Genomic DNA, 72,089 nt, shown 5'->3' with positions numbered 1-72,089 from the left:
TAGTACCAACTAAGTGTTGGATATAATTGTAAGGCCCAATATTTGCCCTGCCAGTAATAAAATAAACCAATCCAAATTTAAAAGTCCTCAGTCCAAACACATGGGCCCAGCATGGCTCAAATCGTTTTTAACCCAATACCCATACAATTGAAACCCTAAACCCAAATTTAACCTAGACCTAATTCCTAAAATAGTGGCCCAATTACTATGAGGCCCAACACCCGAAACAATTCCAAAAACCCTAAGGTAGCAGGCAAACCCGAGCACCGCAACAGCTCCACTCGTCTGCGCGTGTCAACCCTCTACCCTCACGTGCGCCTCCGTACCCTCCGCATCTGCCACGCACACTGCTACATCAGCACCGTACCTGCACACGAGCAAACAGGCAGAAACGAATAGAAAATAGCACAACAAATGGAGCGAAAATTGTAATAGCAGAGAGAAAAAAGGAAAAACAGAAAAAAGAGGGATTTTTGTATTTTCTTTTTTTGGCTATATAAAGCCATTACAAAATCTGTAAAAAAAAAGAAAGAAAAAAAGAAATGAGGAGATCAATACAAAAAATTTTGAAAAGAAGGTTTTCTTCTTTCCCTTTACTGCTCTGTTTTTTTCGGCTGCTTTTCTTTCCTTCTCTGTTTGCTATTGATTATATGTAATAGAATATATATATATAAAATAAATGAGAAAAAGGGAAGAGGAATCTCACCTTTGCATGCCATTGGAGCCATCCTCTACTCTGTCCGAATCGGAATGAGAGAGAGGAGAGTTCTGGCTTTCAAGGCGGCGGAGAAGAAAGGGGCTTACCTGTGTATCAGAACCGTCGAGTCATCGAATCCTAGGCCGCTTCGCAGTGGTCGAAGATCGAAAGGGACGGAGGTTGATTGCGGCGCGATTCTGATTGAAAGGGGGCTAGGGTTTTAGTTTGTTTCTGTTTTTAGGTTTTGTTTATTTATTCATTTAGATCTAAAGCATAAAACGGCGTCGTCTGATAGCCCTCGACCCGCGCGGTGACCGGCCCAGGGGAAGGATCCGCGCGTTTTGGGTCTGACGGGATTATTGCGTAACTGGCCCGTCTGCGTTCGTTTTCATTTCAATTCGATTTTTTTTTTTTAATTGTTGCCTCATATTTAGTTCCAATTTCAATTTGATCCATGATATAACGGCATCGTTTTCGATGATTGGGTTTGAGTGCCTGGATTTATGCGTTTAATTGCTGCTTTAGTCCATTGAATTTGAATCGGTTGCAACTTTAAACCTTCAAATATCTACATTTTAATTTAAATCCTTTTTTGCTATGTTTACTATTATTTTTAGTATTCTGTTTAATTTTATAAAAAAAATTTTAGTATTTACTAGTATTCTTATGTTTTTATATTAGTTATATCTTTTATTTATCTCTCTTCATATTTATTATTATATTACATGATTTCAAAACTTTTGTAGATGATAATACTCAATTTTGTTTATGTATTTCTATTTGTATATTAAATTCATTGCTTTAGTATTTTAAATTTATTATCATACATTTGTTTTTTAATTTGTTATATATTATTGCTAAAATGTTGTTTTATTACAATACATTAATATTTTTTATGTATTTGTATTGTATAATCTATCAATGATTTTAAATTATATTCTTTTGTACCAATTTCTATATATTCTACTTATTCAAAATATTCCAATGTATATTATTGCATATTATTATTTATGATATGTTTATGAAATATTTATTCTAGATCCATGCTTATACATCTTTTAATCTTCATTTCAAATTTCATTCAAATAAATTTATTTTATTTAACATTATTCTTAATTTTATTTTAAATCCATTTCCAAGCGCATATATACATTGCTATTTCTTTTTAAAACAAAATAAACCATTGTAGAGATAATATTTTTAGGTTATTATTTTTTTACCTTAATGTGTCTTTTGAAATTGATTACTAATTCTTTTAACTTACAATTATTTATATTGGTATTTGTATAATGTGAGTAAAATTATTGTTGCTATTTATCTTTTATATTATGTATTGCTATTCAATCATGTTCCATCTGTAAGATTGCATTTTAAAGCACAACAATCATTCTATTTCATAATCTTCAAAAAGACCTGGTGTTCATAGCTCTCGAGAGAATTGTGCCCTAACTTACTGGGCCTCAATTCTTTTCGACGAATTTAGATAGCCAAGTGTTTATTTTATTAATACCATACAATTTTAAAATAAAGCTTTTGAGACTTCAAAATGTTGGATCCTAACTTACTGGATATGACATTTTGTTATCTCGATTTTGAAATAAAGGCAATATTTGGTGTTTAGAAATTCCAAGAAATTGAACTCTAACTTACTGGATTCTGATTTCTTGCTTGACCTAAATGACCAAATAACCTTCTCAAAATACATGAATTTTAAAATAAAAAAATAAAAGCATATTTAATTTTGACGATTGAATTGTTGCACCCTAACTCACTGAGTGTGGCAATTTATTTCTTCAAAATAAGTGCGTCTTATTGTTCAATTTGGTTTATTCAAATTTAAACTTCGAAGGATCGTATTTTAAAATCTTTTCAAAATTTCGACATTAAGACATTAAACAATCAATTCGGTACCAATTTTGGGCGTCACGAGGGTGCTAACCCTTCCTCGTGCGTAACCGACTCCCGAACCTGTTTTCTCAAAATTCGCAGACCTAAAATTATTTTCAAGGTGATACGATCACACCTCAATAAAAGATCGGTGGCGACTCTAATTTTCATTTTCAAGTCGACAAACTAAACTAATTTTTGTTTTTTTCAAAAAATGGTTTCGACAATAATAGTTTGACATATTGTACTCTTTAGGGAAGAATGAATGTTTGAACCTTTACACGACATTGTTGAGAAGATTAGATCATAAAACCTATAATATTTATAAAAAAAAACTGTTTTATTTTAATATTTAAAAACAATATTAATAATAAAAATAATGATTGTAGTTAGTGTGCAATGTGGGAACAAGTCATGGAATTCCTCCAGCAGCCAGATCTTCTCTTGTTTCTGATGCAGTCAACAACAAAATGCATGGTGATGGCTGCGATAAAGCTTTTCTGCGTCTGGTTTTGCAGCCATTTTGGTGCAAAAAACCCAGCTTGAATATAATAATAAAATCAAAGGGGATTGAGGAATGTTTGAATACTGCTTGTCCCTGGTTTTTCTGAGATTTGGATTAGGAGAATATTGGCATTCATGAAACTTTTTACCTTTGGAAACTTCGCTTGTCGAAGCATGAATCGTTTCAAAAGCATTTACATTTTCTTTTTCGTCTTTATAATTTCTATTAACTTATAACATATGATGTATATTTTTTTGAGCAAATACCTGCTTCATATGAATTGATGTTCTAAAAGTGATAACTAGAAGAAAACCAATGGTCGGCCAAGTGGGCGTAAAAGCAGTCCATAATATTTGTACCTTTTCTACTACATCACAAAATATGTCATTGCCAATTGCCACCTCATTGCTTTCTTAATATCTACCTTTCCAAAATATTTTGGTTGCTATTTAAAATTTTTTTTTATGTTTAGTTGACACCTTAATTTATATGTTGGTACTTCTAAATTAACACAGTCAATTTTTGTTGATGTGGCACTGATAGTCAATCTAGTGGTGACATATGAAAACTTTTCATTATACCATATAATGAACATAAATTAATAAAATTTAAAAAATCTTTAAAATTAAATAAATAAAGAGTTAAATTTTTGTCTAGGTTCATTTTTAATGTGTACAAAATATATACTTTTTTATTAATTTATATATTTTTAAGTTTTTATTAATTTTAAAATTTATATTTATCACATGGCATATTGAAAGGCTATCACGTGTCACCAACAAATTAGTCATCAGTGTCACATTAACATAAACTAACGATGTTAGTGTGGAGGTAATAACTTAGGTGACGAAATATAAGTTCAAGTACCAATTAAATACTTTTGGACAAGTTCAGAAAACGAACTATATATCAACCATTTTATTTTTTAAAGTAGACAACATAAAACTCTTATGATTTATTTTGAGCAAATGCTTTTACTTATTTTTATAAGAATTTTTACTCATTTTTAATTTCAAATTTAAAATTATATTAATTATTTTTCATTTTATATCTAAGATGGTACTATACTAATAACCAAACTAACACTGAAATGATATAGTATAGCTTGTTATACCTTTTCCTAGAAATGATTAAAGCATCGAAAAACAAATGAAGTAGTACGTGCATGAACAAAAGCAGGAGAAGATGGTCAAAACAAAAATCATTAACAAATGCTTGACCTTTACATGTCATGTTTCCACTAACATTTCTTCCCATATAACTCATCGCCTTCTTTTTATTTTACGCCTATTCAGGCCTCTGCTTTCTTTCCCCCAACTCAAATTTTCACTAAAATTATTTATAGTCCAATGATATTATACTTCAACGCACTCGAATTCATATTTTTTTACATTGACAATAATACTCATATCAACCGAACTAAGACTAAATTAACATGATTAGTATAAATTTAAACAAAGTAAAAGAAAGTTTGTTATTATAATGTTTACGGATAAAAATGATACTCATTTAATGACTATATAATAAAAAAATAATAATATAATAAACTAAAATTTAATAAAAATATTTTAAATATTAATAATTGAATTTATATAGTTAAATCTAAAATATAAATAAATTAAAATTTTAAAAAATTACGTTCTAAGCCACCAAACAGCCCACATTCTTAGTGGGGAAACCACATAAATTATGAGAATATAAAGATTTTAAAAATTCATGAATGGTGGGCGCCAACCAGCAAATCCAATGCGTTCTTCTCCTAACACACACCAAACTGATATCAAAGTGTACGAATTTGACATTTGACCCAATTACCTCCAGCTTTTTCTAATTCCCAATACGATTTGGGAGAAATGTTTAAATAATTCGTACACCGAAATAGATTTACTCATGAGTAGGCTATTTGTCCAAAAAATGAGAGAATTTAAATAAAAATATCAGGTCTAAAAAATAGGTTTAGATAAAATTTAAGATTCATTCTTTACATGTGTCTAGTCTTGGGTAAAATTCTTTGACTCGAGCTCGTCCAAACATATTATATTATAAAATTAATTATATTAATTATATTTGTTAAATGATAATTATATATTTATATTAAATCACTAGCCCAACAACAATTAAATATATTACCCTAAATCTAAAAAAACTTACCCAACTAAATAATCCAACCCAAAATATAAAATTTTAAAATTATATTTAATATAATAAAACATTCATCATACTTATTTGTGTGCTTTAATATAATAAAACATTTATTATATTCATGGTAGTGTTTTTAATGTAAATATTTTTTAATGTGTTAGAAAACTTTTATATTAATGTTTTTTAGTGCATTAAGTGTATTATAATTTTTAAAAAGTTTATTTTTTAAATAAAAAACTAATCTAAAAAAAGTCAAATATGGGCAAGTTGGGCTGAGACCGGATTTACCTTCTTTAAATTGGGTTAGACTTGGTCAAAAAAGTAAGCCCATTTTTTGGGCCTACCCGAGCTTGAAAATTTGATTTAGGTTGTGCTTAGTGGTGCTTTTTAGAAGCACTTTCAAAGCAAAAAGTATGCTAAACAAACAACTTTTGAAGGAAATTTTTAACTTCTCAAAAGTACGTTTGACAGTTTAACTACATTTTCACCCCTCTAAAACATAGTACTTTCTCTTCTCTAGTTAATTGCTTAAAATATTTAAAATTTATTTTTATATATTAAAATATTAACAACAAATTATAATAAATCGTTTTCTATATTCTTATTAAAATATCACAATATTAACTAATTTGAATATTATTTAAATGCTTATTTGTTACTTTATAACACTAAGTCTAAAATGAACATTTTATTTCTCAAAAGCATTTTTGACAAAGAATACTAAACACTTAAATTTTAAAATAAACTTTTCAAAAGTACTTCTCAAAAGCAATGCTAAACTAGCCCTTAAATAACTTGCATGAAACTTCTATGAATTGTCTATCAAAAATTTTTGTTCTTTGTGGTCAGAATTTGGGAATTATTGAGGCAAATATGTCAACGGTTTATACCTTAAGTGGATATATTTAGGATTAGGGTAAACTTCTAAAACTCATATAATTATTAGTGTATTTATGTTTTAATTATGAATGTTCATTTTTCAATAAAAGGCATAAACAATTATAAATAAATGAATATCTATTTTTTTCTCACATGAATTTTATTTATTAAAATAATATTTTTATAAATAAAACATTTCTTTTAAAAATCCATAAACAATACTTAAATCAGTCAAAATTTTTCATTTTTTTAGTTTTATTTATAAATAATAATTTATTTCTAGCATTGTTCTGTGGTCCTCACCAAATTTGTCGAGCGTTGCGCACCATCTTTGCCTTCAACCACTGGCACCAATAACTCTTACTCTAAATTCCTTGATTTTCACGTCCTCGGCCGTCTTGCCATCAAGCTAGGAATCGATTATGAAGTTGTTGACATAGCTTTCCACCTACTAGATCTTCAAGACCTTATCCTCACTTATATACCCTCAATCATTTCCACCATTAAACAGAACCTCAAACACAACAAAATCAATTTGAACAACGTAAATACATCAAATCTTACCCTTTTCAACCTTAGGCTATATTTTTTTACCCAACCCAAATATGGTGGTAATTAATGTTGGAAAAAAAGGGAAAAGCTAAATCTACTCAAGTCTTCTTCATTGTACTTTTCCCTTAAATTGTTTTATTTATAAAAATATTATTTTAATAAATAAATATCATGTTAGAAAATGAGAAAATAGATATTCATTTATTTATGAATACTTTTATAACATTGTATGTATTTTGTAAAATCTTAAGTATATTTTATCAAAAATGAACTTTTAATTACATTATATTTTTAAAGTTTTTTTAATTTTAAGAATTAAGACTAAATTGATATAGTGTATAAAATTGAAGGTTAAATTTGTTGAACTTTTTAGAATTAGAACCAATTTGATAAAATCTGTAAATAGTGGAGGGTTAAAATTGTTATTATGCTAATAAAAAAAGTCACACCAATATCCCAAGGGCAAAGCCAGGGGGCTGGCCCCTAAAATAGAAAATTTTCCATTTAAGCTCCTTTATAATTTATAAAATATTAAATTAGTAATGGTAAAATCATACTTTGGCCCCCCAAAAATGATAAAAATTTAATTTAATATTTTAAAAATTATAAATATATAAGCTATTAAAATAGTGAAATTATATTTTTACTATCATAAAAAAATATAATTTAATTTCGGCCCCTCTAAAAAAAATTTCTGCCTTTGCCCCTGCAACATCCCGTTAGTGATTTAATGAAAGAGCGACCAAAATATTAGATTTTGATACTATTAATAACTAAAACAAAAAATTTTAAATTTGGATGATCAAAATAAAAACTCAAGAGATTACAATTCCAGTTGCATCATAATCAATGTTGGCAAGTTGTTGTTTTGATGATAATCAATTCTAAAGCTTTAGGGTTGGGGGACCATCCATACATGCATTATTATTTATTAAGGCTAACAGTGACATACATTTAAGGATGTTGTTGTTCTAGTTGTAATGATTGCGACCAAAGAATCCAAGTTTTGATCCAATCATAGATGGAATTTGGAAATGGCATCGCCATTGTTTACGTTGATGTTTGTTAGAATATGAAAAACTGGGAAACTATACTATTCCTTTATTGGATAAATTAACTCAAAACTTTCTTCAATAAAGGTTAGGACCCCAAAATATGTAGTACTTAAGAAATCTATTTTAGTTATTAATGGATCTAGGATTTATAATTAAGATGATCATCAAAGTATATATACCTAAGTTGATACATTGCTTACAAGAGTTTTCACTTATCTTTCTAACTACAAATTTTTTTTTGAGAAAAACCTGGCTTGCATTAAAAGAAGATAGAGGAAAAGACAACACAAAAGGAACTTAGTCGTTCCATCAAGTCTCAACAAAACAAAATAAACAAAACACAAAATGCAAACAACAAATCACAAACCACATAAAGCAAATAAAGAAACCCTAAACTAGAAACTTTTTCCCTAATTGTGAGCAGCAAATGAAGCTAGAATAAACGAAATTCCCTACAACCACGACTTAACAAAGAGTTGCATAGAAATCACAGGAAACTTCTGCTTTGGAAGATATTTGGATTGGAAGATATTGAAAGCTCCATGGTCCAAAGTCAGTAGCAGTTTGTGTAACAGCCCAATTTTGACCCTAATCGGAATAGTGATTTTGGGACCACAAATCCGAGTCTGAAAAATATTTTAATATTATTTTGTGTGTTTATGATGTGTGAATTTAAATGTGTGAAAGTTTCGTAAATTAATTTTGTTGTTTGGGTGTCGATTTAATAAAAAGGGGCTTAATCGAGTAAAATGAAAATTTGATGGTTAAATAAGAAAGTGCCTAATTATTTTTGTCTTTATAATTTGGAGGCCTTATGTTGAAATTTAGCCACTACTATAAATAGTGGACGGCATATTGTTTTAATATATGCTTTTTATACATTAAAAATAAAAAAATGATAATATTATAATATATGTTATAATAATAATAGTGATAATAACAAGGCCATTATCATATCATCTTTCTTCACTTTCGAAACTAGAGAAAGAATAAAAGATAAAAGCTTGGCTAGGGTTCGGCCATTGTTGAACTAGATTGAGGTTAGTCTTTTGTTCGGTTTTTGATAATTTTTACGTTTTTGATATCGTTGCTTTGTGTTCTTTAAAACCCATGTTTAAATTTTGTGAATTGATGATAATTTTGAAATGTACCATTGATGAATGTTTGATTTTTATGATATTAGTTGAGGAAATATGAAATATATGTGTTAGATTAGCATGTTTTGTCTTTGAATTGTTGATGAATTTGAGTAATTAGGGTTAAGTTGTAAAAATAATTTTTTTAGGGGCTAAAATGTGAAATAAATGAAATGTGTGGGTTTTTATGGATACTAGGAATATTCTGCCCTTAAGGAGTGTTGTCAAATTTTGTGTATTTTGTGTTTTGAGCAAAAAGGACTAAATTGTGAAAATGTGAAATATTAGGGGTAAAAATGTAATTTGCCCATTTATGTGTTCTTAGACTAAATTGGATGAAAATATGTTTAAATGAGATTTATTTGAATATGTTTAGATCAAGAAACCAAGAAATTGGATTTAGATCGGGGGAAATCAAAGGTAGTTGAGTAGCCGATCTATTTGTCGACGACATCCGAGGTAAGTTATTAAGCATACATATTTGTGTCATTTTAAATTATCTTAACATCTACGTAATTATGCTGAATTGAATTGATATATATGTAGTGATACGATTTTTGAATTATGACGTATTGTGTTGTTGACCCCCAACACTAAGTGTGCGAGTATAAAAATAAACAATAATGAGATTAGCACTAAGTGTGCGAGTTTAATTGAAATGCACTAAGTGTGCGAGTATAATGGTAAAGCACTAAGTGTGCGAGTGTGATTATTAAGCACTAAGTGTGCGTACTTATTAAATATTTTCGAAAGATTATTAATATCGATTATTTGACTTATCGAGAAATCATGAGTAACAAAGTGAGTAATAATTATTTTGATGGTATTCAAGATTAATTTATGTATGTATCAAACCTAGGTGGTGATTATAATTAGAGTTATATTTATTTAAGATGATTCATTATATTTTATGATAATAAAATGTATAAAGTACTTGGCCTTGTACTTAAATTTGAAGAAATGCTTATAGTTGAGTATTTATATTGATTTTTGTTAAATCATAGTATGAAGTGAATAATTATATTATGCTATGGGAAGTTAAAGGTAAGATGATTTAGAAGTATGAATTGGTTAAATATTATTCTAGATATCAACTTAAATTGTAGAGTTATTTGCTTGTAACTTACTAAGCTAAATTAGCTTACAATGTGTTGGATTATTGTTTCGATGTGTAGATTTTGGAGATCCCTACATGTTCGGGTATCGTCAGCTAAGCTCATCACACTATCGGTGTCTCCTTTTGGTATTTTGGTAAATTGTTTTCAAATATATGGCATGTATAGCTTAGTTAAAAATGGTGATTTTGAAATCAATGTGTATGTGTAATTAAAAGCCGTGCGAAAATGGCTTATCTCTTTTTGTTTTGAATTTGGTATTAACGAATATGCTTTAATGGTCTAATTCCCATGCTTAAATTCGGTTTAATTAAAAATGGCTTGATCATTATGTTTAAACTTAGTTTTATATATTCTAGGTTGAATGTTCAATGTGTTTGGTTTCAATGATTCAACCATGGTATAAGTCTATTTGTATAAATGATAATTAGTATGATTGGTAATTTGATTTTATGTCTTGATTGGTTACATCATGAATAATTCATGAATTAGTTTGTATTAGTAAGTTTAAAACATAGTAAAAATGCTTGTAAGTTTTTACTAAACAATTCGGCTAAAGAGTATGAAAGAACATAATGTATATTTGATCATGATCTAACCTTAATTTGAAGTGGTGTTTATGCTGTAAATTGGGTAAGGGATGAGTTTCGGCTGTGCTATGATATTGAATTGATGGATATGTATGTTTTGTATTAGGAATTGGTGTGGAAAGAATAGATGATATACATAAATGTTGGTCATGATAGATTAATTGAAATTATATGTGTATTTTCTTATACGCATATGTCATAATGTTAATTGTAATGAGTTGGTCGAATAAATACATGTTGGCATGATAATTAGATTTACTTATATGTTAATAAATTTAGGTGAAATGTTAATTATACTATAGATGGAATGATAGTTTGTTTTAATTATTCGTTACTGAAATAAAATATGTTTATTAGGTTTTATGAGTTGCACCAAAGTTGCTTATATACTTGATTAATGAATGGTAAACAATGAGTTTATGATGTATTAGATTGTGTGATGACTATATAGGTTCGGCTATGATGAAATATTACTATGCTTGAATTTATATTGAATTATTTAATGGTATAAGATGGTTCGGTTGGTTAATAATCGATATTCAATTTATGATATATATGTATATATGTTTTGATTTATGTTATATATATATATACTATACAATGTTATATGCTGGGATGCGTTTTAAGTATATAGATGCCATTAATGTTAAATCATATGGTTCAAACATCTTTATGCCTTAAGCACTTGTAATATGTTTCATTGCACATCGTTAAATTGATTATGTGATCCATATATATATACGAGTTTGCTTAGTGCTTGAATTTAAATAAATGTCTGTTTTGATCTGTGCTATGTTTGATAATGCCTCATAACCCTAATTCGGCAACGGATACGGGTTAGGGGTGTTACATTTTATTGGTATCAGAGCTACGATTTAGTCGATTCTAGGACTAACGTAGCGCGTATGAGTCTAGCTATACATGCCATATTTTATATTGAGATAGTGTGATGACTTCTGACATCTACAAATATGTTTTCGTATAGTAATGGACCCCGATCGAACTGTAGCGGATGATGTCGAGAGTGTAGCCCCTGCTTCCGTGCAAGGGATGGATCCGGTTGATTCTTGACCGAATACAAGTAACCATGGTGATGGGACTAAATAAGCCTTTTATACTATGATGAATGAATGGTTTACTCAATATATCTGGACAAATCCAGCTGTTCAACAACCTCTGACCCCGATTAACCCATTTCCAATGCCTGTGGTACCTCCGACTATCGATCTTATGAGATTGAATAAACCCCCAGTTGATAAACTAAGAAAATATGGACCTGAAGAATTTAGGGCCACTGCTAGTGATGATGCGGAATGGACTGAATTTTGGCTCGATAATACCATTTGTGTCTTCGATGAATTATCCTGTACGCCTGATGAGTGCCTGAAATGTGCTATATCTTTGTTACGAGATTCAGCTTACTATTGGTGGAACACTCTAGTTTCGGTTGTTCCGAAAGAACGTGTCATTTGGGATTTCTTTCAAACAGAATTTTATAAAAAGTATATCAGTCAGCGATTCATTGATCAGAAATGCAAAGAATTTTTCGAGCTAAAACAGGGTCGTATGACCATATCTGATTATGAGCGCGAGTTTGTGAGACTCAGCCGATATGCCCGAGAGTGTGTTGCGACCGAGACTGCTATGTGTAAAAGATTCGAGAAAGGGCTGAACGAAGACATAAAATTGCTTGTCGGCATACTCGAAATAAAAGAGTTCGTTGTTATTGTCGAGCGAGCTTGCAAGGCTGAAGAACTCAGTAAAGAGAAAAGAAAAGCTGGGTTTGAAGCTAGTGACTTCCGCAAGAGATCAGCTAGTAAAACTTTTCAGACGGCAACGAAGAAGTTCAAAGATGTTAGTAGCCGATCTAAGGCTACTGCCGGGCTTTCTATACAAGAACGACCACCAATGAGTTCAAGAGCCACCTCAGTTGCTAGTGTTGGTAAGACCCGACCGAATAAACCTGAGTGCCAACAGTGTGGGAGGAAACATGTTGGTGAGTGCTGGGGCAAGTACAACAATCGAGTTTGCTATAAATGTGGCTCGAAAGATCATTTTATTCGGGAGTGCCCAGAGTTTGTAGATCGAAATTTGGCTCAGAATACGAAATCTGGAAACACAGCCACTCGAGGTAGACCACCTAGGAATACGGGTAATATGAGTGGAAGTCAGAGAGGTATTAAAGATGCATCTGTTAGATCTGAGGCTTACGCACCTGCCAGAGCTTATGCCATTCGAGCACGTGAGGAGACGTCATCCCCAGACGTCATTACTGGTATTTTTACTCTTTATGATACTAGTGTTATTGCATTGATTGATCCTGGTTTGACTCATTCTTATGTGTGTGAGACTTTAGTATCCAGTAAAACATTTCCTGTTGAGTCTACTAAGCTTGTAATTAAAGTATCGAACCCCCTGGGTCGGTGTGTTTTAGTTGACAAAGTGTGTAAGAATTGTCCGTTGATGATTCGAGATTTATGTTTTCCGGCTGATTTGATGTTATTGCCATTCGATGAGTTTGATATAATTCTGGGTATGGATTGGTTAACCCTACATGATGCTATTGTAAACTGCAAACGGAAAACTATTGATCTACGGTGTTAGAACGATGAGATTGTTCGAATTTAATCAAATGATCTAAATGGTTTACCAGCAGTAATATCCTCAATGTTGGCTCAGAAGTATGTGAGAAAAGGTTGTGAAGCTTACCTTGCATTTGTTCTTGATAGTAAAGTCACCGAAAAGAAGATTGAATCCGTGCCAGTTGTGTATGAGTATTCAGATATGTTTCCCGAAGAATTGTCGGGTTTGCCACCTATTCGAAAGGTAGAGTTTGGTATTGAGTTAGACCAGGGACAACTCCGATTTCGATAGCTCCGTATGATATGGCACCGACCGAATTAAAAGAATTGAAAGCACAGTTGCAAGAGTTAACTGATAAGGGTTTCGCACGACCGAGTTTCTCTCCTGAGGGTGCACCAGTTCTATTTGTGAGAAAGAAAGACAGAACGATGAGAATGTGCATTGATTACCGGCAGCTTAATAAGGTGACAATAAAGAATAAGTATCCGTTACCACAGATTGATGATTTGTTCGATCAGTTAAAAGGAGCTACTGTGTTTTCGAAGATAGATCTGAGATCAGGTTACTATCAGTTGCGAGTTAAAGACTCTGATGTGTCAAAAACTGCTTTCCGAATGAGGTACGGACATTATGAGTTTCTTGTTATGCCTTTTGGACTTACAAATGCACCTGCTGTTTTCATGGACTTGATGAATCGAATTTTTAGACAGTATTTGGATCGGTTTGTGGTGGTGTTCATAGATGACATTCTGATCTACTCCCGTGGTGAGACAGAGTATGCCGAGCATTTGAGACTTGTGTTACAGACTCTACGAGATAAACAGTTTATGCAAAATTTAGTAAATGTGAGTTTTGGTTACGCGAAGTTAGTTTCTTGGGTCATGTTATATCAGCATCAGGTATTCGGGTTGATCCGAGTAAGATTTCGGCTATACTTGATTGGAAACCTCCGAGAAATATTTCGGAAGTTCGAAGTTTTCAGGGACTTGCTGTTATTATAGACGGTTCGTGAAAGGGTTCTCTATGATTGCGACCCCGATGACCAAGCTACTACAGAAAGACGTCAAGTTTGAGTGGTCAGAAAAGTGCCAGAAAAGTTTCGATCAGTTGAAAGTTCTTTTGACCGAAGCTCCAGTATTAGTTCAGCTAGAATCGGGTAAAGAGTTTGTTATCTATAGTGATGCGTCTTTAAATGGTTTGGGCTGTGTTTTGATGCAGGAAGGTAAAGTTGAAGCTTATGCTTCGAGACAGTTAAAGCCGCACGAAAAGAACTATCCGACGCACGATCTAGAATTGGCCGCTATTGTGTTTGCGTTAAAAATATGGCGTCACTATCTGTTTGACGAAAAATGTCATGTTTATTCCGATCACAAAAGCCTGAAGTATTTGATGACTCAGAAAGATCTGAATTTGAGACAGCGTCGATGGTTAGAATTGTTAAAAGATTACGAGCTTGCGATTAATTATCATCCGGGAAAGGCTAATGTTGTCAAAAATCACTGTTTTCTTTGCGTGCAATGAAAGCGCATATAGCTATATCTGATGATGGTGCGATAATAGCTGAGTTAAAAGCAAAACCGTTATTCGTCCCACAGATTTGTGAAGCTCAAAAATCTGATGGTGATTTAAATGAAAAACGAGCTCAGTGTGACTCAAATGTTGATTCAGAGTTTCAAGTTGATGCTGAGGATTGTTTGAGATTTAGAAACCGAGTATGTGTTCCGAGAAATTCAAAGTTAATTTCGATGATTTTTAATGAAGCTCATAATAATCGATTTTCTATTCATCCGGGTAGCACGAAGATGTATAACGATCTTAAACAATACTATTGGTGGCATGGTATGAAACGAGACATTTCTGACTTTGTTACGAGATGTTTAATTTGTTAGCAAGTTAAAGCCGAGCATCAAGTACCGTCTGGGTTACTTCAGCCGATTATGATTCCCGAGTGGAAATGGGACCGAGTCACGATGGATTTTGTATCTGGTTTACAGTTAACACCGAGTAAGAAAGATGCAATCTGGGTTATTGTTGATAGGTTGACAAAATCGGCACACTTTATTCCGATCCGCACAGATTTCCCGCTCGATAAACTTGCCGAACTATATGTTGCTCAAATTGTGAAGTTGCATGGTGTGCCTATTTCTATTGTTTCGGACAGAGACCCGAGGTTCACATCGCGATTTTGGAGGAAACTACAAGATGCTTTAGGTACGAAATTACATTTTAGCACAGCTTTTCATCCGCAAACAGACGGTCAATCCGAACGAATCATTCAGATACTTGAGGATATGCTGAGATGTTGCATTCTCGAGTTTGAAGGTACGTGGGAACGATACTTACCTTTGATTGAATTTGCATATAATAATAGCTTTCAATCTAGTATCAAAATGTCACCTTACGAGGCTTTGTACGGTCGTAAATGTCGTACACCATTGTATTGGACCGAGCTCAGTGAGAATAAGATACACGGGGTCGATTTGATTAAAGAGATTGAACAGAAAGTGAAAGTGATATGGGATAATCTGAAATTAGCATCGGATCGTCAGAAATCTTATGCAGACTTGAAAAGAAAGGATATAGAATTTCAGACCGGGGACAAAGTGTTTTTAAAAGTCTCACCGTGGAAGAAAATACTTAGATTTGGTCGCAAAGGTAAATTAAGTCCGAGATTCATTGGACCGTATGAGATTATAGAGCGTATTGGGCCGGTTGCTTATAAACTGTTGTTGCCATCTGAGTTAGAAAAGATTCACAATGTATTCCATGTTTCGATGCTTCGTAGATACAGATCCGACCCTTCACATCTGATTAGTCCAATCGAGATTGAAATTAACTCTGATATGTCATATGAGGAAGAACCGATTAGCATTATGGCTCGTGAGGTTAAAGAATTACGAAATAAGAAAATTCCATTAGTCAAAGTACTTTGGCATAAACACGGAGTTGAAGAAGCAGCTTGGGAGTCAGAAGATACAATGAAAGAACGTTATCTAAACCTATTCACTGGTAAGATTTTCGGGGACGAAAATCCCTAAGGGGGGAGAGTTGTAACAACCCAATTTTGACCCTAATCGGAATAGTAGTTTCGGGACCACAAATCCGAGTCTGAAAAATATTTTAATATTATTTGTGTGTTTATGATGTGTGAATTTAAATGTGTGAAAGTTTCGTAAATTAATTTTGTTGTTTGGGTGTCGATTTAATAAAAAGAGGCTTAATCGCGTAAAATGAAAATTTGATGGTTAAATAAGAAAGTGCCTAATTATTTTTGTCTTTATAATTTGGAGGCCTTATGTTGAAATTTAGCCAATACTATAAATAGTGGACGGCATATTGTTTTAATATATGCTTTTTATACATTAAAAATAAAAAAATGATAATATTATAATATATGTTATAATAATAATAGTGATAATAACAAGGCCATTATCATATCATCTTTCTTCACTTTCGAAACTAGAGAAAGAATAAAAGATAAAAGCTTGGCTAGGGTTCGGCCATTGTTGAACTAGATTGAGGTTAGTCTTTTGTTCGATTTTTGATAATTTTTACGTTTTTGATATCGTTGCTTTGTGTTCTTTAAAACCCATGTTTAAATTTTGTGAATTGATGATAATTTTGAAATGTGCCATTGATGAATGTTTGATTTTTATGATATTAGTTGAGGAAATATGAAATATATGTGTTAGATTAGCATGTTTTGTCTTTGAATTGTTGATGAATTTGAGTAATTAGGGTTAAGTTGTAAAAATAACTTTTTTTAGGGGCTAAAATGTGAAATAAATGAAATGTGTGGGTTTGTATGGATACTAGGAATATTGAATTATTTAATGGTATAAGATGGTTCGGTTGGTTAATATGCGCAAGTATTGAAGTAAAATAATCGATATTCAGTTTATGATAAATATGTATATATGTTTTGATTTATGTTATATATATATATACACTATATAATGTTATATGCTGGGATGCGTTTTAAGTATATAGATGCCATTAATGTTAAATCATGTGGTTCGAACATCTTTATGCCTTAAGCACTTGTAATATGTTTCATTGCACATCGTTAAATTGATTATGTGATCCATATATATATACGAGTTTGCTTAGTGCTTGAATTTAAATAAATGTCTGTTTTGATCTGTGCTATGTTTGATAATGCCTCATAACCCTAATTCGGTAACGGATACGGGTTAAGGGTGTTACAGCTTGTATTACTTGAATAGCCCTATGAAATCTATTTCATCCAATCCATCGTTTTGGCGCACTCTACCTCCTACGGAGCTTCCTCTATCCAAAATTGTGGTGCTTGTAAATGACGTCCAGTGCCTGCAAGAATATGAGCTGCGGAGTTCACCGATCCACCAACAAAGCCAAAGGTAAAGTTCTCAAAATTTCCTATCATTTTCTGAACAACTTGCACGATCGGACCCAATATTAATTTATCAAAACTTGTAGAATTAATCGCCTTCACAACTGTAAGTGAATCACTTTCCACCTGTATCGATCGGAACCTGAGCTCCTAGGCAAAGATAATTTCCTGTTCACATGCATTTAGTTCTTGTAAACACATTTACAACACCAAAATGTAGGTAAATACATACGACCATGATTTCCCCTAAATCATTTCTAGCTAAAACACCTGAGATAGACGTATTAGCATTAGCGATAAATGAAGCGTCATAGTGAAATTTTATGTTGTTATGATCTGGAGGCACCAAGATCTCTTGTTTAGGAACAATAGTGCAAGGTTTCAATTCCTCAAATGCCTCAAGTTCTAGAATGTAACCCTTAATGAACACCACCAATTCTTGGATATACAGTTTGATACCATCATGCACCAGTCGATTCTGAGCATGCCAAACAGCCAAGTATGTAATCAAAAGTGCCCCCATTTTCTTTAACAAATAACTGATTGAAACCCATCGTTAACCACTACTTGTAATCTTGACATTGTGACTCGAGTGGTATCTGTATTTGTAAAACAGCTAGAGTTTGTTTATAGATAATACAAAATCTCATCAAATGATCGACTGATTCCTCTGCTACTTGACATAGAGGTCATAGAGTGTCAATAGGCAACCTACGCCCCGCCAAATTAGCATATGTGGGTAGGAAATTATGTATAAGTCTCCAAAAAGTAATTTTTGTTTTCCCTGGTAATTGTAGATACCATAATTTTGTAAAAAGTATTGTAAGCATATCAGAAGTAGGCATAGGTTGGGTAATCCCAGAATGTAAGTCTTGATCAATCAATACCTTGTACCCATGATTTGGCGAGTACTCACTCGAACCATTATAGCGCCAGATCAATGTGTCTGCCCTTTCCGTTCGAGCTAGAGGGATTGCAAGGACCCTCTCAGCTTGACTATCATTCAAAATGGCCCTAACGCATTCCTTAATCTAGGTACATGTCTTAGAGTTGATCAATTGAAAGACAGATGTAAAACGAGCGTTTATATTTTAACACTGAATCATCCAATCCCTTGGTCCAGGTATCCATGAGTCATTCCAAATGTTAACACTATTCCCAATGCCAATCCTCTAACCTACTCCTATCTCAATCAAGCGTCGAGCAGTTAAGATGCTTCTCCAGGTAAAAGAAGCTTAAGTTCCTTGCCTTGCAGACATAAAATTTGAATGAGGGAAATATCTAGCTTTTAGAACTTTGGCTAATAAACATTCAGGATGGGTAATAATGTGCTAACATTACTTGGCCAGTAATGCTATATTAACTTTGGACAAGTCACGAAACCCCAACCCCCCTTACGCTTTAGGTAAGCAAAGAGATTGCCATGTAGACCAATGTATGCCACGATGCGACTTGTTCTTTCACAGCAAAACTTATTCAATATACTTTCTAGCTAATTACACAACATCTTATGGAATATAAAACATTGCATGGCATAGACGGGCAATGCCTGCAGAACTACCTTAATGATGATCTCCTTTCCACCCATTGACAAAAACCGCATACTCCATCTATAGACTTTTTTATTAAATCAGTCTAAATAGTGATCAAACGCTTGCTTCTTACTCCTGCCAACCATCATGGGCAAACCCAAGTACTTTTCAAGTCTTGTCGAAACCCGAACTCCCAATAGTCTACCCACATTGTCTTGGTCAAGCAGACTAACATTAGTTCCAAAAAAGATAAGAGACTTATCAGAGTTAACCTTTTGGCCCGAATCCTTTTCATATTTGAAGATTACAATTTGGACATTTTAAGTATCTTCTGTAGAAGCTTCCCCAAAACGGATGCAATCATCCGCAAAGAAGAGGTAATTTAAAGCTAATCGCTCCCTTCCAATTCAAGCACATTTTATTCGCACCATAATTTTTACCTCATTAAGAATAGTCGAGAACCCTTCAACACATAGCAAAAACAAGTAAGGGCTAAGGGGACCACATTGTCACAAACCCAGTGAAGGGAGAGATGAGTCTTCGATCCTATCATTAACCTTTACAGTATAGGAAACATAAGATACACATATCATGATCAATGTCACCTATTTTTCATGAAACCCCATTTGAAGCATCATCCCTACTAAAAAGTCCCACTCAACTAGATCATAACTTTGCTCATATCAAGCTTAAGTGCAAGATTTCCTTATTTGCTCGATCTTCTCGCCTTAAGTGAGTGCAGAATTTTGTAAGCCACAAGTACGTTATCTCAAATCTGTATACCAAGAATAAAAGCTCCTTAGCCTCATCAACGTAGTCATCCAACATACTACTCATTCTATTAACAATTACTTTAGCAACAATTTTGTATAAAACATTGCATAAACTAATAGGTCGAAAATGTGTCATATTACAGGGATTATTAACCTTCGAAATCAACACAATGCAAGTCTTATTGATTTTCTCAACTGTAGCCTCTCCACTAAGAATCACAAGACAATAATTTGTAACCTCATATCCAATGACATGCCAATATTTTTTATAAAATAAAGCAGGGAACCCGTCAATACCTAATGCCGTTAAATGTGTCAATGATTTAACTGTAGTCCACACTTCTTCATGTTGAAAAGGACATAATAGGTCATCATTCATTTCTAACGTTACCTCATTTGAACATTTGTAAAAATCCTAGATGCATCACCTTCATCCGAAGCCGTGAAAAGGTTAAGGAAATATTTGGAGCCAATATCCAAGACTACTTTCACATTAGTTACCCAACTTGTCCTTTCCCCTTCAATACCAACAATTCGGTTCTGTTTCTGACAACCACTAGCTATCTTGTAGAAAAAAGTTATATTTTTATCTCCATATGAAAGCTAGTTAACACGAGCTCTCTACTCCCAGAACAACTCCTCTTTATCAACCTCCAAATTCAAGCTAAGTTGAATCTTCATTAATTTTGTGAGTGTATCATCATCAGGTTCTTTATTGTAAAGTTCCTTCATTCTGGACTCAAGTTTTTTTTTTTAAGTAGCCACTCTATTTCTCTTAACCCAACGACTCCAATCATGTAGTGTCCTCCCCGATGCATTCAACTTAGTCGATAAGGCATTCATAGATGAGGACCAAAATCTAAAAATTTCATCCACGTAAGAGGGCTCCAGACACCAATTAGCATCAAACCGAAAATTATCAAAACCCCTTCTTTGTCTACTTTGACAAACTATCGTATCAATTACAACCATACAGTGGTAAGAGAAAGAATGAGTCCAGTGCCTTACAGAAAATTTAGAGAAATAACTCCACTAATCTGAATTTGCTATACCCCTATCAGCCTTTCACTGATATTACTTGCCGCGAATCTACCCTTCTCCCATGTAAACTATCAACCAATGAACCCCAAATCACTCAAGTCACAATCTTGCAACAAAACTCTAAAAGCTTCCATGATCCTCTCTAATCTCAACCTACCGCATTTCTTTTGAAAGGAGTAGGTTATCTCGTTGAAATCCCCTACAACCAACCACATATATTAAATAAGTTTTTTCCTCATATTATTACACTAGTAACCAAACTATACGAGATAGTATATAAAATTATAAATCGTGGATGTATTAAACATAAGTTCTAATTATATATGGACAATACTTAAAATTATACATGAATTTTGATACAATGTAGAATTTGATACATCGACTTTGATTTAGGTAGAAATGTTTACATGAAAATTTGATTTTGATTTAATTATACACATTTAAAGAAAAATATATCATTTTATTTTTACGTTGAATAATATAATTATTTGTGTATGCAACATACAAACATAAAATGGTATTACATCGACAATGGTATTAATAATTTACAAGAATTAAATCAAATAAAGATTTCATATATAAAATTACATAAAATCTAACATTTATTAATAACATTATATATTATACCAAAATTCATGTTTACTTTGAAATAAATTCCATTTATATTTTGCTATAAATGATATATCAAATAATATTAAATAATACTATTAAATCACTAGTTAATTGCACTCTAATGATAACCAAAAAAATTGTAAATATTTATTTATATTTATTTATTATGATGTGGAATTCTTTGACTAAATCAACTCATATTAATTGTCGTATTGACTATTTAATTATGAGCATGCTTTTCCAGCTGTAATAATAATAATAATAATAATAATAATAATAATAATAATAATAATAATAATAATAATAATCGAGCCTCTAATTATCATTAATTAATATGGTAAATTATACAGATAATCACTTAATTATAAAAAAATTATTTTCGCATTGAAAATAAAAAAAGTTTATAATTTAAGCACCTACGTTACATAATTCGATCATTTTGATCACTCCTATTAAAATCAAATACAACAAGATGACGAGGCAGTTAAAAAATTGGTATAATAAAAATCCATCCATCAACTTTTACATATTATTTCAATTTTGTCATAATTTAAAAATTAAATCTCAAAATTTACAAATGATCTCAATTTGATCCTAATTCGAAAAATTCAAAGAAATGTATAAAAATACATAAATATTTTCAATAATAATAATTTTAATAAATATAAAAATATTGTTGACAAGAAATAATAATATATAAATTTTAAAAATTATAAAAATATTTTCAAAAAAATATAATAATAAATTTAAATTTAAATTTTATAGTAATATTAAAAAATATAATTGCAAGTCTTACATAATTAGCCACACCGAACTTCTGAAAATAAAAATGAAACACTGTATACTTCTAACATCAATTCACTGTATATCCCCAAAACTATAAAATTTACAATGATTATCATTCAATTTTAGTATTGAATCCAATGACAGAACAATGGATGCCTTTTTTCCTTTTCAACTTATACTTGAATCAACACCAGGCTATTTTAGAAGAAAAAAATAATCCACTATATTTCAAGGCTTGCTATGAATTGAACTAAACTAACTATAGAAGCAATCAAATTCAATAAAAAAAATTTACACAAATAATTCAACTAAGAATATACCTAAGTGTAGATTGAATCTTAACTTGATTGGTATGAGTATTGTTGTAAATACAGGAGAACATGAGTTTAAGTGTGCTGAAGCGTATTGTCCTACTATTTATGCGTTGAGAAACGGCTATAGATAATTCTCAACATTATATTACAAAAAATAGATATGATCAAAACCTATAATAAAATAATAACCCATTTCTTTAATAACTTTAAAAGTAGGCTCAGACAGTCCCAAAAACTCAAATGACTCGGTGCTCATTATCCCACTTCCTCCAGTCTTCATTTTCTCCTTTAATCTCTTCTCTCCTTTTTCCTCTCGTTCATCATCATTTTCAACTGACGATGGGAGATTTTTATTTTATTTAATACCAGTATCATTATATTTATAAATATTAATATTAATATTAATATAAAATTAATATTAATTATTTTAATTTATTTAATGTTCATATTAATATAGTTATATTTATTTAATAATAATATAAAATTAAATTTTATTATTATAATTTTTAAATATTTATTTATATGTATTTTAAATATTTATATATTATTATTCTTATCAACAATATTTTTTAGATACTTTTAGATTTATTATTTTTGAAAATGCTTATGTATTTTTATATATTTATTTGATTTTTAGAATTAGGATTAAATTGAGATCATTTGTAAATTTTGAGGGCTAATTTTTTAAAATATGGCTAAATTGATATAATATTTAAAAGTCGAAGGATAAATTTGTTATTATACCAATTTTTTAACTGTCACGTCATCTTGCAATTTGTGATTTTAAGAGGAGTGATAAAATGACCGAACTATGTAATGTGAGTGCTTAAATTACAATTTTTTTATTTTGGATGCCTAAAATAAAAATATTTGATAATTAAGTGACTATATGTGTAATTTATCCTAATTAATAACAAACAGTTAATTATTAGGTTATTAACCTCTTATTGGCTCCTAACTTTAACGAGTTTGATTAATTAATGTCCAAAAGAGAAAGTAAAGTGAATGCAATATTATATTTGAATAAAGAAAGGAGCACCAACAATTAATTAAATATTTTATAGCCATCAAAATTTAATTAATTGGATTGTGGTTAGGAACCAGATTTCAGAATTTGGTTATTGTCTTTATTATCTACTCTAACTTAATCCATACCTTATTGCTTCTCCACTTAATCATCCATTTAATATACTATGATTCATAAAAAATCAAGAAAATCTTTGAATTTATTTTATGAGTTAATATTTATTCAATTAACATCAATATTATTGAATATCTTTTAAAATTACGAGTGAATTTAAATGTATAATGTGTCAACTAAGAAATTTTGACGTTGTTTGTAAAGATTGAGGTTATGAGATTTTGATGTCCCAAGTTTAATTCTTATTTTGTGTAAATCATGTGGGAGTTGTTTTTAACTTAAATCTCGTTATTTATAAGTATTCTTGCTTACATCCCCATCATGAGTCATTAAAAGGTAACTTAATTTTAGTTGGTATAATGGTAAATTTAAGCTCTAATATTTATCTTTTCTGTCAATTTATTATTATTTTTATGAGCCTCAAGCTGATGTTGATGTTGAAGGCAGTAGCAGATACGTGACAATGAGTGGGGGAGTGTGAAAGAAAATGTACTTGCTATGTATAGAAGTTGATGTTGATGCTCCAACTCTCCTTTGCTAGTCTTATTACGCGGTGCTGCCTTCTTTTCCTCGTTTACATTGAAATTAAACATCAACCCCATTCGTGGAAAACCCCCAAAGTTGTTGAAATGAAAGAAAAATTGATTAATGATTCAATTTCCTTCGTCTCATTGTGCCTGCTAACAAAATAATTGAAAAAGCTTCAACATTTTAGGTTAAGGGTCTATAAGAAAAGGCAATCTCTAACGCAAACATTAGTTATAGCGTAAATAATCACTCTAAAAATGCTGGTCTTTTTGTATTTTAGCAATTTGATTGTTTTCCTTACCTAACAGGACACCATGACAGAGTATTGGGTAAAGCTTAAAATCTAGTTCTTTATTAAGCAGAACCGTTCCTTATAGTTCTATAATTTGGACTACATTAGCGGATAATAAATTAAGTTGAACCATGGATTAGATAAGAAATTAGATATAATCCACTTGCCTTCACATAAAACAACTCATCTAATTCAATCACCTCAAGTCAATTCAAATAAATTAAAAAAACAGAACACCTAAATTTAAATCATCTAAAAACTTGCAAGTGTTCCTATATTCACAATGGGACTTAATTCTCTTAAGTTCGAGCTCAATTAAGTTTGTTTATTCATTTTTGTACTTAAATTCCAGCTCGACTCAATAATTAAGTTTAAGGTTAATAATATATGTCAAGGGCAATAACGTAGTTTAACAATATAAAAAATATAAAAGCTTGAAAAGACTTGTGAGCTGTTTGGGTCTAAGTATTACTAAGTTTGAGCTCAGCTTAACAATTACCAAATTGAGTTTGAATTTTCTTTCGAGTCAAACTCGAGTAGCTTGCAAGCACCGGTGTCTCATTTACACCCCTTATTGAGATTGAAATCTTTTTTCTTTTTTTATCCAAATTAGTTCTTGAACTTAACAGTTGTTTTCACATTAGAGCTTAAAATTTTTTTTTCTACCTAAATTAATCTTTAAATTTGATAATTACTCCCACATTAAAATTTAAATTTTTTATCCAAATTAATCTTTTGACATTCCCTTACAAAAATTGTTTTTCTCTAACATTGTAATTTAAGAAAGGAGTAGTGTGTCATCTCTCCCTCCCCATCTTCCCATCCTACTAATTTTTATGTTTTTTTTATAAAAAGTAGATAGTAGATGGAGGAGTAGAGGTGTTCATAGGTCGGGCCGAGCCTAATAAAAATTTAGGTCCGTTTGTTAAGTTCGGGCCCAGTCCAAAAAATGGGACTAAGATTTTGTCCAAGCTCAGCTCGGATAAAAATACTAAAACTCGGGTCTAGCCTGCCCCACCCGTATTAATTTTTTTATATTATTTATTATATAATTTTTAAAAAAATATAATACATCAAAAATACTAAATACATTAAAGTAAATGTTTCCTAATAAATTGAAAATAAATATATATGTATACTTAAATAACACTAATGTGTAATTTAACAAGCAAATGTCTCTAAAATAGTAACAAAATTAATAATAAAACAAGAGGTATACTATATCCAAACAATAACAACAAAATAGTAATAACATAATAGTGAAAAAATAACAGTAAAAAATAGCAAGGAAAAGCAGCAAATTTTTTTATATTGGAGCCGGGCTGAGTTCGGGGCCAAAAAAGCCTTTTCCAAGACTTTGTCTCATTTTTTAAACAAATCTTATTTTTTACCTAAATTTATTCTCCAATTTACATTTTTACTGAAAGCAGTGTATGGAAGAGTTTCAGTCAACCGAACAAACTTCCGTGAAACGCTAGCCATAGCCTCATTCTTTTACTTTAGTTTTTATTTTTCTTAGTACAGGTGTGAATAGGAGTTACGTAATGGAAGGTAGTTGACTTTTATGGTTCCAACTGGTGTGTATACACGCCTATTATCACTTCATTGTAAGTCATACCTTCACTGAAATTTGGTTGTAACAAGTAATGGCTTCTCACTAAACTACCTTACATGCATACATGCTGAAAATCTGAAATTTTCATCTTGTTGTGTGGGGTAAACTTAAAAAAAAATTGTTAGAAAGAACTAAAATTAAATTATATATTTTTATGAAAGTTAAAATATAATTTCTCCATTTTAATAATTTATAAAAGACTAAATCAAAATTATCATTTTTGGGATGAAATTACATTTACCTATATTAATTTAAAATTTTATAAATTGTTTAGAATCGCTCTTGATGTTGTGCTCTATGGTTTGAAATTTAATGGGATACCAAATTCTAGGGTATAAGTATAACTATATTGCCATCAAAAGTAGTTGATGAATAACTCATATCACACGGTTTTTTTAGTTGTTTTGATTAAATCCAAATTTAAGTGGGTATATTTTAGAAGGGAGAAAAATTTCTAATATTGTTCTTCTCATTTACAAAATTTAAAACTAAAATCATACTTAAAAGGAGACATTAAAATTTTTTATTATTCGATCCAACAAGATTATTACCTCATCCCTTGTTTGATTTGTTGGAAATAATTGTAGCCATATACATGAAGGAAAAGTTTAGGGAAAAGATTGACTTTTAAAAAGTAAAGAAGCATATTGAGCAACGTTGCATGTGGGAAATTTGGTTGGATTTTGGAAGTGAATAGCAACATTACAGAATCCCTCGTGCCTAAAATTGTACCTCTCCATAAGTGTTGTGCTTACCTTCCACAATATAGGAGATGGAATTTCTTCACCCTATGCATTCCATCGCCAAATGTTCCCATGTATGGTTGATATAAATATAGTAAATATCGATGATCTTATGCAAAGAATCATATTTGCGCAAAGCAAACTTGTTGATTCCAACGTGGAAATGCCGAGAAAAGCCTAGAGGCGGGTTGAAGCACTAATTCCCATCATTTCAAAGTCAAATTGCCTTAAATATTCTCATGGGGTTTGACAGCTTTCAAAACGTTCTTTATTGTATTATTAAAATAATTTTATCTAATTGAATGAACAAAAAAGACCGCATAGCGCAGTGGATTAGCGCGTTTGACTTCGGATCAAAAGGTCGTGGGTTCGACTCCCACTGTGGTCGGTTTGATTTTATTTTATTTTTAATTGGGTTCTATTTTGGGTTGAATTGGACTGACCCAATCCAGCAAAATAAAACACAACATCTTACTCCACACGTGTGAATTTTGGGTTTTAAATCTTCATTTTGGGGAGGAAACCAGTGGAAAAACCCAAATTTTATAGTGAAGCCTAGCTTTCGACTTTAAACAATTTTCTTTTTACCCAATTTGATCAAATATTTGCACTGAAGTGTGTATTTGATGGTAAGATCTTTTACTTTCAGAAAAGAGTTTAACATATTAAGTTTTAGTACACCTCTTATTCAATCCCGAATGAATGTGATGGGCAATGGGATACTAGAAAGAATATATTAGAGGAAAAGCGATCATACAGATTCTAATTCCATTTTTATGGCTAAATCATTAAGTGTGTATGAGCTGCTTTCTCAGGTAAAATTATGGAATTAAATTACAAACAAAGATAAAATCAACTTTTCACATTAACAAAGTCAATTGTTAACATTTGTTCATAATAAATGTCAGCAGTTTTAACGTTATTTCTAGGAAGATTTTTGGGTATATAACACATTTAAAATCAAAATATTGTTAAATAAAATATTTTTGAACTTTTTAAAATTTTTTGGAACAAAAATGCTTTACAAAACACTTTTTAATCAAGAACAAAAATAAAAGAATTTAATTTTTGTTTAAAAGTATGATTAACATACAAGTATAATTGTTGCACAACATCTTGTTGACCAGTGATAGAGGTCACAAGAATACGGCAATGAAACTGAGAACAAATGAAGTGGGTCGTCCTTAATACTAATTACATTGAATAAGTTAGAGATATCTTAGTTTATTGAAATAAACTTGGATTAATTTATACACATTGTGAAGCTGCTGCCTCTCTGCCGGTGCCCATCCCATATTTCCCGCTCTATTGTTACTCATTATGGCGATTCGAATGTTGATATTCTTTTAATAGACTGAATCGGATTATACCACCACTTTAAGAACATGGTACACAATAATTGTATATGAATCAATTGGATTAAATATGCCTTATATTTATTTATAGGTATATCAAATTTGACTAAATTATTAATAAGTTTACTTTTTAATTACTCAATTTAAATAAGTTACAAAATAATAATTAAATTATTCGAAAGTTTTCATTTAAGTCACTGGACTATTAAAATAGATGTCGTATGACTTTCTCTATTTACACTCCCTACACTACTAGAAAAGTGCTCACCTTCCCCTTCTCTTTTACATTCCAATTTATTTTTTTCCATGAAACAACTTTAAACATTAAAATCTAAACAACTTTCTTCTCCTATCTCTAACATTGATTGTCAGATCGACTTGGATCTAAAGAATGTTCTTCTATTTGTCAATCGATACTGATCCACTATATCGATTATCGAATCGTCGCTTGGAGCTTACTAACTAGAGTTTTTTTTTAAGAAAAAAAAACCTTAATAGCTCAATGACTTAAATAAAAATTCTAAATAGTTTAGTGACTTAAATGAAAACTTTTGAATAGTTTAGCGACCATTTTGTAACTTCTTGAAGTTGAGTGATCAAAACGTAAACTTACTAATAGTTTAATGACATTGGGCGTAATTTACCCTAATTTTAATTTTTTTCCCTTCTCTTTCTCTTTCTCTCTCCTTAATCCACCTATTATAAAAACGGATTAGTTGGCCTTATAATGATAAGAAAGATCCTTATTACTCTTTTGTAACTCTATTTCAGCTTTTCTTCCTCAAAACTATACCATATTTACTTCAACAAAACTTCAGTGTGTCATGAAAGGAATGCATCTTTTCTGTGCTTCTCCAACTTCCATAGCCACATGCTCACACTTGGACCATCGCTCCATGGTTCGCCATGGCCATAGGCCTCTTGATCCTCAAAAGTCTAAGCCATATTCACCTTGCTCATCACAACTGCTTATAATTCTTACGACTAGAAACAAGTCTGTTAAGCCAAGTGATGTACGTCGTAAATGCTCAGCCCATATTCATGATCTAACTAATCCTCCAACCAGCGGTTCCACAAGATATCTTCTAAGTGATAGGCCCTTTATCGATTGTTTATCAGACTCTGACCATGTCACAGCAAAGCCTAAGCATGTGGTGGTTTTGAGGGTATCAATCCACTACAAAGGATGTGAAGGAAAAGTAAAGAAACAAATCTCGAAAATGAAAGGTCAATTTCAACAACAGATTGAAAAGCTTTTGCTTATATTATCTGACCATGCTTTTGCAACATGTTTGTTAATGTTAAAGCAAAGCATAAAACTTTAAGTAGTTATTATTGGTCGTAAGAAAAATGCAGTATCATATTTGAATCTAGGTAGACATGGTGTTATTCAACATTTATTTTGTTTGCAGGATTGATATCATTTAGTATAGATTTGGCCACAAAGAAAGTGACGGTAATTAGCGATGTAACACCTTCAAGCGTTCTAGCAAGCGTGTCCAAGGTGAAGAATGCACAGCTCTAGTCATCTCCATTTGTATCTCCACCGTGGTCAAACCAATTACTGATTAAAATTACTCGAATTCTAAACTTGCTAGATGTAAACTCTAATAATGCTATTAGAATTTGTAGCTGGTGTGGTGTAACAGGCCTCGACCCAGCCCTTATGCCAAGCACGAGCAGTAATGAAGATTCCCGTGACAAACCGTTAGAAAGCAACAGACCCCAGCGTGAGATAAAGACACATGTGGTCCTGCGTGGGTACGTGGTGGGCTAACCACAATTTAGGTACAATTCTGGTAAATAGCATTGGGTACTATTGTATAAATAAGCAGGGGTACTACCAGGTGAAGGCATGAAATTATTCAATAGCTGCTACTTCCTTCTTTCTCTCAGCTAGTACAAGATGTACTAAGCTTTCTATTCTCTTCTTTAATCCTTCATTTCTATCATAGCCTTGTAATTTGCCTCATTTGTACTCATTGGTTCAGAAAATAGTAAAAACTTTCCCTTTGAGACTATAATTGCTTGTACCATGTTTTAGTTGTTACATTTGGTGCTCTCGTTATCTCCACCTTCCCATAGCAGACAACACTTGTCTTGCTCGCCTCAACACAGCTGTCACCACCCTACAACATGACCTTTCCGCCTAAGCCACCGTCTTAAACAACCAATCCACCGTCCTGAGCTCTCTTCAATCCATCGTTACTAGCCAACAAAACACCATGAAATATATAAACCAACAGTTACAAAACCTGAACCAAACCTTTACTGAAAAACAACCCTTCCCTAACTGTCGCCCAAAAATCGATGGGTTAACTAATGAATCTTCCGCTACTGGCAATCGTCGGCGCCAGGTCAATGATGATGATTCTGACCGTGAAGTTTTTCCATTTAAGCCCAAACCAGCCTGTGTTGAGCTCTCGAAATTCAACGGTTTCGACCCATAATCGTGGATTTTCAATGCCAACGAATTCTTTGATTTTTATGATACCGATGACACTGTTCGGATAACAATGGCAGCCTTTCATTTTGAAGGCAAGGCTAGGCGCTGGTATAGATGGATGAAAACTAACAAGCAGCTCTCGTGTTGGGACCATTATACGCGAGCAATGATCGAGCGTTTTAAGTTTACAACTCTCGAAGAAGCCCATGGCTTACCATCGAAACTTCAACAAACAACCACCGTTGAAGAGTACCAAAGCCGGTTTGAATCTCTTTCTAATTTAACAACTGATTTGCCCCTCTCTTTTTTGTGGATTGTTTTATATCTTGGCTCCGAGCTGACATTAAAAATGAGGTCTTGTCCTTTCGACTAGAGGTGTCCATGAGCCGGGTCGGGCCAGGCCCAAAAAAATTTCAGCCCTCTTCCTAGGCCGGGCCTGACCCGGCTCGAAATATGGGCATGAGATTTTGTCTAGGCCCGGTCCAGGGAAAAAATACGGGACCCAGGCCCAACTTAGCCCGACCCATTTTTTGATTAAAATTAAAATTATATTTTTATTAAAATTAAAACTAATTGTTATTAAAATTAATTGTTATTAAAATTATATCAAATTATATTTTTTTCACCAGTCAAAACATTTTTTAAAATCTAACATTTTGTTAGTAAAATTATTAATTGTTAATTGTATTAATTGTTAGTAAAATTATCAAATTATATCAAATTATTAATTGTTACACCAGTCAAAACATTTTGTAAAATCTAACATTTTGTTAGTAAAATTATTAATTATTAATTGTATTAAGGGCAATTTACTAAAAAAAGCCGTTTTTTTCAAAATTTACCGAAATGGGCCGATTTTTTTATTATTTACCGGAATAGGCCATTTTCCGCGAAATCGCGTCCACGTCAGCGCGATTTGCTTACGTGGACACAAATTGCGCCTACGAGGACGCAATTTGCTGACGTGGATGAACAATTTATGTTTTTAAGCTTGGAAAACTTTGAAAGACCATAACTTTTTGCTCGGTTGTCCGATTGAGACGATTTTTTTTATTTCGAATAAATTTTCGAGATCTACGCGCTGACAAACAGCCAAAGGCGCTTTGTTGATTTTAAATCAAAAAGATCCTTTTTCCCTAAATTTTGATTTTTCGGTTTAAAATTAAATTTTGAAACATTCAAATCATTATTTTCTTTATTTATTTGAAGTAAACACGGATCTTTTTTACTGAATTGTCTTATATCATCCTGTTATAGGTATAAGTCAGCTCATTCCACTTTTGAAAAGTTCCTAAAATTTTCCATTTTATTCAATTTAGTCCCTAAAATCTAAATAGTCATATTTTCAAATCTAAGCTTCGTTTTTCAATTCAAATTCAATTTAATCCTTCCATAACATTCAAATATTCTTAAATACAAAATTTCATGCTAATTTTGAAATAATTACACTTTAGTCCCTATACTCGTAATCAACAAATTATACTTTACAAATTAGTCCCTATTCATCTCTAAGCGGTTTGTCGTAGCGTAGATCTCGAAAAGTTATTCAAATAAAAAATCGTCTCAATCGGACAACCGAGCCAAAAGTTATGGCCTTTCAAAGTTTTTCAAGCTAAAAACATAAACTGTTCATGCCACGTCAGCAAATCGCGTCCTCTAGGCGCGATTTCAAATCCACGTCGATGAAGTCGCGCTGATGTGGATGCGATTTCTTGTCGCGTACCCTGACATCGGGCTGACGTGGACGCAATTTCGCGAAAAATGGACCATTCCGGTAAATAATTAAATAGTTGGCCCATTTCGGTAAATTTTTTTAAAAAAAGGGCTTTTGTTGGTAAAATACCATTGTATTAACTGTTAGTAAAATTATCAAATTATATCAAATTATTAATTGTTAATTGTATTAATTGTTACTACCACAAAACATTTTAATGCAAAGTGCTTAAGGGTTAATTTAACATTGCGGTCAAAAATTGCGGTCAAAAGTTAAAATATTCATTTTAGACATAATGTTAGAAATTAAAAAATAAAATAATTTAAATAATTTAATATCATTATACATAAAACATACATTTTAAATATAATAATAAATACTATTTAAATCATTTCATGTAGTACACTCGTGGTTTTTCTCCATAGATGTTTCTTTAATTTCTTGGTGCTTTCTTTCTCATTTAGATTCTTGTGAAATAAGTCAGCAGTCAAAACTTCTGGTTGTGTGGGACAAACTAACAATATTCTCAAATCTCCCATAGGTAGTTCATTATTCTCAACTCTCAACCTCGGCCATTAATGCCAACTCCCTGGCCATCATTGCTATAAGTCTATTTTTATCACTTCCAATTCTATCCCGTCACCTAAATTTTATAACAAAATATTTAAGCATACTTAATTTTATAGCAATAAACAACAAACCATAATATTCATACATTAATCCATCAACATATTTAATTTTATAACAAAATATAAATTGGAAGTTAAATTAAATTTTAAACATTTAGAAAGAAAGTATCTTAAAAAGTAACTGAAGAAACATCGTCCAATCGTCCTCATTGTCCTAATCATCGTCATCATCGTCATTGTCCTTTTTGCAACCAATTTCTAACATTAAATAAGAATAAATAATTAGATAATCAAATAGATAAAAAGATAATATAAAATTACAACAATAAAACGAGAATAATAATTACCTGCTGAAAATCCCTTGGCTCGCATCCAATCATCCAAGCAAACAACGGCTTGAACCGTTTTTGGCTTAAGAGAACTCCTCAAAGGTGTGATAACTTTCTTACCCATGCTAAAAGCCGATTCGAAAGCTACAATCGGTATTGGAATTGCCAAAAGATCATGAGCCAAAAATGACAGCTCATTGTATCGAACTGAACTTTTGCTCCAATAATCTAAAACATCTATTTGACTATTCAACTCAAGCTCAGGTTCTTCCAAATAAATGTCCAACTGTGACTTTTCACTCCTAGTGCTAGATTCATTTAAATACCGTTTATAATCATCACTCTCATCAAAATATCCCCTAAAATCAGCACTATTATTATTGTGTTCATCCAAACCAGAATCAACAGGATTTTTATCCGAAACATTAGAACTCTCAGCCAAAGAGGAAGACATTGATTTGGATTTCTTAACATACTCATCAAACAAGAGTCTAAGATTGCTAAGAATGGTCTCAACAAAATCCGAAGCATGAATACCATAGATTGTATTAAAGCAATACTGCATATAATTCAACTTGTAACGAGGATCTAAAATTGCAGCACATGACAATATCAACGAATACTCAGCCCAATACTTATTAAATTTCTCTTGCATTTGCTTAACCATTGGAGTTAAAAACGAATAAGGACCTTTAACTGTATCAATCAAGAGCTTGTGAACCTTCCAAACCCCTTTAAAATAAAGATTAGCTGTTGGATAATTAGAACAAAAAAAAAACACAAGTCACATCATAAAAGACTTTCAAAAATTTGCAAATAATAGCAACATTTCTCCACTCCTCGTTAGAAAGTGCAAACATTTGATAATCTTTATCCCGTTGGCCCCAATAATCTAGCACATCTTTATAGTAAAGAGAAGATTCAAGCATCAAATAAGTAGAATTCCATCTCACACACACATTTTGACGCAACTTTTTGCTCACATTCAAATGAAAACTTTTGTCGGTCACATCATAAAATCTTTCCCTACGAATTCTTGACTTTTTTATGTACCTAATCCCATTTCGAATCTTACAAACAACATCATCGGTAAGTTCCAAACCAGCTTTAACTATAAGATTCAATATATGTGCACAACATCTAACTTGAAAAAAGTACCATCACACAAAATAGCTCGGTTTACACGAAAACAATTTTTAAGACAAGAAGCATTATCCAAAGTGATGCTAAAAATTTTCTTATCTATACCCCATTGAGATAAACATAAAACAAGTCCATCCACTATGTTCAAACCATCATACGGAGGAAATAAAGCTCTAAATCTTATGATTCTCTTTTGTAGCTTCCAATCTTTGTCAACCCAATGAGCAGTAATGCAAATATATTCATCATTAGTATGCTCCGAATTTCAATTATCAGAAGTTAGACAAATTAAACCAGGTGCTTTAGCCAACTTTTCTTTAACATGATCTCTCTCTTTTGCATAATACTTTAGGACATCCCTAGCAGCTGTTTGTCTAGTTATATTCTTAAAATTAGGACTAGCAATTCTCATCATGTATCTAAATCCCGGTTCTTCAACTGTCCTAAATGAATGCTTGCCACACACAAGAAAAGTAGAAATAGCTTGACGACACTCATCAGCATCAAACTTGTAGTTTTTTTTTATAGTTGGAACAACTTTTGGTGATGGTTGAGTGGCTATGATGTATTGAGTGATGTCCTTATTAACTTTTTTCAAACAGCTATTTAGATGACGTCTTAAATGAGAGGTTCCACTAGAAGACTTAGAAGAGAAGATAGTCTTACAGTGATTACATTGTGCCTTCAAATCATTTTTGTTCTCGCATTCAAGCTTTGTCATTTCATCCCACACCTTTGAAGTGGTAGACTTTTGACGTTTGACAGCACTTTCATACTCATTAAACTCATCGTCCACAGGTATAGGCGTGTTCGAATTAGCCATAGTCATAAAAATTCAAGTCTTGAAATCCAAAAATAATCTTATTTATAACTCGGTTATTGAATATATATATACAAATATTTTATTAAATAACTGAACGTAAATATTGTATAACAGCCACGATTGAGCAGCCAAGCATGAAGGAGAGCAAGGCAATAATGTGAAATTTCGAGCACAACAGTGTCATTATGCCAAACAAATAGGATGATGCAGCGACTCTAATTAATGTACCTATATTTTATTTAGGGTAATGATTTTCTTTCATCTACTTCATATTAAGAATCATTATTACCATTATAAATTCAACCCATATTTTAGGGTTTATGTATGGGGAGATATTTCTAATTATATATTTTAATTTTAGTTAATCAAGTGTAATTCTTTTATTTGTGATTGTATGTATAAGTATTTTTTTTAAATGAACTGAGATTAAAATATATTAAATAAAACTAATCTAACAAGAACCCATCCCAACCCAATTCTTACTACTCACGCTAAATTTCGATTGGAATATAAACAATAGGCTAATGTTCCATTTTAAAAGGTTGAGCATAATATTTTATTTGCCTGCTTTATAGGAAGTCACCAACAGAAGCCAAATACATAAAAACTACTAATTAACTTGCTCTTATATTAACCAAAAAACACTACTCATCCACTTAGATTAGATGTGTACTTTTATAATATATAAAGTTTTAAATTAATAATAGTAAAATTGTACTTTGAACTCTTTAAAATAATAAAAATTAATTTAATCTTTTAAAAATTATAAATATATAATTTGTTATTAAATATTTTTAATGAAATTCATACTAACTTTTGAAATAATTTTAAGCTACAATCAGTTATCTTTAAAATTACCTTGTATAAAAAATTTGAAATAATTTTAAAAGATATCATGAAATTGAAAATGAAAACTAGATAAAATAGTTTAACTTTGAAAGTCCGTTATGTAGAGGAAAACATAAACAAAATTAAAATGCAAACAAAAAAGAATAAGAATTGAATGGAACAAAAACATTTATTAGATTTCAAATTTATATATAAACGTAGAAAGCATACTATTGTATATATAATATAAACCTAAACTAGAAAACATCTTTTATGCGTTTAAACAATTGAAATAGTCATACTTATTCTATAAGCTAAATTACATATGTACCAAAAAAGAAATTAATGAAATTCAAACTGCATAAATCCAATCCAAATTCATAAATAGAAGCATCTCTATTTCTCAATCCCATTATTTTCCTACTAGTAGATAAGCAATTTTAGCTTACGGGAAAATCTGCTAATCTGCAAAATGTTGTACAAAGCAAAATAAAGGAAAATCAAATCAAATTAAATTCTAAAAAGAAAATGTAAATGAAAGCTTACGAGAAAGGAAGCTAAGGTAAGCCAAATCGATTTCAATGTCGATTGTTTCTGCAATAAAACAAAGCAAAACAAAAAAAAGATAAGATTAAATGAAGAAACTAAGCTTGTGAAGAAACCAAAAACAAACAGACAGAAAATAGAAGGGATCCATTGTTAATGATTTCTTAAAAAATTCAAAAGCATAAATTAAGCAAAATACAATGAAAATACATTAAATTAAAATATGCTACGAACACATAAACAAACTTTTTTACCTTGAATGAAATTCAAACTGCATAAATTAAAACATGTGTATTGCCAACACATGCTAACTCAACTGAAATTCCAAATCAAGATTACGGCTTAAATTATGAATTAAGTCGAAAAGGTAATAAATTGGAAAGAAAAAGGATGGATTTGAGTTACAGAAGACTAGGTGTTAAAAGCAATGTTGTTGCAACTGGGTCGGTATGGGAAACTAGGATGAAGAGCGATGAATTCAGAGGTGGAATCAAGGTTTTCAATGGAAAAGATGAAGATGAAGAACAAGAAAACATTAATGTCTTCCAACCCATCAATTAAAAAAATTATTTATTTTTATTTCTTTTTTCTGCTAAAAAAACTCAATATATGAAACCCTAGCCAGTGCCATTTTTACGTTAAAAATTCCAAATTCCAAATTCCAATAAAAACAAATCCTTAATCCCCAAATTTTTGTTCTCAAATCAAATTTGTTTCCCTTTCCTTTTATTGTATGGTATTTTTGTTTACTACAAACAATCTAAGAGATTTCAGAATCACTGCCCCAATACCAGCAGCAAAGATCTTTTGAGTGCAGGACTGCAAAAATAGATTCAAATAAAAATGAAGATTTTTATTTGGATTCCATTGAAGAAAATAAGAAGAATCCAGTTGAAATAGACAAGGTTCAAATATCTCTACTAATGGAGCCAACAACATAATCTCTGGTGCCATACATCTTTTGAGAGCAGGAAGCAGTGATTATATTCAAAACTAGTACATCAATCCTCTAGTTAGCAGAATCTATACACTCGATTCGGGAACAATTGAACGTTAAAGAATAAACCAACGGTTTACCTTAAATACGAATTTGTTGGCGATTCGAGAAGAAACAAACCCTTAAATGCTTGATTCTAGAATTGGGTGGAAGACCGGAGGTGGATCAGTGGAGGTCTTGACGGAGGAGGTGGATCGGCAGTCAAGGCACGATAGGGTTAGGGATTTGGAAGACAGACTGTCGGGGAAGTCAAAACTAAAACTAAAAACTAAAACATAAAAAATATATATTTTAAACATAAAAAACTTAAAACATAAAAAACTTAAACTAAAACTAAAAACTTAAACTAGTATATTTTAAACATAAAAAATATATATTTAATATATTTTCGGGCCGGGCCCGGGCCAAAAAAATTTTGCCCGAGGCCTAGCCCGTTTTCTAAATGGGCCTCTTTTTTACCAAAGCTCATATTTTAGGCCTATATTTTTACCCGAACCCTCTCATATTTTGGGCGGGCCGTCGGGTCGGGCCGGGCCGGGTCGCTTGGCCCATGGACACCTCTACTTTCGGCCCATTACACTTAACCATGACATTAGTTTGGCTTGCTTGCAGAAGGCTAAATTATTTAAAACCCAAAAACTTTTCTTGAAACAAATGCCTTACTCCAAGCCTTTCACTCATGGGCTTTTACCAAACCCATCCTCGAGCCTAATTAACCTTACCCAAAACCAAACTAAAATGCCACTTCCACCAGCTGCCCGTCGTTTAACATAAGTTGAGGCCCAACATCGGAGGGAATTAAATTTGTGCTTCTATTGTGATGAAAAATATGTGAGGGGGCATAAATGTAATACACCCCAACTATTCCTCTTAGATGATGACTACCCTAGTGATGATGACAAACAATCACTACCACCCCTTGAGCCTATAACTGATTCTTTAAATTCCACGGATACCTCTCCTATTGAACCCTCAGCCTTAAATTCCACCGTCACCGACTCGACAACCACCACAATGATTTCTTATAATGCTATGTCTGGTTGCCTTTCACCAGCAACTTTGCGATTCATGGGTTCGATACAAAGGTCATTCAGTCCAGGTACTTTTGGATGGGAGAAACACGCATAATTTTATTCAGAGTTGCGTTGCTCAGTTTCTTGGCCTTGATATCGATCCGTCTGTGTCTTTTCCAGTATTAGTTGGCAATGGGGAGATTATTCACAGTGAAGGGAAAGTGAAAAATGTGCACTTACAGATTCAAGGTACTGATATAGCTGCTGATTTTTATGTCTTGCCTCTTCATGGATTAGATGTAGTATTGGGAGTGGCATGGCTCGCAACTCTTGGCCTTGTCATAACTGATTATGCTTCATCAACCTTTCAATTCAGTATCGAGTCGTTGAAGGTTACTTAGCAAGGAATGCATGGTTCTGATCCTAAACAGTTTCAACTAAACTCATTGCGGCATACCCATGAAGTGGGAGCTGTTGTAGCCTTGTATAGTCTACAGATATCGTTCGATCCATCTCACACCAAGCCTAATACAACTACGGCTTTTACCCCATTACTTAACTAGTTTCAAGACGTCTTTACTCGAATATCAGGCTTACCTCCGACACGCCCTACAGATCACTCCATACACCTTAAACCTAATTTTGCTCTGATCAATGTCTGCCTCTACCGATATCCTCATTTCCAAAAATAGAAAATTGAGAGGCAAGTATCGACAATGTTGAAAGAAAGGATCATTAGGCTGAGTACGAACCCCTTTTCTTCACCAGTATTACTAGTTAAAAAGAAAAACAACACTTGGAGATTTTGTGTCGATTATCAGTCATTGAATTTCGTGACAATCCGTGATTGATTTCCAATTCTGATGACGGATGAGTTATTCGATGAACTATTTGGTGCTACATTCTTTTCAAAGTTAGACTTGCTTGCTGGGTTCCATCAAATTTTGGTTAAACCTGAAGACATTCTGAAGATGGCTTTTCGCACTTATGAGGGCCATTACGAATTCCTCGTAATGCCTTTCGGCCTTACAAATGTACCCTCTACCTTCCAGGCCACTATGAACAATATCTTTAAACCCTTCATCCGTCAATTTGTCCTTATTTTTTTATGACATTTTGGTTTATAATACGTCACAGGATGATCACTTGCACCATTTACAGATTGTATTTGAAACTTTGCGAGCTCATCAATTGATTACAAAGGAGAGCAAGTGTATTTTTCGGTAGTCTCATATTGAGTACTTGGGACATCTCGTCACCAGCAACGGACTTCAGGTCGATCCCTTTAAGATCACGACAATTCGTGAATGGTCAATTTCAGAAAATGTTAAAGGTATTCGAGGATTTTTAGGCCTGGCCGATTACTATAGACTATTTATTAAAGGGTTCGCAAAGATCGCAGCACCACTCTCCGGCCTTCTAAAAATTAACAATTTCAATTGGACCCCTAAGGCACAATCTGCATTCATTTAGTTGAAAGAAGACTTGAGTAGTGCACCTCTCTTGGCCCTTCCAGATTTTTTAGCCTCATTTACATTTGAAACTGATGCATCCGGGACGGGGATCGGTGTCGTATTGGTTCAAAGAGGAAAACCTATTGCCCTCTATAGTAAAAAGTTATCCACCCGAATGCAGGGTGCCCAGGCATACCATCGCGAGATGTTTGCCATTACCCAAGCAGTGGGCAAATGGAGACAATACTTGTTGGGGAGACGGTTTTCCATCATCATAGACCAAAAAGCTTTGAAAAATCTCATGACACAGACAATACAAACACCAGAACAGCAACGCTGGCTATATAAATTGGTTGGGTTCGATTTCGAAGTGTTGTACAAGCCCGAAAAGTTAAACACAGTGGCTGATGCCTTATCTCGATGCCCAACATGTTGCTTTCTTTCCTTATCAGCTCAGGATTTTGCTCGACTTGAAGAGTTTCGACAACTAAATAGCTCTCACCCTGATCTATTACATATTCATGCTCAGTTGGCTGCTTGTAATTATGAATTTCATGATTATATGGTGCATAATGGGTTATTATTCTTTAGAAACATATTGGTAGTGCCCACGAATGCTGCTTTGCATAAAGCATTACTGGAGGAACTCCACTGCTCAGTCATCGGTGGACATGCTGGAATATCACGAACTCTCCATCGATTGGCAGCAAACTTTTATTGACTATCCGTACGCAGAGATGTACAACAATTTGTCCGTTTGTGTATTATTTGTCAAACAATGAAGGTATCACAATTGACCCCCACTGGTTTACTTCAGCCCTTACCCTTACTAACACAAGTTTTCGAGGAACTAAGCATGGATTTCATCACAGGTCTCCCTCTATCATTTGGTAAGACGGTGATATTTATCGTTGTGGATCGATTATGCAAATATGCTCACATCTTTCCATTGCCTAGTAACTTTAATAGTATGAAGTTAGTTGAGTTATTTTTGAATGGGTGGTTAAATTACATAGAATTCTGACAAAAATAGTTAGTGATCAAGATCCCTTATTCTTGAGTACTTTTTGAGATGAGCTAAATAAATTACAGGGCACTGCACGAGCATTGAGCTCCGCTTATCATCTGAAGGCAGATAGGCAAACAGAGGTTGTCAACAAAGTTTTGGAAATGTACTTAAGGTGCTTTGTTGCCGACACTCCCAACTCTTGGCTTAAATTTTTACCGTGGGCCGAACATTGGTATAATACTTTACATCATAGCTCGGCTGGTATGTCCCCATTTAAAGTTCTTTATAACCATGAACCACCAACACTGATTTGATATATTCCCGGCACTGTTAAGCTTTCAGCTCTTGACCACGATTTGTCCAACCGTGACATTATACTCCAGCAGCTTAAGAACAATTTACTTAGGGCTCAAAATCGACAAAAAAACTAAGCTGATAAACATCATTGAGACATCTCTTATGCAGTTGGTGATGGGCTTTTTGTTAAACTTCAGCCCTATCGACAGTTTTCCCTTTATCTGCACAGAAACCAGAAGCTGGGCCAACATTACTTTGGTCCTTTTAAAGTCTTGAAACGCATTGGAACCATGGCTTATAATCAGTTCTGAAAAAATGTATCAGCAACCCTGAAAGCCAAACCATTCCTTTGCCCCTCATTGAACCTAATACTTCGAACCTTGTGGACAAGGTTCGTCTTGCAGATGGGGGTGATGTAACGGGCCTTAACCCAGCCTTTATGCCAAGCACGAGCAACAATGAAGATTCTCGTGACAAACCGTTAGAAAGCAACAAACCCCAGCGTGAGATAAGACATGTGGTCCTGCATGGGTATGTGGTGGGCTAACCACAATTTAGGTACAATTCTGGTAAATAGCATTGGGTACTACCAGGTGAAGGCATGAAATCATTTAGCAATAGCCACTGCCTCCTTTCTCTCAGCTGGTACAAGATGTTCTAAGCTATCTATTCTCTTCTTTAATCCCTCATTTCTGTGATAGCCTTGTAATTTGCCTCATTTGTACTCATTGGTTCAAAAAATAGTAAAAGCTTTCACTTTGAGACTATAATTGCTTGTTCCCTATTTTAGTTGTTACATGTGGATTCCCATGCCTACATGCATGCTTATATACAAAAATGTAACGTAAATTAATCCGAAGTAAGCTTTTAGGATTGTTATCGTATCATAACCTTTGTTTTATTTAGATTATTCAAAGATAAAGAGGATGTTGAGTAATCCCTAAATTGGGTAAACCCTATCTTTTATGATATATTTTTGGTTAATTATGTCATAGGTCTATGTACTCTTCACAAATTTAAAATTTAATCTATATTATTTTATTTTGAGGAATTTAGCCCTCTACTTTTTAGATTTCAAAATTCAGATCGATTGTTAACACTATTAAAATTATTGGTGTTACATTTTGAAATTAAAAAACTCATTTGTTGGCATTATAACTAAAAAATGGCATTTTAATGAACTTGAATCTAATAAAATAAATTTAATAATATTAACAGTTAGACTTGAATTTAGAAATCTAAAAAAATAAAGTGGCTAAAGTTTTAAAAATAAAAGTAAAATGACTAAATTCTAATTTTACGATGACTACAAGGATATATGGCCTATTTTAACTTTTATTTTTTTAAGCAAGCGGCTTGAACTGGATAAAACGAACCCAGGCCTTTATCTGTGTAATATTGTTTTTGGATACAGTGGGCTTGCCCCGTGACTTTGAGCCCACTGGAAACTAGAGTGAATTTGAAAATCCTATCTATATAAACCCTAATTTCTTCTTCGCCTGTTACTAGCAAACCCTAACGGCTCCGCTTCTTCATCGACAGGTCTCTCTTGCTGCCCTATTTTCTCTTATGTTTTTCATTTCCCTATTTTCTGTTTCGAAGTGATTTCGGCTTTTTTATGTATAAAATTTGATTTTCTTTGTTCTGGTTTAGGGTTTACAAGGGTTTGAGGCAGCCGCAACCAATGGCCCCCAAAGGTATTTTGGATTTGAATTTTATTGGTTCTGAACATTATACTCTGCTTCTACATAAATTTTCTTCGTAATCCTTTTTTATAGCATTTTTTAATTTATATTGATTGTCGTAAATTATGTAGTTGAGAAGAAATCAGATCCAAAGGCACAGGCCTTGAAAGCAGCGAAAGCAGTGAAATCTGGAGCCACATTTAAGAAGAAGGCCAAGAAGATCCGAATCAAGGTTACATTCCACAGGCCAAGGACCTTGAAGAAGGATAGGACCCCAAAGTACCCTCGCATTAGTGCTCCACCAAGGAACAAGCTTGATCATTATCAGATTCTCAAGTTTCCCCTCACGACTGAGTCTGCAATGAAGAAGATTGAAGACAACAACACTTTGGTTTTCATTGTTGACATTCGTGCTGATAAGAAGAAGATTAAAGATGCTGTCAAGAAGATGTATGATATTCAGGCCAAGAAAGTTAACACCTTGATCAGGTAATCTTTTATAATAGTATACCCACTACAACTTATTTCATATAGCCCAAGAATGATCAGCGGTTTGATATAATTGCTACTACTAAAGTTTGTAGACCAGTAAGATCTTTGATATTCATTGGATATTTGGTTCGGTGTATGCTAAATGTGAAGAACTGCAAAAGAATAACACATTGGTTGTGTATGTTTTCGAAATCTAATTATCAACTTTGAGATCATTTCTCTGTTGATTTGCTTTAGAGCAACGGTTTTCTTTGTTTTCTGCAGTATTACATACATTTGCTTGCTTGTGTTCTGCAATTAGGCTTCTTGACGACTCATTTGTTTCATCTCTTCGTATTCATCTTATGTTTACAGCTTTAGTGTTTTAGATATTAATCTTGTGGTTATGTTTCTCTTAATCCAGGCCTGATGGAACAAAGAAAGCATACGTTAGGTTGACACCCGAATACGATGCCTTGGACGTTGCAAACAAAATTGGTATTATCTAAGCTAGTTAGTAGCTACCTTGTTGAGCATTTATTTTCCTTTTCTTTGCAAAGAGTAAAATTATTTCGAGACATTGAGCAGGCATTTTTATTTTTATTAGCACTTAAAAGTTTGTAATATTGCATTGTTGTTGCCAATTAGCCATCTCTGGTTCAACTTAAGACAGAAGGTGATTTTTGATTTACATGCTTTGGGGCATTTGTTTAAAAATGGTTCACTGCTTGAATGTTAGCTATTTATACAAAATCGTTGTTATAGGGCCACCTGTTGAATCAAATCTCTGGTTCAGCCCGAAAAGATCTATCTATAAAGTCACCAAAATTGCGAACGTCTAAACAGAACATTCAGGTCTTTCTGTTAGATTGAAAACACTTGATCTGCAAAGTGGGCAGCTTGAGTGTGATCGAAACCATGTGTCAATGCAAGAAACGTGGAAGGCATGTGTGCAACTTGGTAAATGTTTTAGCCATTCTCCTTCTTCAAACTCAGCCAAACAAACTGCACAATCGGTGTTGCTCGGCCATGGCAGTTCTTTATTTCCCTTCTTTAATTGGGATATTGGAAGGGAGTTGAGAACAGTAGATTCCAGTGCATTGCTCTGAGTTTGTGAAGAAGGATGATCAAAGTTGCTCTGATCACTTAGAATCCGGCTTTGAAGCTGGTTTCTGGGGAATATTGCAGCATTAAATTCACGGCAGAGTCGTCTCAAAACCGAGTAGGAACTAAGTAACATGAAGATGATAGAAACAATAGCAACTGAGAGAATTAGCAAGGGATTCCACTTCGGTGGTTGTGGCGCTAAAGCTGGAGCTGAAGAGGGAGGCATGCTGTACATGGTGAAATGTGAAATAAAAGCAGGCAAAAGGGCTTTGAATGAAGGTAAGTTGCTGAATTTATTGAAGATAATCCTTTAACCTAGATTGAGAAGAGCTCTTTTCATAGGAATGTAAGCCATGATCGTTTAGCTGAAAAGAGGAACGATTCAATCTAAGGAGGAACAAGTAAAGACATTGGGGCAGTGGCGACAATATTAAGTTTTTCTCTTATTCTATCTGCCGCCAAATGGTTTACCAACATCTTAGACGCTGACAATTTTAATTGTGAAGACAAAAATCAGGGATAACATCTTCCCATTCCCTTTTCGATATGCTTGCCAAAATTTTTTTATTATTGTATTATTTTTTTGAATTCAAATTAACTAATATTTAAAAAATAGAGTTCATTTTTCATTAATAAATTTTAATAAATTTTTTTATTATTTGCTATTAATAAAATTTTAATGTTAAATTAAACAAATTTGAAATTATGGTAATTTTATGAACATCAAAATTTTTTTGGTGTTTTTTATGTTGGTTTTACGTTCTCTGGGATTCAGGGATTCATCTCAAGCTTGTTAGAGTTGATTTTTAGGCAAGGAATAGTATACTCGGAAGATCTTGATTGCATATGGTTAGATTTTCCATGTGGGTGTGTAGTTTTGGGGTTTCAGTTTAAAAGTCAGCTCTACAATTTGCTTGATTACTTTTGATATAGCTTTGTTGGAGTTATATACCCCTCTTCATTGTGGTTTTGTGTGATAAATGAAGCTTTTGAGTGGATTTATGGTCATGTGATTTTTACCTTTTGCTTTTAAAGGAGTTTTTCACATAAAAAGAATCCATCTCATTTGATTTGTTACTTGTGGTTATTATTGATCTTTGAGGTCTTCAAGCGTCCTGGCGAGATTTTCCTAAAAAATATTGCAGCATTAAATTGACAGTAGAGTGATTCTATGACAGATTTGTGTTGAAATGATGAAGAAATCAAGTGAGTTACGATAGAAAGAAAGGAATGGAACAGCTGAGAAAATATAACTCTAATACTCAGAAGAGAGGATCTCATTATTTATACAACCTTATTATTGTTAGATTCAATAAAGATGAATTGATGTAACACAATTCTCAAACTCACATTCGCTAATTACAAATATAACAACACTGCAACACTGATTTATTGACGAATTGACCGATCACAGTCGCACACTAACTTCACATAACCTTACCCTTACTTTTGCATACGTTTTGATACCAGTAAGATGATACAAACAATAGCAGCTGAAACAATTACCAAGGGATTCGCCAGGAAGATGACACACATTATAGTAACTGAGAAACTTACCCATGGATTCTGCTGCGATGGTTGTGACGGTGGAACTGCAGCTGAAGGTGGCATGCTATGCTATATATAAATTATAACCAAGTTATAGGTGAAATTGTGAAAAATAAAAGCATGCGATGAATTTATTATTGGAGCTAATCCTTGATACAGATTGAAAAAAAAAAATGAAAACCATACAGAGTCGGAGATCATAGGAAGGTCAGCCTCGCTGGTTCGCGGAAACAGGGAACGGTTAAACCTAAGGAGGATAAAGTAATGACAGCCTTGCAAGGCATTGGCGATAATATTTAAGATTCTATTGAAATCACTTTGAATGATGATATAAATTAGGAAAAGGAGCAAAAATAAATATTTCTTTTTCACTGTTCACAAAAAATGTTAAGACATTATTTAACATATTAAAATGTACTTAAGAAAATGAATTTTTTTTTTTAAAAAAAAAAATCTCCTTTGCTCTTTAGAAAAATATTTAGATGTCACTTTTTCAAATTAAATTTTAATTTTTTTTTGGTGACGGTGTCAATTTTCGAGCTGGTTGTGTCCATTTCACACTATTACAATTTTTGTTTGGTCAACTTTATTTTCTCTGAAAATAATACTGGTTTCAATTTTAGCTTTTAGTTTCTAGTCATGTTTTCACATATCTACCGGAAACTATTCTTATAGAGTTTTATCATGCTAAAGTACAATGATAGGGATCATAAAATTAGAATCTGAGATGATGATGAAATGAGAATAGGTCATTTGAGATTTGACTTTTTGTGCATTACTATGTGGTGGGTCTTTTGAGGCTTTTGGCAGTAGTTTTGAAGATCATCATTAGGTTGGTCTGATGATGGTAAGACTAAGATGCAATTTTCAGCGATTTGATCAAAGTAATGCATCTTTGGTTTGTTTCTGAATGCTTTGAGTATTGCGGTTACTGTAAATTTGTCTTTCTCATCTTTTGGAAATATTATGCAAATACGATATTAGTGTATCAATTTATACTATCTTATTTATCATTTGTACTATATATTACACTTTTGTATCCTTATTATTTATGATTCTTATTAATAATATTTTATTTTAAAAAAATACACGATATTAACTTGAAATAGAATGAGGTGTTTTAAGTAAGTATGATGTTGAACCAACCCATTATAGCTTAAAAAACTCAACATTTTCTTTTAACCCAATCCATTTCATATTATTGGAATTTTTAAATTATAATGAATTTGATAAATACATTACATCATTTTTAAATTAATATTGTATCATTTTATTATAAAATTCGATCTCATAAAATTAATGCTTACAACTACTCACTTTAAAACTACAATTTATAAATTAGTATTTAAACTATACTTTTTTTAATTTTAGCATTAAATTTTTTTATCATAATATTTAAACTAGTTTTCTTTCCTTAAATTGATGCCTCCATTAATCAAACCACCCACAAATTAGTACCTAAACCATTTTCCCCAAGTTGGTATTAAACTTTATTTTTGGTCACAAGTACCTCAACCATTATTCCTACTTATTTTACACCAAAATGTTATATCCATTAAAAAAAATAATCAATCATAGACCGCCACATCATGTAAACATTTAAAAATATTTTATTGGTGTTTTCTTTTCTTTTACCTTATTTCTCTCTCTCTCTCTATTTTTTTTCTTCTATTTTTTCCCTTTTTTTCTTGGTTCTTCTTTTATAATATCTAGCAATGTAAAAAAATGCTCAAAATTTGCCCTCCCAAAGACGAGACGCTGGCGATTAATTCTGTTTTCGAATTTCTCCGCCTGCTTGCTCGACTTAACGGGATTGCTTGACTTAACAGGATTGAAAAAGTTCTTTCCTTCATCAAAATCAATGTTTTTAGAATTAGACCGAATTGGCCAATTAGACTGGTTTGACTGGGAATCAGCCAAGGTACTACTTCAGATATAGGGGTTGAACCGATTGACTTATGAATCGGTATGGGTTGGTTGAATTGGTTTTTTCTATTTTGAAAATATTTAGGTACCAAAATGGGAAAAAAAGCATAGTTTAAGTACCAATTTAAAGGTTAACTATTTTTAATAGACTTAACGGTTTGATTAACGAAACAATTAATGACAAAAAAGGAAATTTAAAGATGAAGATAGAAATATGTATAATTTAGATAGTAATATTCAATTTACACGGAAATTAAAAGAAATATAATATAGTTATAACGGAAATTATAGTGGAGACTATTATACATTCATACCTCATACTTAATTTCTTTTAAAATTTAAAATTATATTATTAATCAATGAAAATTAAATAATATATTTAATTAAACTTCCAAATACAATTTTTGAATAAAATAGTATTAATATTTTATATAAAATTTAAACATTCTAACTAAAATTTATTATTTCTATTTTATTTAGGAATATAATTAATTATATTAAATTTTAACATAGTAAAGAGTGTACTTCATACTTTATCATTGATGTTGTTTTAGATACAAAGTTATTATAGAGGTAAAAATAATACATAAAAAACCGATCCTTCAACAAACCAGATTGTTATAATGACATAATGTTAGAGAACTGAATGTATATATTTTTCTACTAGATTGATGATGCGTCATGAATCAACTAAAAATTTGACTAAGACAAGTGCACATATCAATTAATGGTATAGCAGCGGTGAGTAAAGATATCGTTCCCACAAAGACTAAAAGTACTAGTAATTACTGTCTTTCTATTATTTAGTCGAATAATTTTAGTGATTGATTAAAAACTAAAATTAACTAAATTAATCAACTAATGAACACAACAAAGAACATATTAGGAAAATAAACGACTAACAACCAAGAAGATAAATAATACCCAGGAAAGAATTCATCTAAATCTCATCTATTATTATCATGCTAATATCTCTTTCGATAGCAAGAGCAACTAACTCTAGGTTGATTAATTGAAATTTATTTCTAATTAAAACCCCTATTATCGCATTAACTTGGGCTATAGATTCCCCTGTCAGATTTGACTCTAATCCGGTAAATTTATGTTGTCTTATTTCTAAGATTGCATGCAACTCCACTCAATTACACAATATCTACTCTTAAACAGTGTCTATTCCTCCTCTGATTTAAGCACATTAAATATGAATCAATAATCAAGAAATATCAAACCAAAAATTAAGCACACATAATTGAAAATAAGATTTAAGTATTTATTGCGTAAAATAAAAACCAAATGACAAAATTCATAATAGGGTTCATCTCCCTAGGTATTTGGAAAATTAGTTTATGATTGAAAATAAAAACAACCAAGATACAGTATAACCAAAATAAATAAAGAAATTCATTATAATCTCCTAAGAAATCAATTAGAAATCTTCAATCTTAAAGGAAATCTACTTCAGAATCGGCTTCAATGGTATTTTTCGAGTTGTTTTCTTGAATATTCTATAACTGCTCTCTTCCATTTTCTTTTGTCATATATACGTCTTAGAATGCCAGAAAAATCTAAAAATCGTGCTTTTTCGCAGTTCAGAGTACCAATCTGCTCAATCGACATGGCCTACCACATGGTCGTGTAGTAGCTCATGTGGGTCACATGGTCGTGTGGCCAGGCCGTGTGGAATGGGTCAACCCGTGTGGCTCTCGTAACTTGCTCCGTTTTTCACTCATTTTGCTCTCAAGTGCTCTATTAAGCATTAAAACATGAATTCAAAGGAATAGGAATATAAAATTCACCATTAACATAAAATAATTACCAAAAAACGCATTAAAAATGAGGTTAAAATATAATACTTTTAGCACTTATAAATTGAGCATTAACATATATCTACATCTATTTTTAAAAACCTCTCTATAACAGTCACCTCTATAAATATCAACCAGTAGACTAAAATATACCAATAGCAATACATAAAAACGATACCACATTCGGTCAACATCACTAAGTGTGCCTAACAATCAAAAACTTGGGGCCGCCATCCCAAGACAATGTCCATCATCAAATCACCAACCATTCCACTCCAACCGCTTTCATTACTCATTTACCATCAGTTTCCTTTACCGTACTCACTTTTTCAAAATTTTCATTCATACCTCTTAATTTGTCCCAAAATAAGTAGTCCCAACGTACTTTCTATTGATATATTCACTGTCATAGTTCTTTGTATTTCAATTTTTGCATATTCAGCTTTAACTGCAAGGTTTTTTTAAGGTTAAATTTCATCGAAGAGGATCATGAATAATAAATACGTATATAAGCTTTTGGTTCAAATAAAGTAATAAACCAGAAGTTAAAAGTGTTTAAAAAGCTGTACTACTCTAAAATCATCCAAATTAATCCTCTAAAAAGCGTATCCAATGTACACCATCACCCTCACATTGATTTTAACCTTTACAAAACTGAAGGAAACCTTCTTTCAACTCATTGAAGCCTTTGGCGCTTTCCTGCTAGGAATGAGATTTGAGAGTTAGCACCATTGCTCACCCCAGAGGCAGAAGCAGAAGCTGCAAAATCCAACATAGCGACTGAACATGACTGACCAGACCCACGAATCATTTGAGGGCACATTGGTGATGAGTTGTTCAATTGTTTTACAACAACAGTAGAACTGGGATTGGGATAGGCATCTGGTTTCTGGTTATCAAGTTTAGAATGACAAGCTCTGATGGAAACAGGTGGGATTTTGTAAGTTTGCAAAGGCGGTGGGGGATTTCGCCATCGAGGAAGGGGCCCAGCAACGAGAAGTGTTTGAAGAAGAGGGCTTGCTTCCATTACAGCTTGCAAAAGCTTCCCTTTTTCAGGCAAAGTTTTCCCCTTTGCAAGGTTATGAATCAAACTGTTGTCAACCATGTTATTATTAATGCTTGAAAAATCTGGTGAAGTGACTGCATCAAACAAGGAATCTACTGGGGAAGACCCATGTGAGGGGTGATGATTATACGTCTCAGATAAACTGTTTGATTCAGTTATGCTTGAGTTTGCTTTTGCTGCTGCAATCACAAGCAGATTTTCAGGCTGGGGTTGAGGGAGGATTGTAGAAGAAGAAGAAGAAGCCATTAACTTGTTAACTAGCTTTTGGAACTGATCTCTTGCTTCATCTCTTTCTTGGCAAGCAAGTTTTACAAGATTCACCAAATGGTTCACTTCATCCCTGTATTTCCTTATTTGTTCATATGCTTCCATTTTCACCGACTCTAGCTCAATACTAGTGTATTGAAGCTTGAGTTTCAGTTCATCAAAATCCTGTTTAACCAGAAAAAAGAAAAAGAAAAAGGGTTAGTTTCAGACTTCATCAAAATTGCACTTGCCAAACCCTATGGTTTGGGTGGGAACATGTAGACCCAAAATAGACCTATATTTAAAAAAAATCATAGAATATTGAACCAGAAATATTAACATAAAGCAAGTAAGACCACCTCTTGATAGTTCCACAAGGGAACCACGTCTTCCATTTGCTGGGGAAAAAAATGAACCCAATGAATGCAAAGAAAAGAAAAAGGAGGAAAAGACCAGAAATACTGAGAAAGGGAGTTCAGAGAAGGCAGACATTTATAGAGCAATGGAATGCAAATAAAGACAAGAGAAAGAGATGGCTCTTCTTTTTTCTCCTTTTCTCACTCACGCAATGTTAAAACTTTCCTATTGGATAATACATAAATAAATCCCATTAAACCCTTTCCCACCTTTTCAGCACTCAGCTTCCTCTCCTTCCATTTCTTCCTCTTTATTACTATTACTATATGCTTCCTATTATTTTTAGGTCGATCTATCAAAACCTCAAATGTTCTTTTAAATAGAAAATATTAGAACTTTTAAATAAGAATTAATAGGTCTACTTTTAAAATCGATTTCATGTGAAATCCAAAATGGATGAAATTCCAATTGTTTGCCACCCATAGCCTCGAAAAAGGTCTCTTTTTAGTTTCTTTGAACTATGGTAATTTGAGTCTAATGCTTTTAAATGCTTATTAAACAAGCTTTTGGTTGAGGAGGGAGGGATATTTAAATTAGACCTCGAGTGTAAGAAGTTTTGCCCACTGTTCTCTTAACTAAAATGATAAGCAGGCATTTAATGACTCCAATTAAACATAAAATCAATTAATTTGGTAAGAACCAATTAACCTTACTTTTGAGATTCGCGATCACTTAATTTTTTGGGTGCGACAAGTATGGTGGTGGAGACAGGAGCTAGTGTACATTTGAGGTTCTTCTGAATAGAGTACAAATTGCGGAGCAGAAATCTGAAGCAGTTTATTTCCTTAAAATGACCCCATAATTTTACAACAAAACAACACCTCCCAATCTTAACTTCTTTCCTTTCCTAAATCATCCGTAACAGTACCCATAATTATTAAATTAGTAATTCAATTTAGACTATTTGATGACAAAAGGATAACAAAACTTATTTGTCACACACACACGAATCCCTGAATCAGGTTTTACTGATCTGAACACATGCCCATTAACTTAAATTAGCACCTATTGAGGTTTAAGGACATGGGGAAATGCAATGGTGGCCTGCACCTATATTAAATATACAATTAAGCTGAACAATGGTAGCAATAACGTGGAGAGAGAGAGGCAGAGGCCTCTCTTTTAGTTTCATAATGGTAACGACTTTACCTGTCAATCCAATCATGTGATATTGTGGAAATTTAATAATGACTCGACTTCAAATATAACAGTGCAATTGATGAATTAAATTATATGGAGTTTAATTTCGAAACATTATTCCATACAATTTTGGTTACTAATTCTAATCATATTTGTACATGATTAGACATTAGAGGTTAAGCCAATTTTGTGCAATTGCGCATGGTGAGGAGCACAAGTTACGCTAGTTGTTGCACTTGAGGAAATTTGGGCAGTTCTACTTAATTACTTTCATATTTGTACTTTATTTTTCTCTTTAAACATATTTTATTATATTAGGCGATTTAGTTAATTTCATTTTCTCTAGATAGAAGCTCGATTTTATTAGAATTGTTTATCCTTCTTTTCTTATTCATTAATATTTGCTCATTCTCTGTTCCATGAAAAATATAGGATTCATCTCTTACTGTTGGGTATTGAGGATGATAAACTATTAATTTTAATTATCTATTTATTTTAAGAATTAGAATAAATTAATAAAATTCGATTGAAAAAACAATCGAGGTATGCTATGAAATCATAATCATTTTGACATCACATTTGAAACTGAAATTCTCGTAATGTCGGTTTATTCTTGAATATTTCGAATTATTGTTATTTATATTCTATATTTATATTTATGCTTGTATTTATTCTATTATCTTGCGACTTTATATATATATATATATACATATTTCTTGTAGGATTGCATGTTACCTTGGTGACAACAAATTTTAATTCTATGTTACTTAGTCTTCCTTGGATTTGCACTACTTTTTTATCCATGAATTTATTTTGCTTTTCTCCGTGAAATTTAAAATTGGTAGATTTAATACCCATCATTTCAAGTAATGGTTTTAGTTGTTTTATTTAAAAATTTAGGGTAAATAATAAGAATAATCTCTCAACTATGCTTTTGATTTTATTTTGATCATCCAATTATTAACTTTTCAATTTAGTTATTTAATTTTTAAAATTAAATATTTTAGTCACTTGCTCGTAATTAGTGCTATTAGATGAGTGACGAAAGCTAACATGAACTTTTTTTACCCTAATAAAAAATTAGCCCTCAATATTTACAAATTTTTTTATTTTAGTTTGAATTCTAAAATTCAATAAATTTATCCCTAAACATTTATAAAATTTGTCATTTTCATTATAATTCTACATATTTCAAAAAAAAAATTTAATAATCCTTAATGTACCTCTAGAACCCATTGAACAATAAGAGTATTTAACATCATTCGTATTGTACTCATTTTAAACTAATGCCACCTTCGTGAATATGGTAAAAAAACAAGTGACTTAAATCTAACTATCTAAGCGTCATATTTAAATTAATATCACATTATTTAATTAAATTCCTCTAAAACTAACATTTTAAAACTATCACAAAACAATTATTTTAGTTTTAATTTTAAAAATATACAAAGACCTAATCTTCAAGTAGATAAAACAACTATGTGAAATCTTTCTTGAAATTAAAATTTAGGAAAAGTTTTTTTTTTTTGGCCTTGTTTTTTCAACTCAGACATGTCTTCATATACTTCCAAACTTGGGTAGTCCAAGTACGTCGGCCAAGCGACCGAAGTCCTAGAAAGAAATTGAATATATAAGCGAAATTGAAATATGGGAGATAACTTTGTCGATTCTCTATCCCATGGGGATGTCCATCTTCATCTCTCTCTAATATCCATCATTCTATTTCATGCTCATTTCTTTTTAAATCATTTGAATTTTTTTTGTTTTTTTAATACATATGTTTTGGTTTTTTTATTTATAAATTATTTATACTTTTTTAAAAATTTAAATAATTTTTATAATCTTTAATAAAAATTGAATTTTAATATTTTTTAAACTTTTAGAATCGAAGTAAATTGACAAGTTTTATATATGTTGAAGGCTAAATTTATTGAAATTTTAGAACTAGAACTAAAATGAAAAATTTTGTAAACATTAAGGGTCAAAATTGTTAAATTTTTAGATTTAGGATCAAATTGATAGAATGCATTAACATTGAAGGCTAAATTTGTTATAAGTCAATAAAATAAGTCCACAAGACTTTCCATCACTCATCTAACAACAACTATTAGGAGAGTGATTAATATATTTAATTTTAAAAAGTTGAGTGACTATAAAAAATTAATAGGTGAACTATAAAAAATTATTCTAGTAGTTTACCTAATATTTTATATATAAAAACATGATAAAAAGACAAAAAATCATTATAATAATATTTATTATTTTGTTAAAATGTAATATTTTAAGTCATTTCAGTAGTTGAGTTGATGCTCAGCAAACTTCACACGCCAACTCAATCAAAAGTAAGTTTTATAATAGTATATATATAAATTTGATCAAGATAGTTATTTAATTGCTAAAAGGAAGTTCCATTTTATATTAATTATAAAGGTCTATAAATATTAATTAAAAATAAATTTAAGTAGAAAATTTTGTTTAAGGCGCTGGGATAAAACTACAAAATTTTGAGAGAGGGTGCAAAATAAAATTTTGTTAAAAATGCTTAAATAGCATTATTAATTATATTAGAGGGCAAAAACTATAATTTTATATTAAATCAAAGGCTAAAAATGTTTAAATTAGATATTTTAATTTTGAGAGGTTAAACACAAATTTCCTATTTAGTTAATGAGGCTTTTACCCTGCCTGTTTCTCAATTACATTAGCGTTAATAATATTTTTTTCACTGAGTTTAGTGTTATTAATTGGTAAACTTATAAAAAATAAATATAAATATAATATTAATGTATAAAAATTATTGAGTTTATTAAAAGAACTATCGATTGTTAACTTATTAAATATATATTTTACTTATATTTTAATTATTTTTATGTCTATTTTGCAGTGAATATTCGGAGTTTGTGGCTATGTTTCCTAATAATGTATCTCCAAGATTTTAATATGTGTTCTTTCTTTGAAAGTACATCAGATTTTATCATTGTATCTAACATTTATTGGTTTTAAATTATTATTTTAACTCATTATGATAGATCCAAATTTTAGTTCTTTTTTTACGTTCGTTTTATTATTTATATTTAAGGGTCATGATTATTTGTATATGTGTTACCAATATTTATTGGTTAAAGTCTAGTTTAAATTATTGAAGAATCATAAACTTGAGTTTCTTTCTTTTCCAACGGCATCTATTGCTAAGCACCTTTTGGCTTTTGCATGGTCAGCCAGATGAGATGAAATTAGAAAAGGAAAAGAAATCGAGGGTCTATTTCCATATCAAAAGGCGGGGCTTGGGAATGGAAAGTACTAGCGAATGGATTGGCACATGGCCGTTAGGTACCTGTCATGTGCAACGCTTCGGAAGTTATATGATAATGTATAATAAGGATACAAGATGTATCCATCGCCGACGCCGACCGAAGCTGCACGAACGTTGTACCGTTGTTTGCACGACATCTGGCATGAGGACCATGCCGCGAGGCACATGCCAATGGTGTGCTCTTCTATAGAATCTATGCTATCTCCAAAAATAGTAACTTGCACGTGCCTTTCTCAGTAGGATCGATTTATTGTGTATAGATATTAATTTTTTCGGGATTTGTTATTGCATCAAATAACTATAAATTTCGTATTAGAAAAGATAATTATAAACTTAACAAAAATTTAATATAAATAAACTTCAGTGATAAGGATTTTAAAAATAAAAGAATAAAGAGTGTGTAAAAAATTACTTGAACAAAGTATGTTAATATTTAAGGTCGAATTCAGCTCGACTTAGAAATAGTCAAGCTGATGGATATCGAAAAATCTTGCAAAAAAAAAATGAGAAAAGAAAAAGAAAGCTGAGGTGGAGAGCAGCATGAAAAACAAAGAAAGGTGATTGATGTGTGTTGGCATTATGGGGTTGTTTTCCTGATTCAAGGAATACAGTCTACAGACGGCATCACGTTGGTTCATATGAAACAAAAAATGGGTTTTGTTTGGGAGCTATTAAGAGGTCAACATGACGAATTTTGATGAGACATACATATATGGGTTCATTGGATTTCAAGCTTTTCTTCAACTCTTAAATGTGTACACATTTCTGATTTCTATTTCTAATCTTTCAGTTTAATTTTTGTGTCTCACTGAGTAACTTCAAATTTGATTTCTATTATTGAAAAGTATTTTCCTTGCTCATTATCACCTCTCACTGTTTATCAACGTGATTGAATTGTTAGCCACAAAATAGGGACAACAAAATAAATTTTTTAAGTTCAAATCTTATCCAGATGAGTACTACCCTAATTCAACAAAACTACCCATATATATAAAGTAACAACTATAGTTAGCTATGTATCAATTCACCGAACATCAATTTAATCAGGCAATACACCTGCTTTAAAGCATCTGTAAACTATATCATTAGCACAGTGACACCAAGCAAATGTTGTAAATCCACAGGTTAAGCTGAATATAAATGCAGTGTCATTGTAATGTTCGGGAAATATAAGCTGATTCATATTATTTTATCAAGCAGGCTCACATCCGCACGCAGCAAATCACTTTGCCATTCTAGGCTAAATTAGTCAAATATGTCAAAAAAAAATTAATTGGTAAAATAGGTAAACTTTTTGAAATGTATGGAAATAGACTATTTTTTGGAGAAAGTGTGTGAAAGCGTGCCCAATTGGGTGCGTTTTCCGATAATTACAAAGATATATCAGTAGAAAAACTCGTTCAACTGAACGCGCTTCATACTAACTGTGCAGAAAGTGCACCTAATTAGACGAGCTTTCACACACTCTCTCGAAAAATGACCTATTTCCTTAAATTTTTTTTAAAAAAAAGTCTATTTGGCCAATTAACTTTTTTTTTGGCATATTCAACTAATTTAGCCTCATTCCGTCTCTCAACTTCAAATCTTATCCCAATTTGATATTTATATTTTTTTTTCTTTTTCGTTTGACATAATGTCTAAAACTACTCCTAACTCTTTTCAAGAAGATAAAACGTATTTTAATGCACTTGAATTCTTATATTTCTATACTAATAACAATATTGATGCCGACATATTTATAATTTTTAAATCTCATTTTGGTATGTAAAATTTAATAATATTATATGATTATATATTTATTTGATGAAAAGGCAAATATAACGTTTAAACGCTTACCCATTCTTTTATTTAGGCACTAATTGTGTGTTGTTTTGATTTTTAATCTTTCATCTTAAATGAGATTGATATTGTAGTTTACCCGATAATTTAGGTACATGAATAATTGTTATACAAAATTTTATAGAAAGTAAAAGTAGGAAAACCAAGTTAAGATAAAAGAAACCAAAAGTAGTAATTTAAGAGAAAGTAAGGCAATTCACACTAGAAAGCAGAAACTTGAAAGTCCGGAAATCCAAGCCAGCTCATGCATACACTATCCTTCATGACACCTTCTTTTCCTCATGAAATTCCAATCCTGATCTCTCCACTATAATTATATTTTGGATTTAATCCTCATTTCTTATTTTAATTGAATTTAACTTGATAATTTACTTTTATGATTTATATAAATTATATATGAAAGGAAGGCCTGAAAAGTCTTCTCTCTTTTCCCTTTACATTATAAGAAAATATTAACTTTTATACTTGAATTTTAGATTTAATCTCTATACTTTAAATTTTAAAAATAATTTGGTTCCTATTTTTTTATAATGTTATTGGTTAGTCCAAATAGTTAATATTGTTAACCTTTTTAATGAAAATATTACGTGGTTACATATAATTGTTTCCTTAGGGACGCGTCTTTTGAGTTTGGCCCTTATACTATGTTGAAACTTGAATTGAATCCATATACTTTAATTTTTTTACATAAATTGATCTTTCTATTTTTATAATGTCATTAGTTAGTCTAAATAGTTAATATTGTTAACTACTTTAATTACAATGGTAACGCCAATATTTTTTCTTAAGAATATTATTCCAACAAAAAAATTATTTTATCGTGCAAGTTCAAATAGATGTTTTCAAGCAAAAATCACATAAACATTTTCAACACAACTTTTTCGCCGTATCACTGTCAAATGATTTTTAAAAAGAATTTAAAATGTCAAACCAGTGAATTTCTATAGTAGTAACAACTAGACCTGAATTTCTAAATTTAAAAAAGTAGAGAAACTAGATTTCAAAAATACAAATTGTGTAGAGAGTACAAACATATTTAAACCTTTAAATTTTGATTTTATAATTTATCCATCCAAAATGAAAAAAGAGAGCCCCCAAGGCAGGCATTTCAAACTTCCTCTCATTTTTATAACGTTTTAAAGCAAGGCCAATCCATCCAATAAATTTTGAGAAAAGAGAGCCCTAAGTGCATGTGTCAATTTGAAATCCCAATTTTCCTCTTCTTTTTATTTGGTTAAAGCGTGTTATTTTAGGCGTTTCCTTATTTTGAGAAGAAAAGGAAAATGTACTGATGGGGATGACCATAAACATAGACTTCCTGGATTTTTTTTGTCAAGCTAAAAATTATATGATTTATTATTTTATTTTTAAAAAAAGGTTTTTATTTATTTAATTTAGGCCAAGAATTTTTTAAAAAATTCCTAGTAAAAATATTAAAAAATTAATTGATCTCTAAATGCACTTGGTTGAGCTTTCACTAACAAAAATAAAATCAATAAGTCTTCTCCTTAACAAAACTTCAACCATTGGTTTGATCATTACTGGAAGGTGACATGACAAACAATGCCCTTAAAAAGATAATACATGAAATTACATCTACAATAATGCTAACCTTGTAATTTTTTTTTAAAAAACTTTCCAAATTAAAAAATGTATAAAATCCCTTTTATTTAATTTTTTCCAATGGTAAAAAAAACTTACATTAAAAGTGAATTAAAATAAAAGTCAAATAAGTAAGTAAAACTAGAGACGGAGGTCAATATAAGGTCTCCGGCAAGTAATGAACCACCAAGCTCTCTTTGCTGGCTGATTTGGAGAGAGCTACAAAAAAGGTAAGGAATAAAGGTATTGAGAATAATGAGAGTGTGGATTCGGAGATGAAGGATGTCATGAAGCAAAAGATCTCCTTTAAGGATATGTCAAATCAAATTACCCAACATATCAAATTTACATATTGTTCATTGAGCTAAACTCACTCTCATATTAGAGGTGTGTACATGAATCCAGTTATTCACAAGACATATTCAGTCACATATTCAACTTATATAATTACATCACACACTTAGCCTTTCACGACACGTATAATATTGTTTATTTAATAATCAAAACTAAAGTAAGAACATTTACTTATAGGACATAGATTAGATGATTTTATCACCTAAGCCCCCTTTAACTCATTGTTTTGTGCATTAATTATAGCACACAAGATCACTCACCTTAACAACTAGCTTCCACCACAAAGGTTTGCCTTTGTCCTTGCTTGTAGAGGCTCCAAAATGAGTTGGCACTTTACATACACATCAAATACAATGCAAAGGCATTACAAACAGTATCAAAGAAGATTAATACATTCTGAAATCACAGATCAAAGCCTTTAGATCTCTATACTGAAAACTTAGCTAGTTTTGCCGAAAATATGATTTCACCACTCAAATCTTGTTTCTAAACCTTAATTTAGATCCCAATCTTCCTAAATATCACCTAATTACAAATTTAAACCTTCAATTTTGTCTAATTACGTGGATCTCATCTTTCATATCTTTCAAAATTACTTAAAGACTTGTTAAATTAGGATTAAAAATCTTCTAATAGGACCAAAATAAGTTGAAAATAGCTTTGAAAATAGTAGTTTAACTTAATACTACGAGATACACCATTTTCAAGCTTAAAATCAACATAAAATCAATTGGTTTATTGAAATCGTGATTTAATCAATTAAAACTCAGTTTAAAATGATAGCACACTTAGTTTGATGATGAAAAGTCAGATTGTTACCTTAAGTTTGCAAAATCGATGTGCTATGTAGCTATTTCGAGTTTGAATGTGTGAAGAACTTTAGAGAAATTGAGGTTGAAAACATAAGTATTCTTTGAAATTGAAAGAAGATTTTGTGTTTGGAGAGTTTAGAAATAAATAAGGAAGAACTAATTTTGGAAGAAAAGCTTTGATTTGTGTTTGGCAAAATTTTTGAAAGAGAAGATAAATGGGAGGGAAGGAATGCGGGTGGTTTTAAATAGCCAACCAGATTTTAAAAAAATGGGCATTTTCCCATTTGACCACCTACAGTTTTCCCCCTTTTCCAAATTGGTCCTTGTTTTTCAATTAAAGCCAATTTCAAAATTATTTTCAAATCAAGTCTCGTTTTTAAAATCTGTTTTAAATTTCTTAACCTACTTTTTTTAAATATTAATTATTTTATTTAATTATTCTTAATTATTTAATTATCTAACCTTATTACTGTTTCTGGTTCACTAACCCTCTATTTACTAATCCGGATCTACTAACCTAATTTTTGGGATGTGACACGAATTACACCCAATTCGGTGAGACCCACAAATTACAATGTTTAACCAAACATGCCACCCTTATTTAATTATGAGCAATTACACCCAAATCTAATTACTAGGTGGCTTTCTAAACACTGCCTAAATAAAGTAAAAAAGCAATAACCATATGAGGGAGAAGAAAGTTGAAAATTTCTCTAGCCGAGCCAATACATCGGAGCATTTGTTCCCTTTACAAAAGATATGCTTCAGAGGTCTAGACGTCAAAGATCAATGAAGCATCTTGCACTCATCAACCAAAGGGTAAAGAATAATATTAGGAAAAATATTATTTGACATTAATTGAATAAAAATGGTAGTGCCAACTTCAATCCCAAGATCAATTAGATTCAAGTTTTTAAGTAGTTAAAATCTATCTTTAAGGACCCATAGCTTCGCTTGGACGCTATTAGCACTTGGAATATGTTAGAAAGATCCAATTATCTAATTCCCTCGATGGTCCTGAATAAGAGCACCCGCTCCAACTTTGTCTGGGTCACCTAAGGATGAACTATCTATGCTAAGTTTATAAATGTTTTTGTAATAGGCCAATTTTGGCTTGGGCCCAAATTACAATCACAAAACTAAACCGAAAATCAAAATAAAAATAATTAAATAATCCAAAGTCCAAATGTCCATTTACAAACAGCCCAAATTACTAAGCCCTTGACCCAAAATAAAAAAAAACCCTAGTGGCCCAATATGGCAAAAAAAAAACTAAACATTTTCAGCAAAAAAAAAAAGAGAGGCAGAAACCCTAGCCTCCAGCGCCGGACATCAGCATGCCCACTGTCGCTGCCTCCTCCACGTCAACCTCCGTACCTTTACGTCAGCACCTCCGTACACAGCTGGCCTACGACCCTCGTACCTGCAAAACAAACACACAACAACACAGAGGCAGTAAGAATAGAAACAAAAAAACATTAACAGTTGTATTTTTTTCTTCGGCTATAAAAGCCACTACAAGTTGTAATTTTTTTTTACACAGCAATCAAAACAGAAGAAAAAGAAAAATTTTAAAGGTAGTTTTGGTGATTCTGTTATTTTCATTTTTTTTGTTTGTTTTATTTTATTATTATTTTTAAAAAAAGGGAAAGAAAAGAAAAAATAAAGAAGAAAAGTCGAATATTACCTATTCTTTTGCTTTTGTGCCGCCATGGGAGGCCGAAGTTCGTCGTTTCTAATGAAAAATGACATTTTTTAGGCTCAGGGAGTTGAAAAGCCAAAAAATGGCATTTTCTGACTGGCGGCCGCCACGGCGGTCCAATGGCCGGAGCCATGGCCGGAGAGGGGAGTTGAGAGAGAGAGGGAGAGTGTTTTCTAACTTTTTTTTAGAGAAAGGGGAGAAATGAAAATTTAAAAAAATTACTTTTTATAGAGGATCAAAACGACGCCGTTTTAAGCCTTAATCCTAGTGGCCAAAACAATGTCGTTTCACCCCTTTAACCCGCGCATTGACCCAACCCGCAGGAGGATCCGTGTGTTTTTGTGGAAGGGTGTATTTGCGCTTTAGACCCTTCTGCATTTTTCAATTGTTTTAATCAAATCATTTTTTATTTCTTTATTTTCTAATTTGTACTTCAAATTTTATTTCATTTTTGATTTAGTCCTAGCAAAGGGTTATTCGCGCCTTTCAAATGGGTCCTCTACCTTATTTTTATTCTCGATTTTTACCTAGATTTTCGATTAAACTTCAATTTAGTCCTTTTGCGCTTATTTTATTATAATTTTAGTCCCTCTTATATTCATAAACTTATTTTATTAGGATTTAGGCTCTTAATTTTAATTCAATGTCAATTTAATCCCCATCTATCTCTGTCTAGGTTTATTTTCTTTTTTGTTGTGTTTTATTTATTTGCTTGCCATTTCTTTTTATTTTGATTTTCGTATTATTTTATTTATTTTATTCTTGACTTTCATTGTTATTATTATTATTGTTATTATTGTTATTTTTATGATTTTTTATTATTTCATTTATTTACATATTTTATTTCAAATTGTGTCTTTAAATTCCGTTTATGTTTTAATTCGGTTCTTTACTTTCAATATTTTTCTATAAACTATTTTTCCTTACATTATTTACGTATTTATTTTTTATTTATTTTTTAAGTTGGTGTTGTCCTTTTATGTGCATACCTTGGCATTTTTACCATTGTTATTATTTATTTTATTTATCTTTTGATTATTCTTATTAATGTTAAAGTAGTAGATTATATGATTCTCGTAAATTGTCTTTATTATTTTCATTATTGTTATTTATTAATGCAACATTTCATTCATGTGTTATTTTAAATATTACACATTTTTATCCAAATTTGTAAAAATATAAAATTAGAAAATAAGCAATATTTCGTATTTTAGAATTCGAAAAGTCGTTCCCTAACTTATGGGGTTTCAATTTTTTCGATAAATCCAAATATACGAACCATTTTTCAAAAACACATTTTCAAAATTATCTCGGAAATTAAAAAAGATCGTTTTCCAACTTACGGAATATGATTTCTTTTCTAAAACCGAGATAATAAAATATTTTTAAAAATAAACAAAATTTTCGGTGTTTATTCTCGTTTCGGGATTTAAGATTAATCCTAACTCACGGGGTATTATTACGTGAAATACGCCCATTTTAAATTCTTTTAGATAATTTTAACAAAAGGATCGTGTTTTAAGTCTCATCAAAATTTTCAACTTTCGATATTAAGACATTAATTAATCAATTAGGTACCAGTTTTGGGTGTGACGAGGGTGCTAATCCTTCCTCGCACGTAACCGACTCCCGAATCCGTTTTTCTCAAATTTCGTAGACCAAATTGATTATTTTAGTAAAATCGAAACGTTTTATTAAAACACTTGAATAGCAAGGTGATCCGATCACACCTCAAAAATAAATATCAGTGACGACTCCCCTTTTTTTTCGTTTTTATTTTCAAAATAAAAGTCGACATTTTTTACAAAAAAAAAGGTTTCGACAGTTTTATTATGACTACCATGGGAGAGTGACATTGTAATAATGCGTTGAAATGGTAAGATAAAAGATGGTGTCATCTTGATTCTCTAAATTTGAGTCTTGCATGTGGAAATTATAATGTTGAAAATAGATCAAAATTGAGTTCTGCAAAAGATATAGAAGAATAGATCTAGTTGTGGATAAATGTTTATTTTAGTAAAAGAAAAAGAAAAAGATTTGTAGAGGATTTAAAGTCAGTTTTATTCAAGTAAAACAATATGAATAAAAGAAGACATAATTATTTGTAGTTAGAAATTAGAGAAGTGATATGTTTAGAATTTGATAAGACCAATTTAAATAAAAATATATAATTGAATTACTAATAATATAATAAATTAATATTGAATAAAATAATGAAGTAGACCGCTGTATTTAAATAAAATTAATATAATAAATCCTTCTTTTCAACACCTCCCTTTCTTCCCTAACCTTTTAGTATTTCAAAATATGTAACATAAGAAATGTTGTTCTATGTTTTTGGTTAATATTCTCTTTTCAATCAAAGCCTCTCCTTCATTTCATCAAATGGTACAATTGTGGTTATGATTTCTTATATTTACTTTTTAGTACTCTAAATGGTGGAGAAGAAGCAATCATCTTACTTCTTTCTTTTCAACTCCAACAAACACCATATTTGCTTGTTAAAATTTGATTTTAGTTAGGGTTTCCGTTTACCTTTTTCCTTTTTAGGTTTTGGTTCAATCAATTCAAATTGATTTATGATTCGAGATTTAACCGCAATTCAAAATAGTTCATGATCTAATCAGTTTAATCCCTTTTTTCAATTTGATATATCGATTAATTCTCAATCTCATTAATCCAACCCGTCATTATAGTACAATTTAAACAACCTTACTAACAACCCATATTGTGTGGCTAGAAATCAACTATGTTACAATAACCGATGATAATGGTGAACTTGCAAAAACTAACAACGTTTTTGCTTGAATGTAATGATTACTTGTTTTCGTGTCTATTATGTGAGTGAGGGACCACAATTTCGTAGTTTATTTTAATTTTACCATTTGAATCACCATCTTTTGTTCTCACTCTATTCATTAAAAGTATCAAATTCATATTCAGCGACTCTCTTATGTATTAGCTATTTAGTGGAAACCATGAATAGCTTCAAAAAGTTATTCCTATTTTGTGGAGAGAGAAAGTATTATAAATAAGTGAATAAGATGTATTAAAGGAAGGTAGAGAGGAAGATTAGAGCAAATCTATTAACACTAAGCGTAGCGAAATGTGGTGGTTGACAAGGTGGACAAACGGAAATATGCTGACGACAGAATTTTAGAAAAAGCTTTGAGAGTTCAAAATTCCAAAAGTCCTTTCTGTAGCACCCCCAACTCATATCCCTTGCCAAAACCGGGTTACGGAGCATTACCGGAGTTTACAGATCAAACAGACAGAAATTTTCAAACATTTCATATCATCAAAACAAGTCATCAAAGCATCATTTTAATCCAAATTATAAACATATCAAATCCAAATCAATTTTACCTAGTTCATGAGCACTTAAACATAGAATTAAATTCACATGCACCTATCTAGATTTAGTTCAATTTATCATGCCAAAATATGGCTTCAAAAACAAACACATATTTATATTATAAAACCAACCAAAATTAAACTTATAACCTCATTTACAATCAAACCACAAAATAACTATTATTTAGACACCCTGGGTACATGCTGACACAAAGGATAAACATCACCACATTTGAGTTCGAGATCGTTGTTGGATGCTAAATCGGCGATCAAAAGTTAAGTACCTAACCTGTGCACGGGAAACAAAATCGTACGCCGAGTATAAACTCAGTGGTATTTCTATAATCCGAATATTTAAAGATAAGAAATTACAAATATACAATTGAAATATAAACACATATTAATATTTAATTATTACAACAACCATATCATATTTCATTTGTTTCACAAATATCTCAATTCTCATACTTCCTATATAATTAGCTTTGCACAATTTATTTCACATTTCATTATACAATTGCAATATCCATTCCATAGTCATTTCATGAGTATATAACTCATATATTTCATATATTTGCAACATATTGCACATTCTATTTTCAATTCACTATTTCACTTCCATTTCTCATACCATGTCATTTCAATATCAATTATAAAACTTTATTATTCATTTACCCTTTTTAGTCGAGGATTCGGTATGACATTAGCTACGAATTAAAACAATTAAAATTTATCAATACAAAACAATTAATTTCATATTGCATATTTCAATTTTTACTCAACATTTGTCTAAATTCTAATTTAGTCCCTAAATCGAGACTAATTTTATTTCTTCACAATCAATTCTATATTTTCATTCAATTTCCACTTTAAAATAGATTTAACTCTCTAATTTCACTTAAAATCCCTAAATTTCAAAATTTCACAAATTTAGTCCCTATTACTCAAAATTTACAATTTATTCTACAATTCAATCCTTTTTCACTTCTAACTTAAAACCTATCAATTTAATCCCTAATACTAAAATTATTCAACATTAACAACATTTAAAAACTCAATAATTTCTAAAATTTTGACATGGGTCAAGTAGTATTTAATACCGGGATTCCAAAAACATAAAAATTAAAAGAAAAATGGACTAAATTGACTAACGAATTAAACTTTGAACAATTGAAGCCCCTAAGGTCGTGGCTTTCTTCTTCCTTTCTTTCATTTTTTCTTTTCTGTCTTTCATTTTTTTTGCTTTCTGTTTCGTTTCGTTTCGTTTCTTTTTATTTATTCTTTATTTATTTTGTTTTATTATAATATAATATAATATATATTAAAACATATTTTATTATAATATCTATTAAATTTATAAATATATTACTTTATGTCGCCTCATTAAAGAACAATGGCATAATTGTTTCTTTAGTCCATTTAATTTTTCTTTAATCTATAATTCAACTTTCACCCTATATGCAATTTAGTCTTTATACTTAATTACTTTTAATTCAAGCAAATTCACTTAATCGAAACCTAATTAACTACACAACTAGCTTCGTAAATATTTATCAAAAATATTTACGAGTCCGATTTATGGGAATGGGATCCCGGGAATGCATTTTTTTAATTTGATCATTCTTAATTAATTAACCATCGAAACGTTGAAATTTCTTAACGAAACTTTAATACCACCTTAATGACACTCCGTAGATATTCATAAAAATATTTTCGGCTCAGTTTATAAAAACAAGGTCCCGATACCTTATTTTTTAAAACCACTTGAACTTAATAAATCACTTATATAACATAAATTATCAAATCAAAATTTTTTTCTAAAACAAATCACATTTGACTCGTAAATATTAAATAATAATATTTACGAACTTACTTGTTAGATTTGGTGGCCTCGAAACCACTGTTTCCGACACCACTAAAAAAAATGGGTTGTTACACTTTCATTAATTGTGAAAGGCTTTTATTTATAGTGTCTCAAGAATGGGAGTTACAAAGTTGTCAATTCATAGGAGTAATGAACGATACCTAAGACATTAATGGTTTTTTTTAATTAATAAAGGGTTTTGTTTGTGATGTTGGATGGTAAATAAGAGTTCACTATGTTTCTAAAAGAATTGAAAAGCACTCAATGTTATAGGAAAAAAGTTAAGAGGAAACTTGTTAACTACCTTGATATCTGAACTACCAAGCTAAACTCTTTGGAATATCCCAAAAGTGAAGATAATTCAAGAACCATATTATATTTTAGAGTTATTTTCACTTCTTCTATTTTGGCGAAGTAGTACCATGTGAAACATCTTATGAGGAATATCTCGTCCCTCAGGAAAAAAATGCACTCGATTAAGCCCCTAAACTCCAAAATTACATCAATTAAGCTCCTTAACCAACATTTTTTGTCCTTGACCATTACATCATTGATGTGGCTACTAATGGTTGTTGAGTCAGTTGTTTCATTGTCGATGTGGTGGTTCACATCAGTAAAAATAATAATTAATTAAAAATTTGAAGTCTAGAATGAATCTGGATAACCATTTGTCTAGGTACATTTTGGACATAAAATTTTAAATTATACAAAATTTTAATTTTTTTAAATTTAATAATTTGTAAAAACATTATTAAATTTTATAAAATGTTAAATAAAATTAGAAAAATTTAACAAACAAAAGTACAAGTACCAAACCAAAAAATTGAAAGCCCAAGTACCACATTGATAATTTTGTTAAAGTACAAGGATAAATCTTGTTATCCCAAAGGAAATTAAATTTTATTATAATAAAATTTAATTTAATAATTTTGATCTTAAAAAGGGAAATTTTATAGAAGTGATAAAGAAGTGAAGCGAAAGAGGCAGAAGAAATATCGTATTCAAGTTGTTCGAAAAATTTGGATCTGACCTAAAAAGAAAACACCAAATAAAATAAGAAATTAAAGAAAACGAAAACACTAAAAGAAGAAATTTAAGAACAAAGAAAAAATAATAAATAAACAAACAAACGAAAATTAGAGAAAAAACAAAGTGAAAGATGGATAGATAGATAAGTATCCAATTGAAATCTTTGAGATATAAACCCCAACAAACTCAATCAATGATTTTAGTCAACCTTCCAAGAAATAATCATTGGCAAATTGAAGGATGAAAAATAAATTCTCACGATTCCTTGAAGAAATTTGAGAAAAGAATTGCTTCGAAAAAATCACAAGAAAAAAATTTTGCACAAAGAAACTAAAAATAATTTTGCACAAAGAAACTAACTTCCAAAGTTGAAAACTTTATTAGAGAAAACAATGGTGTTTTAGTGAACAAGGGAGTGGGATGAGAAGGGAATAAAAGTTTTGGAGGGAAAGTAAGGAGGCTTGAGAATTTGGGGTAAAAATGTAAAATGTCATAGTTTGTTATTTGATTTATTCGAGTTATTCGAATTTGAAAACCAAAATTGATTCGAACTTGAAATTAAAAAAAAAACTTGAGTTGACTCGAATAATTCAATTAATTCGATTTTATTTTAGTCTAATCGAGTTTTACTTACAAAAACCCATAAATGTCTCAATGCCATGTTAGTAATCAAACAGTTAATGTAATAGCTGTTAAAACAGAAAATATCAGTCAAAGGGTTATTTGATGAATTTAGTTGTATATATATATTTCATTTATTAATTTTTATATATAAGCAACCTAATGTATGTTTTTTAATGTTTACAATATTATAATATTATATAAAATATTGTATAATTTAAAAAAAAACAGGTTAAATCAAGTTTAGGCCTATAGTAAATGAAAGGAAAAGATTGGGACTAGAATCATTTGAAATGTCAAATTCCCGAGCCCTTGATTGATTGTTTATTGAATTTATTCCATTTTGTCTCAAGAATCATGATTTAGTGCGCACTACCTTTTTATATGATTGGAAGCCATAGTTTTTACTTCAAATTGCATCTGGCTTTTGGTTCCCTTAAAAAGGCATGATGGTATTTTGCAGTTTCTGTGTTTATAAACACAATTCAATAAATTTCTGCAAAATGGTAAAATACCCAACATTTGGAAAAAGAAAGGCAAGCCACTATGAAGATAACAGGACCACATCATACACAACCATAACCTCTTCACATTCATGGAAGTATCCTACAACATATTGATGCTTATGTAACAATTGCTTTCCTGATTCTGCTGTTTGATATAAAAGATGAAAAGCTGATCATCAAGCAGGTTCAAATTTTAAGATAAAAAGGGAGAATTTTATAACATACATCCATTAACATAACAAGTCTCTTCCTCTCTGAGGACTAATTAGAGTTTTAAATCACACAAGCTACAGCGACGATGATATATTATTACAGTGATATGCAGGACTGTTGCTCAGAAAAGCTTAGAGAAAACCCAGCTATATACAGGTTAGATTTTCCCTAGCAAAATACTAGTATTACAGTATGAAACAAATAAATGAAAATTTTTTTGTCTAATTAGCCTGTTACAGATTCTGTCCCAAAATCGAAACAAGAAACAAGTTGATTGGGTGGGAAGAACATCTTACTCTCTTCTTCATCATCCATCTTCCACAGTGAGTCCCAGCAGTATTCCCATGAAAAATTGCAACCTTGTTGACTGTAGTTATCAGGCAGAGGTTTTATTATTGTGTCTTCTTCAGGCATATCAATGTCTTTCCATATATCATCCATGGAGTAGCCATTTCCATCTTCAAATTCTGGACTGTTTTTCTTTCCTGCCATGTCAAGGCCCCCAGTGTCATAAAAGCTTACAATATTTCCAGTACCAGAGGAGGGCAAGGAATCGACTGTAGTAACAGTTGATGATGATGAATGACAATTTGAAGATGATGAAGATGGTGAGATGGGGATGGCCCGTTTCTTTTCTTGAGCCGTTTTTCTCATATGGGTTCTCCAATAGTTCTTAATCTCGTTGTCAGTACGCCCTGGTAATTTTCGAGCAATTCTCGACCACCTGCATATGATATATGTTTATAAATAATCAAACCAAGCTTTGAGGTTGGTAATGGAAATTACAGAGTTCCATTCATATTGTTTTTCAAACCTGTTTCCCCATTTGGCATGAAGTTCAAGGACGAGGCGTTCTTCATGGGGAGTCATCTTTCCCCTTTTGAGACCAGGGTGCAGGTAATTAACCCACCGTAACCTGCAACTTTTTCCAGTTCGGTTCAAACCTATAACAACAAAAACCAAGTGGTTAAAGGCAAAAGGCTCCTTCCAAAACCACCAAATCTTACAGATAAATCCTACCTATTTCATTGTCTCCCGCCACACCTTCAAACCTGAAACTTTGGCTATAAAATCCCATCGTCGATCTCCAAATAAGTGAACAAAGTTCGCCAGAAGGATGTCCTCTTGTTCTGTCCAGGGACCCTTTCTGATTTCATCTTGCACCATCTTTTTTTTTCTCTCTCCCTCTCTCTCAGATTCTTGCTGGAAATGGGTATTTAAGTCCAAGTAATTGCTGCTGTTTCATGAAGACTTAGGCGTACACTACTCTAATATATATATATGACTACTAAGTTACTTGTAATTGTCAAGAGAGGGTTTGATTGTCTTGTTGCTGGTATATACTAATAAATATGAAGATATGGTTGCATACAACAGTTCCCTGCTGTAATGCGCGCATGCCATTTGTGATAGGGAACCTTATGCATCTGATGTCAGCCACTATAGCAAATAATCTAAGTGATAGATTGATCTGTTGATGTAATTCTCAACCGTTGTATTTCAATACACAAATGAGTTCTGCAGGTAATTTATGTATAGTTATTAGTAATGCTTTAGTCATGGCAGTATATGAAATGAGCAGGCAGCATATGATTGGATAAGGAGGAATAAGGGAAAGGAAGTCCCTAGATCCTCCATCCCCCATCCATTCAAGTTGAGGAAATGATGATAGTGCCCCTTGACTTTTATTAAAGGCCATAGATACGGAGAAGCTAAGTAAACATTACAAAAGAGAGAAAGGACGAAACTCGGAAAGCAAAGCAAAGCAAAGCAAAAGGAAGGCACTATTTGGATGTCATAAAAGTAAAATTTCTTTCTTTAATAAAAAATGGAGTAAGATATTATTCTTGAAAAACCTATTGTTCAATGCCAGGTAAATCCACAATCTACTTGTTTCTAAAAAATAGAGTTGGGTTTTTTTTCTTATAGTGCTCCTACCACTCTAAAGCATTGGAATCTTTGTTGTTGTTGTTGGTTTTTTTTTTTTTGGGGGCTA

General features: G+C 31.5%; 6 protein-coding genes and 1 non-coding gene across 9 annotated transcripts; 4 read left to right on the top strand and 3 right to left on the bottom strand.

Moving 5' to 3' along the window:
* The first annotated feature begins 8,676 nt into the window (after positions 1-8,676).
* On the top strand, positions 8,677-13,434 carry LOC105791051 (uncharacterized). Of its 2 annotated transcripts, none has more exons than XM_052633316.1 (4): positions 8,677-8,757; positions 9,230-9,312; positions 10,029-10,053; positions 11,544-13,434. In XM_052633316.1, exon 4 carries the CDS (start codon positions 11,678-11,680, stop codon positions 13,160-13,162), a length of 1,485 nt encoding a protein of 494 aa, XP_052489276.1. In that variant the 5' UTR covers positions 8,677-8,757; positions 9,230-9,312; positions 10,029-10,053; positions 11,544-11,677; the 3' UTR covers positions 13,163-13,434. The 2 variants fall into 2 exon arrangements, with proteins under 2 accessions (XP_052489276.1, XP_052489275.1); XM_052633315.1 differs by having other exon boundaries at positions 10,029-10,104.
* A 13,770-nt stretch (positions 13,435-27,204) lies between these two features.
* Positions 27,205-27,278, top strand: TRNAR-UCG (transfer RNA arginine (anticodon UCG)). Its single transcript has one exon. It is a non-coding gene; the product is annotated as a tRNA-Arg (tRNA).
* A 1,791-nt stretch (positions 27,279-29,069) lies between these two features.
* Positions 29,070-29,770, top strand: LOC105791037 (protein SODIUM POTASSIUM ROOT DEFECTIVE 3). The gene is made up of 2 exons (XM_012618909.2): positions 29,070-29,472; positions 29,658-29,770. Exons 1-2 carry the CDS (start codon positions 29,070-29,072, stop codon positions 29,768-29,770), a joined length of 516 nt encoding a protein of 171 aa, XP_012474363.1.
* Positions 29,771-42,897: 13,127 nt separating this feature from the next.
* Positions 42,898-44,320, top strand: LOC105791067 (60S ribosomal protein L23A). Its single transcript, XM_012618949.2, has 4 exons — positions 42,898-43,015; positions 43,127-43,170; positions 43,290-43,647; positions 44,054-44,320. The coding sequence occupies exons 2-4, from the start codon at positions 43,158-43,160 to the stop codon at positions 44,136-44,138; spliced, it is 456 nt and encodes a 151-aa protein (XP_012474403.1). The 5' UTR covers positions 42,898-43,015; positions 43,127-43,157; the 3' UTR covers positions 44,139-44,320.
* Positions 44,321-44,467: 147 nt separating this feature from the next.
* Positions 44,468-44,962, bottom strand: LOC105791058 (E3 ubiquitin-protein ligase RING1). Its single transcript, XM_012618938.2, has one exon. It carries the CDS (start codon positions 44,960-44,962, stop codon positions 44,468-44,470), a length of 495 nt encoding a protein of 164 aa, XP_012474392.2.
* A 5,438-nt stretch (positions 44,963-50,400) lies between these two features.
* On the bottom strand, positions 50,401-51,831 carry LOC105791075 (uncharacterized). Its single transcript, XM_012618957.2, has 2 exons — positions 51,687-51,831; positions 50,401-51,513 (listed from the first exon to the last, which is right to left on the bottom strand). Exons 1-2 carry the CDS (start codon positions 51,720-51,722, stop codon positions 50,692-50,694), a joined length of 858 nt encoding a protein of 285 aa, XP_012474411.1. The 5' UTR covers positions 51,723-51,831; the 3' UTR covers positions 50,401-50,691.
* Positions 51,832-70,071: 18,240 nt separating this feature from the next.
* On the bottom strand, positions 70,072-71,632 carry LOC105791081 (transcription factor MYB59). Of its 2 annotated transcripts, none has more exons than XM_012618973.2 (3): positions 71,146-71,632; positions 70,908-71,037; positions 70,072-70,817 (listed from the first exon to the last, which is right to left on the bottom strand). In XM_012618973.2, exons 1-3 carry the CDS (start codon positions 71,258-71,260, stop codon positions 70,319-70,321), a joined length of 744 nt encoding a protein of 247 aa, XP_012474427.1. In that variant the 5' UTR covers positions 71,261-71,632; the 3' UTR covers positions 70,072-70,318. The 2 variants fall into 2 exon arrangements, with proteins under 2 accessions (XP_012474427.1, XP_012474433.1); XM_012618979.2 differs by having other exon boundaries at positions 71,114-71,621.
* Between the last annotated feature and the right edge of the window lie 457 nt (positions 71,633-72,089).

Source organism: Gossypium raimondii, chromosome 7, assembly GCF_025698545.1.
Source record: "Gossypium raimondii isolate GPD5lz chromosome 7, ASM2569854v1, whole genome shotgun sequence".
Classification (NCBI taxonomy): domain Eukaryota; kingdom Viridiplantae; phylum Streptophyta; class Magnoliopsida; order Malvales; family Malvaceae; genus Gossypium; species Gossypium raimondii.
This window is presented reverse-complemented; position numbering and strand designations above follow the sequence as displayed.

Coding starts and splice junctions, on each gene's coding strand:
- LOC105791051 (XM_052633316.1), top strand. CDS start 11,678: ATGATGAATGAATGGTTTACTCAATATATCTGGACAAATCCAGCTGTT.
- LOC105791037 (XM_012618909.2), top strand. CDS start 29,070: ATGAAAGGAATGCATCTTTTCTGTGCTTCTCCAACTTCCATAGCCACA. Junction 29,473..29,657: donor ACAAATCTCGAAAATGAAAG/GTCAATTTCAAC, acceptor TTTTGTTTGCAG/GATTGATATCATTTAGTATA.
- LOC105791067 (XM_012618949.2), top strand. Junction 43,648..44,053: donor AAAGTTAACACCTTGATCAG/GTAATCTTTTAT, acceptor CTCTTAATCCAG/GCCTGATGGAACAAAGAAAG.
- LOC105791058 (XM_012618938.2), bottom strand. CDS start 44,962: ATGCCTCCCTCTTCAGCTCCAGCTTTAGCGCCACAACCACCGAAGTGG.
- LOC105791075 (XM_012618957.2), bottom strand. CDS start 51,722: ATGGAAGACGTGGTTCCCTTGTGGAACTATCAAGAG. Junction 51,514..51,686: donor CCTTGTGGAACTATCAAGAG/GTGGTCTTACTT, acceptor CTGGTTAAACAG/GATTTTGATGAACTGAAACT.
- LOC105791081 (XM_012618973.2), bottom strand. CDS start 71,260: ATGGTGCAAGATGAAATCAGAAAGGGTCCCTGGACAGAACAAGAGGAC. Junction 71,038..71,145: donor TTTTATAGCCAAAGTTTCAG/GTTTGAAGGTGT, acceptor TTGTTGTTATAG/GTTTGAACCGAACTGGAAAA. Junction 70,818..70,907: donor CATGCCAAATGGGGAAACAG/GTTTGAAAAACA, acceptor TATCATATGCAG/GTGGTCGAGAATTGCTCGAA.